This window comes from Ictidomys tridecemlineatus, chromosome 13 (genome assembly GCF_052094955.1).
Source record: "Ictidomys tridecemlineatus isolate mIctTri1 chromosome 13, mIctTri1.hap1, whole genome shotgun sequence".
Classification (NCBI taxonomy): domain Eukaryota; kingdom Metazoa; phylum Chordata; class Mammalia; order Rodentia; family Sciuridae; genus Ictidomys; species Ictidomys tridecemlineatus.
This window is the reverse complement of record NC_135489.1, coordinates 28,238,098-28,310,186: the sequence shown is the minus strand read 5'-3', so window position 1 is coordinate 28,310,186 and position 72,089 is coordinate 28,238,098. Positions and strand designations below refer to the sequence as shown.

At 36.1% G+C, this 72,089-nt stretch overlaps 1 long non-coding RNA gene across 2 annotated transcripts; it reads right to left on the bottom strand.

Moving 5' to 3' along the window:
* Positions 1 to 26,142: 26,142 nt before the first annotated feature.
* Positions 26,143 to 55,058, bottom strand: LOC144369804 (uncharacterized). 2 transcript variants are annotated; one of them, XR_013429585.1, is made up of 3 exons: positions 54,781 to 55,039; positions 43,073 to 43,408; positions 26,143 to 34,061 (listed from the first exon to the last, which is right to left on the bottom strand). It is a non-coding gene; the product is annotated as an uncharacterized LOC144369804 (long non-coding RNA). The 2 variants fall into 2 exon arrangements; XR_013429584.1 differs by lacking the exon at positions 26,143 to 34,061 and having other exon boundaries at positions 39,506 to 43,408; positions 54,781 to 55,058.
* Positions 55,059 to 72,089: the final 17,031 nt, after the last annotated feature.

The window sequence follows — 72,089 nt, the reverse complement described above, 5'->3', positions numbered from 1 at the left end:
TCCTTGGCTACTAATGTCTCCAGTGATGCTCAGACAGGGTGTAGGAGGAAGTGCATCCTGAGTTAGAGATCTGTTGGTCTCCAGATTCTAAGAGTTGCTTGACTCAGTTTGGTGCAGATTCCACCAGTGAGCTTTGACTTCTCAGCAATCTCTCTCTTGAGAGGCTTCCCAGAAATCCATCCGTTCAGCTCACCCCTGAATGCACTTTGAGCAACTGGCGGTACTCCCGTAAGCACATTATTAATGGTCTCTTTTCAAAAGCAGAGATAGTGCCCTGGAAAATGCAGTATTGATTTTTCCCCCTTCTTTCTCACTGTTTCAATCACTGCTCGTTTGAATGGCTTTCATTTTTAGCAACAACAAGAGAATCTTCGAAGAAAAGTGGTTTATAGGATCAGCCTGAAATAAAATCACCGCTCAATTTAAGCTCTGAAAAATACTATTGATATTTTAATAGAAGTTTGGAGAACCTATTGCGAGCTCAATAATAGCTACAAGGAGTTTATACACAGAAATCATACTTAGGGATCGTTTTATTTCTTAGGCAGTATGTGTTAACAGCAAATAAAGGCTAAAACCTTCACACAACTTCCATACTGTACACATCAAGAGTCTCCAGAGTGTGGAAATGTTCAGAGCTCTTCAAAAGGGCTGAAAGTCTTGCAATGACTCAAATGATTTGTCTCTAATTGGCCCTTGTAGATAAAACAGCTGAAAGACCTGGAAATTATGAAGTTATAGGAATTCGTGGCTTAGATGAAATAAGTGATGGCCAATTGGTGGTGTGGCTTGACAGAGATGATACAGCCTCTGATTCCATCCACAATTCCCTCCTTGGGCACCTCAGTCCTTCTTCCTACCTGGCTTATCTCCTTCTCCATTTTTCTCCCATATTCTCTAAAATGCCATAGAGGGTGTAAATTCTGAATCTGATTGTTCTGCACAAACATATTCGTTTCTGAAGCAGAATAGCAATATTATTGTATGAATTGGCATATTACTTAGCAAGAAGAGAGTATTACCTTCAAACATCATGTGGACCACTTCTTTAAGAAAATGTTCTCTGTGATTTGAGCCAGTTCTGATATATCTCCTTTGAGTCAACCCCCTTAAGTCACTGAAAATGTATATTATAGAGTGTCTTGATTTGCCCTTAAGGATTCTATGTGTATGTCAAAATTTCTAGTGAAATATTTGAAATTGGTGTTTATTAAATGAACAGTATTTACTATGTGAGTAGTAAGTGTGACAGGTACCACACCAATAGGTTAAGAATATATATAAGAAAAAAAAACATAACATTTTTTTAGATTATTTAGTACAGATGTATGTTTCAAATCATGAAAAGAATCTTCACAGGATGACCTTGGAGTGAAGGAAGATAAAATAGAACTCGAGAAATAATAATGGAAAGGCAGAAGAATGTAGGGGCTGGTCAATTCAGTCATCTTAGATAGGGTACTTAAGGAAATGTAATGAGATTTTTAAAAATGTGATTCAAGATCCAGTTAGTTAGACCACTCCTTGGTATATACCCAAAAGACTTAAAATTAGCATACTATAGTGATATGACCACATCAATGTTCATAGTATATATCAATGCACAACAGCAAAGCTACACACACACACACACAAATGGAATATTAGCCAGCCTGAAAGAATGAAATTATGATATTTCCCAGTAAATGGATGGAACTAGAGATTATCACGCTAAGTGAAATAAGCCAATCCCCAAAAAACAAAGGCTGAATGTTCTTTCTGATATGCAAATTCAAATTCACAATTAGGGTTGGAGGAGGCAGCAAGAGAAGAATAGAAGTTCATTGGATTACACAAAGGGGAATGAAGGGAAGGGAGGGGGAATTGGAATAGGAAAAACAGTAGAATGAATCGAACATAACTTTCCTTGTTCATAGATGAATACAGGGCCAGTGAAACTCCACATCATGTATAACCACAAATTATTAAAGGAGGGGAGGTAAGATGAGAAATAAGATGTTTCCGAATATGGAAATTCAAAGCTGTTTTTAGTGTATTATTCAGACAGGGTAAAGGAAAATTGATTAGAATGGAGAAGGAGACATCCACTCAACCATGTAACAAATATTAATTGTGAACATTATACATATAAGGCCCCATTCAGGGCACAACACATAACTGTGAATTGATGGAGTTTGGAAAATTGAATGCCAGATTAGCATTATTACTATGAAAATGGAAAGAAAGATTAAGATTGAGAGCCATTGGGGAAGTTTGCCTGAAGTCAAGAGAAGCACTGATTGGGATGCTATTAATAGGAGGAGGGAAAGTGGAAGGGATCAATTTGGAATCTGTGTGGATTAAGGAGCAACACTGATGGATTAGGTTTAGGCCACAGTGCTAAGGATGGGGTGTTTGAGAGAAGATTTCTTTTTTCTGCTTTTCTCACTTAGGACCTCCTTCCTGTTTTGCTTACTTTCCAGAGAGTTGTTTGATTACTTGGGTTGCAGCCACAGGGGTCTCCTGACCTGCTTTGTCCTGGCAATAATCCTATTTAACCTCTTGAAAGACACAGAGAGCCATCACCATCAGAAAACCAGGCCAACTCCCATAGGATCAGAAGCCTCTTAGTCTCATTCTAAGGACTCCTGTGAGTTCCACTTGGCCAAGCACCTCTCACCAGGAGCCCACACTCCCGGTGGTGGGAAGCCTTACAGTAACAAGTTGGTATAGAATTTGCCTGGCCTGCTCTTCTTTGTGTGCATCTTTCTTGGGAACCATGAAGGGAAATTGTTCTGGCAGCTAGCCACTCTCATTCCTTCCCCAGCAGAGAGGAACCCAATATAATCTCCTCATCATGCAAGGCTCCTGCTTCCTGTTCCAACGTGTTCAGCCTGACCTCATGTCAGACTTAATCAGCCTCATCTCAACAGGCTTCCACATAAAACATGGACGGGCAATGAGAGGATAAGGTTCTTCACAGTAATGTGTTCCCTGCTGAGAAGTAAAGGTCCACTTATGAAAACCAATATGGAGAGAAAATGAGGACAAGGAAGAGAAAGTGACTAATAGAAGGAGTGCACCCATTCTGTTACAGGCAGTGCTTGATGCTTTAAATGTGTGATTTCACCTATTTCTCACCCTTATCTCATTTTACTTTGAAGAAAGCTGCTCAGCAATGTTAAGTGAGAATATCACATGAATCGTCACCATTTTGGCTTGATGGCTGTGTTTCTCCTTTCCTCTTCTTGTAGGTTAGAGTTTTACTACAAGCTAAAAAATTATATTCCATCATAATGGAGTCCACCTTTCGTGGCACTTCATACGCTGGTTCATACATAAATTGATGGCAAGAAAGGACTCTGGATTTTATAGAACAATACCATGTTGCCTGCCTTAGGAAAGCAACATAGATTTCAAATGTCTACTTCAACAATGAACTGCAAACAAACCAGATGAAATATTTCGCATTGTCCATTCAAATGATGATGAGCATTGGAAATAAATTCAAATTATATCCCATCACTATGTGAGATTAACTGAGTTAAAATCTTTGTGATAAACACACACACACACACACACACACACACACACACACACATTAGAACTTTCAGTCCTTTAAAACTCGGACGTGAATTTGGTTTTGGAGTTTTAGTCGATGTCATCATGGTTGTTGTTACTGCTTTCTCCAAGATGAATATAAATGACATACTTTTTAAATACTTCTTTAAAACTTTTTAAACTCAATTTTTCTTTCTAGGTATATATATATCCTTAAAAAGAGAGTTTCTTATACAACTTGTTACAAACATATTCCTTTTACCTGGACATTGTAGGCTTTGTAATAATTAAGCACAATCTACATTTAATTTGATCACACCAGACCATTTATTGAGGGTCATATTTATGCCTATGTCATCCCTTGGTATTGTGAATGCTATAAGTCTCTTTCTTCCTGTATTCAGAATCACTTAATCTCCAATCATTTAATGAAAATAGTAGCTATGAAACTGACCGTGAGGTATATGGAAACTCTCTGCAGTAGTCTTGCAACCTTTCTGTGAATCTAAAACTATTCTGAAACATAAAGATTATTAAATGTTAAAGAAAGACTTCATGAACTATTCCTAAGCACCTCCCTTCTGTGGAAGTGCCTATTTCTGGGAGAGGTTCTAAGAGGCATATTTAGAACCGTAGTTTTGGCATGTGCTGTGTGCACACATATCTGCTAGCTGTTAAGTTGGTTCCTTTGTTCCAGGAAGCCTGAACAATGTGAGATGCTTCCTGGTATCCCCAAAGAGCTAAGCCTAAAGGTCAAATAAAATCACCATGGACTTCCTGCCAGAGGGCATTGATCTAGCAGAGAATCTGCTAGAATTACTTAGGTTGGAACTCTCCAGTAGCAGTATTGATTTTTTTCACTCTTCTGTAGTCCTGACTTCACACTGCATGTTTTGGCCAACACATTGGACTCACACTGTTTTAATAGTGCTTGTATAGCACACAATTGCTATTTTGCTTAGTAAATAATATCCAGAGCACATGACCAAGCGAAATTCTCCAAGGGAATACATGAGTCTGTCATTAAAACTCATGATTTTGTGATCTTACAGTCTTCATAGGTAGTTAAAAACATACTCCCCAGTTCCCTTAGCCAAACACACTCACACAAACACACACACTCATAGGAACTCCAAATTCTGACACTTTTACAGAACACAAAGTATGTTTATAGGTATTTAACCTCACTTTAGTCTACCTTAACTAGCTATACAAGAACAAAGGGAAAATTACTTGAGTCATAAGGATGTTTATGATTAAATTGGGATCATCATTATTTTTCAGTTAGACCACTTTTTGATTAACAGTGTTATTGGATGACCTATTAATAACTCAATAAATAAAAAGATCATTTGGTATCCTTCCCATTAAAAATACTTTATTAGTCCTGAGGGGTAAATAATAGAAAAAAAAAACTTACTTACACTTAGAAAATAACTATTTAGTAGGAAATTCAAAACATTTACATAAAAATTTAAGTTGTAAGATAATAAAGCACTTAAAGAAGTCAGGAGTTCATGTTTACTTGTGGATCTGGAGTAGTAAAAACACATATATATGTTTGGTGCCTCAGGTGTGACTGATGCTCAGCTCTTCAGAAAAACCCAGGGAACCAGGAGCTTATGGGAACTATAAAGGAGAGATGTGAGCCTGCATCAGTCATTAATGATAATTGTATTTAAATACTGATTTTAAGCATCCAACACCTGAAACCTGTTGAAAATAACTCAGTATCATAACGACAACAGGAAGACACCAAATAGAGTTTTCCCAATAAAAAGTGGATGCCAGAGTTCATAGATTATTTCTCTGAATGTATTTCCATGTCGGTCAAATTGCTCCAATTAAAGTTAAACATGATGTCTCCTCTAAAAAAGGATGTGTCCAGTTGATTGCCCTGAGAGTCACATTTGAAGGCAAGATTGTAATGCAGAAGAATGATGTGGGTGTGCTATTGACATTGACAGCATCATACCTGGGCAGTGGGTGGGCAGTAGGAGCATGAATCAGGGTTCATGAACAACACAGGCTTCAGTAAAATTTATGGGTTCCCAGATTCTAAGAGAATCTTCAATATTGTGTCAATGGGGCATGGAAGCTGGACCTTGTACCCTCAGATCAACCAGTTTCTGGATATGGACTTTCCAGGAGGAGAAGAAACATCTTAGGAGAGGCAGATCCAACCCAATCCAGGTAATTCCTGATGAAAGTTTCAACTGTGGTCATACTTCAGGCAACAGTCCTATCACTGCATAGCAAACACAACAAAAATTTGCTTCCATGTGGGGAAAAACAAAAAGCGGATATGATAGACTGGCAGAGCTTTACCCTCAAGAAACTCTCAAGAAGCTTTGGGAGATGGGGACAGTTAGACAAACAAAACTCCATCAATAAAAAGCCTGCTAACTACTACCACCCAAGAACTCATAAAACATGATGGGTGTACAAAGTAGAGAATGTAAAATGACAGAAAAATATTAAGAGAGTTACTTCATACACACACACACAAAAAAAAATTCATAATTCTTTCTATGAATAGCAAAGTCCAGGGAAACTGAACCTTTGTCAAAATGTAGGCACCAGCACTGCTTTACCAAAGGAATACTTAATCCTTCAGCAGAGTCCATCCTGTAGAAGCCAGGTGTTATCTAAAATATTGACAATCTGAAGCACATTTTCAGAGGAAAAGTGGCTAACAAGAAATTGAACAGTGTTTCATTTTTCTGTTGGAAGGAGTGGGGCTTTAAATCAGCCAAGAATGGATTGGAATTCCTATTCTAAACATGGCCAGATGTGAAGTCTTGATTGGGTCAATGAACATCTCTGAAAAACAGTTTTTTTTTTTCAAGGAAAAATTGAGCTTAATAAGCATGACTTAAAGTGAAGATGGGTCCCAGCAAATGACAGAGTAAGTTAACATGGACCCTGCTTTCACTACAAACATAGAGAAAGTAGCCAAACAATGACTTTGAAAGACTTAAATTATCTAAAGTGCATTTTTTTTGTCTGTCATACAATTAAGGTAGATATCAATGACAAAAAGAAACTTCTCAACTACATGAAAATTGATCTCATATGTGTCTAAATGATACAAGGATCAAAGGGAAAAAAAAACAAAATAGAAATCAGAAAACCTAAGCTACAGAATTCACAGATGACATATTAAAACTGTTGCTTAATAAGAAATACATAGCCTATGTGTTTAGAGGGGAATATATTGTCTTCAATCAGTGCTTCTCAACCAGCAGTAATTTCACCCCTGCAGGGACATTTGGCAATGTCTGGAAACATTTTTGGTTGTCACAAGTTGTGGGTGCCACTAACATGTCCTGGGTATAGGCCAGGAGTACAGCTAACATGTTGCAATGCAGAGGACAGCTCCACAAACAAAGAACTGTCGGAGCCAAATGGAAATAGCACCAGGGATGAGAAGCCCTTTCTCAAATGCCAATAGTAGAAAGAAAGAGAAGAGAAAAGAAAGAAGGCTAGAAATCAATGTAAAGTAACAGCAAATCAAACTAAAGGAAATTAGAAGAAAAACTAAGGAACTAGGGAAGAAATTAAATTGATAAATCAATGAAGTAGAAACTGGATGCATAATACAGAAAATCAAATGAGTTATATATTGGTTCTCTGAAATTATTGAAAAGCCACTATTAAATCTGATTAATAAAAAAGAAAATTTCAAATACTTATATATGAGGAATTAATTCTACATACATTAAAGGCAAAAGGTTATTATGAGCAATCTTGTGACAATAAATTTGACAGTTTTGATTAAATCAATAATTTTTTTCTGTGAAATAACCACTTAGTGCTGAAAAGAATTTAAAAAATCATTTGTACAGTCCAATATCTTTCAATAAAATTAAAATTATTGATGGAACTATAAAGTAATACAGCTATTTTATCAGTATGACAGTTCCTAAAAAGTTAAAAATAGAACTACCATTTGATCCAGTAATCCTACTTCTAAATACATTTGTCAAAAAATTGACATCAGCATCTCAAAGAAATATTAATATTCTTATGTTCATAATTATGGAATTCTAGTAGCCAATATATACAACAACCTAAATATCCACTGATGGATAAATGGATAAAGAAAATGTGATAGTATCTACAATGGCATATTAGTCTTAAAGAAAAAATCCAGCCACCTGTGACATCATGGATGAAGCTGGAGAACATTGCACTAAGTGAAATTAACCAGACATAGAAAGACAAATACTTCACAATTCTAAATACATAAAGTACCAAATACAGGCAAACTTAAAAGCAGAGAATAGAACAGAGGTTGACAAGGATGGTGAGATCAAGGAGAAGTTTTTGTTTAACTGGTAGAAAGCTTCAGCCACACAAGATGCATAATAAATCCTAACCTCTGATACACAATGTCCTACCTATATTTAATGATACCATGCTGTGCACTTCCAAATTTGTTAAGAGTTCACATCTCAGGTTAAAATTTGTTAACAGGATAGATCTTTTTTTTAAACCCATGAAAAAATTTAAATAATTATCCAGCTTTTTAAGTGCAAGGCTTTTTGCATATTTCCAAGTTGTATATTTAATTTAAATATGATTTCTTTAAAAACACAAAAAAACCTAAAACAATTATTGAATAAATCTAAAGAGGATCTCCAACCTAGGTAATCTTATTGGTGAATTTGTCCAAACATTTTAGAAAAAAAAATTACTTACATTACACTTTCTCCTGCAGAGAAGAAGGAAATATATCTCAACTCTATGACGTAGTAGAGCTTTGATACCAAAAAATGAGTGAGGAACACTAACCAAAATTCTCCCATCATCACAGTTTCAAATATTCCAAGGAGACATTTTAAAAAATTCATAATATTATTAAATAGTACATCATCATTAATTCGGGTTTATTAAAAATATGAGGGTATTTTACTATTCAAAGTTAAATTTATACATTAATATAAAAATGAAAATTAATTATATGATTATCTCTAAAGATTCATAAAAATACTTAGCTAAAAATCTATTCATGATTTTTAAAAAATTCAACAAAATAAAATTACAGGGATTTTAATAAACAAATGAACAATATTTATTAAAATCTACCATAGACATCATATTTAATACCAAAAGTTTTGTAGTTTTTCTCCTGAAATGTGACATAAATACAAATTATCCCTTCCATTTAATATTTGAGGAATCTCTAAGCAGGGCACTAAAATAAGAAAAACAGATGACAATCATAAATACTGGAAAAGAAGAAAACTGTCAGTAACTGTGATTTTGAAAAAAATTCAAAAGAATTTACAGAAAAATGTTAGAATTAATAATTGCATTTATGAAGTTGCTATATGCAATGAGTAATTTTAAAATCAGCAATAAAAACTACCAAATTTAACAAAAATCATATAACTTATAGTAAATACATTTCATTTCTATCTAAAAACTATACAATATTGATAAACAAATTAAATAAGACAAAGGATAGGTGAATATAATCTTCACTTATTAAGTGACTCAATATGATATATATTAATTTCTTAGCAAGTGGATCTATAGCTTTAACACAATGACAATATTTTAAAAAGCACTCTAGAAAGTTATTAGCTTTATTTTGCTTAATTTGGTTTTACAGAAAAATTAGTGAGCTCTTTCTAAAATTCATATGGCAATGTAAAGGCTAAGAAGAGACAAAGCACTGTTAAAGTACAGAACTGGGTATGTTAAATACCAATACATATTAAGGTCTATTATAAAGACATAATAATATAAAATGTAGTAATAGTCTTTCAATAAATTATATTTGTTTAATTGACTATCCATGTGGGAAAACATTTTAATTTCTACTCATACATAAAAATATTTTGTAGATAAATTACAGATCTAATTTTAAGTGCTAGATCAAGAAAGTTTTAGGGAAAAGAAAAGGAGAACCTTATAATGATACTTTGAAGAGTTTTCCTTGAAGAACATAAAATTTGCTAACGATGATGGAAAATAAAGTTTAATTGTACTTTGTTGAATTTAAAACTTTTGTTATTAAATTACAACATTATGATTGGTGGGTCATACTGTGAAAAAATTTACGAATATATCTTAAAAAGGATTTGTATTTTGAACACACGAAGAGAGTCCATAGTTCATTAAAAAAAAAAAAAAAGAAGAAGAAAGAAAACAACCAAGAAAGTACAGAAAGGAAAGGTCTTGAATAGGTTCTTCACAAAAGAGGACATTCAAATGGCCAACAGTCATAGAAAAAGTTGTTTAAGACTAATATCCATTAGTCTTCAGGAAATATGCAAATCAAAACCACAGTCAAATCTACTCATACATTCTCAGAATGAATGGAATGAAAAAGGAAATTCCCAGCATTAGCAAAGAGACACAGCAGCCAGAGATCTCACCAACAAATGCTGGAAAGGTAAATTGGCACAACTACTTTGGAAAACCTCTTAACAGTACCTACAGAATGAATCTTCTATAACTTCACAACTTAGAGTATAATCTCTAATAGAATTATGAAAATTTGTTCAATAATTGACAAGTAAATACATGATAAATGACAGAAGAAGTGTTTACAATAGCAACAACAAAACTACCAAAAGCCCCTCAACAGTACTATAGACAGGTATATGCTGGCATAGTTACACAGTGTAAAAACATGCAGAAATTAAGAATAAATATCTACAACCACAAAGAAGTAAGTATATGGATGGATCTCACAAATGATGTTTAACACACACCACACACACATGCACATGGCACAAATAATATTTGTGCTATTTATACAGTACTATTCATTTTACATGAAATAACAACAACAACAAAAAGGATGGAAAAAAGCAATTCAACACTATCAAAAGTCAGGTTATTGGTTACCCTGAGAGAAATCAAGATTTAAAATAAGCTCATGGGGCCAAGCATAGTGGCACAAGCCTGAAATCCCAGCAGTTTTGGAGACTGAGGCAGGAGGATGGCAAGTTCAAAGCCAGCCTCAGCAAAAGCAAGGTGCTAAGCACTTTTGAGACCCTGTTTCTAAATAAAATACAAAATAGGGCTGGGGATGTAGCTCAGTGGTCAAGTGCCCCTGAGTTCAATCCCCAGTGCCAATAAGTAAACAAATAAATAAGCAAGCTCAAGGGGCCCTCATGGGGGTCCTGGTTATTTTGTTTATCTGGGAACTATTTATGGTTTGTTCAGTTTGTAGAAATATGCTATTTAATTCCTTTGTACTTTGAACTTCAATAAAATGTTTAAATATCATAGTGTTTATTACAAACCAAAATGATATGAACAAAGTACAAACAGAAAAGCAAGAAGATAGAAATTACATATAGCACTGTGCAAATAGAGGCACAAGAAGGTGAAATATAACAATAAAGTAAGAAAAATCATTTGAACAAAAATAAAAAATGATATTGCTTAATGTTGGAAGGATCAATTCATCAAAAACACATAACAGTTACATATGGGTATATGCCCAATAACAGTGACATAGAAAAGCCAAAGTAAGGGAGAAAACAGAAAACTCTAAATCAAAGCTAGAGAATATAACACGACTCTCAGAGTTACTTATATACTATTTAGACCAAAAAAAAAAAAAAAACCAGTAAAGTCATGACAATACGAACCATCTCTGCCACTCCTTTAACAAAATTTACATTTATGAATTAACACACCTTGCAAGTAGTGCAGAATATATGTTTCTTTGGGGAACACATATACATGAAACACATTAGTTTTTCATGTTTTCTTCCTTTAAGGAACACATATATATCCTTTGAGGAAGATACTAATATTAACTTAAAGAGACCTTATGCTTGAGCATATTTCATGGTTGATCTCTATGAACAATGGAGTTAACTTAGAAATTTAGAAACAATGTGAATAAATGCTTCATGTTCTGAAAATTTTAAAAAGGCTTCGAAATAATCTGTGTATGGAGGAACAAATACAGTAGAAATTCAAAAATATTATAAACTGAACTCATAATATATCAAAATTTATAAGATCCAGCTACAGTAGTCTCTCCAGGGAAACATGTAGCAATGCATTAGTAGGGAAAGAACAGTTCTAGAATCAATTATCTGCATGCATATCTTAGCATGACAGAAAAAGATGAGTAAATTAAGACCAAAGTAAGTAACAGGAGAAAATAAAGCTGATTGAAAATTAGTGAAACAGAGGAGAGCAAGATCATTTTAAAGAGCCTAAAGTTGCTAGTTTGAAAATGTTTATATGATTGATAAACACCTATAAACACTGATAGATATTGAAATATGAAATATCTCTACATATTGTAGTGATATTTCATTTAGCTTAGATGAAGTTAATAAGTTTGAGAATGGTATAAGGAAAATCTGAATATACCTAAATTTATTAAATAAATTGTATTCATCCTCAAAAATTGAAACAAAGAGTTTTCTAGTCCCCAAAGATTTCATTGGCAAAATTTGCCAAATCTTTAAAGAAAAAGGATATCATTCTTCCAAGAATGTTTTCAAAGTTTAAGAAATAGAAAATACTTTCCAATTGATCATATGAATAATACTTTGGAAAACAGAAAAAGATAACGAGAAAGAAAAAATGCTTCATTTTAGAGAAAATTACAAATTAACATGCTTCATGAAATAGGTCACACGACTCTTAGCAAAATATGAGCAAATTGAATCCTTCAATAAACCAAAAAGTGTTTATCCCAGGATTACAAGATTGGTTTAAAATTTGAAAATCAATGTATTCCTATATATTTGCAGAATAAAAAAAATGTACATGATAATCACAATAGATGAAAAAATATAACTGGTTATTCAACAAATTCCCAGCAATCTGGAAGGAGCCTCGCTGATCTCATAAAGGACATGTATGAAGAACTGGCAACCTCATGATGCTTAATGGCAAAACACTGAGTGATTTTCCCCTTTGGGGGCGGGAATGAGGCAGGAATTCTCACATTCACCACTTAAACTCAACATTCAACCTAAGTGGTGAAAGCAAACAAAATAGGTTGTAGAATAAATCAAAGCCTTAAAGATTGAAAAGTATAACTATTTCTATGATTGTCAATGTAGAAATTTTTTTTTAATTTTTCAAAGTTTTTAGTTCATAAATAATAAGCTATATTAGTAAGTACATTTAGCAGTCTCACCGGATATAACATCAATCTACAAATGTGAATTGTGGTTTTATATGCTAACAACATTCAAGTGGAAAATGAAATAAAGAAAATTCTATATCCAATAGCACCAGAAAACATATCTCTGGTGCACACCTGTAATCAAAGCAACTCAGTAGGCTGAGGCAGGAGTTCACAGGTTAGAGGCCAGCCACAACAACTTAGCAAGATCCTGTCTTGAAATTTTAAAAAGATTAGGGAATGTAGCTTAGCGATAAAGCAACTCTAGGTTCAATACCCAGTATGAAAGAAAGAAAGAAAGAAAGAAAGAAAGGAAGGAAGAAAGAAAGAAAGAAAGGAAGGAAGGAAGGAAGGAAGGAAGGAAGGAAGGAAGGGAGGGAGGGAGGGAAAGAAGGGGGAAAAGAAAGGAAACAATATATCAAAAAGAAACTTTTTTGTTTTGTTTTTGTTTTAAGGAACATCTCTACACAGAAGACTACAAAAAAGTTAAAGGAGAAACAATTGAAATTTAAAAATTTAAGAAAGAGAAAAGATAACTTAGAGTTTAATACTTAGAAAAAATACTTTGGAAAATAAAATATATATTTTTTTCCAAATGAAAACAGCTTTCACAAAGACAAGGATACAGACCTCATTCTTAAACTGAGAAATACTATTTGATATAAAATACTATGTACTATGAAAACAATAGCAGCAAAAACCCTTTTAATCTAAAACATATCACATATGGAAACGTGAGATAGGGGTTAACATGTTAAAACCAGTTTGTATAAGTGGGCAAGGGCCCCAGTGTGTCACTGTGTTGGAAAAACCAAAGGAAGAGGTGGCACATGGAGAAAAAAGGAGAGACATGGGCAACATGGAAGTCCCCAGCTCTGGTTGAATCTGTGTTCAGCCTTATCCCTAAACATACCTTAGGTGTCTTTTTGAAATGCTCTCTACACTGGAGCTCTTTTCAATTGAAATAATAGAAAAATCTTTATTATTAAACTGTGGCTTAATCAACTGATTAATGGAAGCTCAGAGAAGGTGCCCTTGAGTAAATAAATCAAATTAGGATGATATACCTACTTTGAAAACTGCATGGGGGATATAGAACCCATATGTGAAAAACTATTGTTATTTAGCAATTACTTTTGTAATGTCTTTGTATGAAGACAAAAATCAAATATAACTGACCCGATTTTCTCTCAAATACAGTGGGAGATGTGATACAGAATGAATTCCTGGAAATGACCTGAAGTTGTTTTTGCTGCACTGAGTTCCTCCGTATTTTATGGCCTGTTCTTGGTTTCAGGATAAAATCTAAGTGCAGTTTAGAGAAACCTGTATAATGTTTAAGCTCCAACTTCTTCCCAGGAGAGGCTTTTAAAATTTGATTCTTAGACATGGAATATGATTTGTTCTGAGGTGTAAAATTTTCCTTGGAAAAATGATTTGTTAATGGAAATGCACATATTAATAGGGAAATATTTGTGCTTTGCAAAAGTAAAAAAGAAAAGAAGTGAGACATGGATTGTGGGAAGATAAAGATCTGGATTCCCTTTTGGTATGTATAATTCCATGCTCAAAATCTTAAATTGATTTTACCCAAGATTAAAGTAGCAACCCAATTCCCTCCCCCAACCTCCATTCTCTATAACAATCATTTGGGTGTGTCTAATAAGAACTAATAAGGACTCCTAAGCCTTTAAAAAAAATTGCAAAATCATAGTTTGAAGTAGTGTTTCAGTAAAGAAAATATTCACATCTAATGATCCAGAAAAGGCATTGTGTTCGGGAGCATCTCAACAATAGAATATAAGTCCTAAATATCTTAGAGAGCAGAGATCCACCCTATCGTGTTCAATTCTGAATGTGCAGACTGAATTATAAATCTGCCTTAAAGGAGCTTCTACAAGAAATAGCAGGCTTGATGGTTCCATAGCACATCAGGGTCACCTAGATAGGACCCTTGACAATTCCAAAGTCCAAGGATATGGATCACCTCCCACAAATGTCATCCTGCCCCATCTACATAATCTTTAAGTTGGATAAAGCTTTAGATGTGATGTGTAATACCCATGCAATAATCTTTCCTCTAACATGCCTGAGAAGTGGTCTTCACGCTTCAGTTTAAATGCCTTTAGCAACAGACTGTTCATTTATTTGACAGGACAGATTGCTCCTTGGTTAGACAGCTCTAATTGTTGGAAAGTTCTTCTCAAATTGAGGCAAAATCAGCCTCCTTGTAATTTCTACCCACTGATCCTTGTACTGCTTTCTAGTGCAATTCAGGATGAATTGACTCCCACCCCCCAATTCACTTCAAATGACAGCACTGTGCATGGGCAGGCTGATTCCTTTAGTTGACTGTGCCTTATAGGGGCAGTGTGACACTATAGTTCAATCTGAAAACTTGGTTCAATTCTTCCATTTCTGAATGACAAATCACTTAGCTCTCTGAGTCTCAAGCTCCAAATCACTGTAATAGAGAAAAAGTGTGTAAGAGTTTCACATTTCCCTTTTGCATGGATGATGATAAGAAAATCAGTGTGAAGGTGTTCACTCAACTCAACACATTCCACAGATGTAACACATTGCTTCTGTATCTTGATTCACACTGAATAGGTCCCTTTTGAACTTTTTGTCCTAGCAGACTCAACTTCCATTGTTCTCATATTTATTAGATTTTCTTCAGTTAGACCTTTTGATGCTGAAGTCAAGATCTCTGCCACTCCTATGTGTGATGAGGCTGACATTCTTTTCCCTTAGATAACATGGATGACTAAGTCTCATCAAGCTAAATGAGAAATTGAAACATCTTATTACTTTATTTTGTTTACTCATTGAAATTTGAGTGTTTATGTATCATAGAAGATTTTATATTTATCTTACTCCTAATACATATTAAACTTTATTTTTGAAATTTATGAGTTCATAGCAATAAGGTATGAAATCAGACAAAAAGAGAATCAACTGTCAAGAGTCCGGGAGGCATTTAATTAGTGTTTATTGTCTCTAAATTTCCCTGAATTGATTTTTTTCACCATGAGTCATGCCTAAATCTTATACATAGGAATATATGCTTATAAGACTAAGATACAGTTTAGAAGTCTAAAGACAATAATTTCCTTATAGTAAATGATTCAGGACAGTAACTTAATCAACAAGATTTATGATCCACTTAAAACACATGTGGCTTTGTTCATCATTTCTAGGGAAACATGATTATTAAATCTGATAACATTTGCATATGTAAACTACTATAATTAGGTGAAATTTTTCTCCTTCTAATTCTAAAGGGCATTGCCAGAAGTATTAAGGGAGATTAAACTGTCAGAAGTAAGTTACATTATAAGATATATGTAAATGAAGATGTTCTATGTTTTATTTTGAATATATAACAAGGAGTAAATTGCTAATGTTGAGCATAAGTCAGATTGATAAGAAAAATTTGTTACTAATATAAAGAAAATGAATAAGAAAGAAAAATGTAGTGATATACTAAAATAGTAAAGAATAAAAGTGGGGGAATCAATACCAAATTCAAAAATTTTGAGGAATTAAGGTCTCCAAGTTGCATGTGAGAAATATCAATGGAAGGGTCTCACATCACTGGGACTGATTGTCAGGGGCATGTGGGATACTTCACAGTACACATTCCAGGTAGAATAGGATGTGAATACAAACCAAGCAGATAAGCAGAAGTGAGAACAGAGTATGGATCCTAAAGACAGTGTGAGTTGGGTAAGGAAAAACATCACAATTGGGAAGGACCAGTAATATCTCAATATTGAAAGATTCCCTATTGACAAAACCATAATAAATAATTTAGAAAACAGGGACACATGAAAATTGGACAAAATGAAAAATAATTTCAGAAACTCAGATAAACAGGTCATCAGGGGTAAAGGCAGGAATTAGAAAAACCTGAATGGATCAGTTGGAATTGTATTCAACTACATCCATTTGAAGTATCCAGTTTAAACATAGTAAAAGTTGATTTATTTCACACTTTCATAAAAAAAATCCTAAATAGGCAACTAAAAGTACTATGGATGATCCATGAAGCTATCAGTTTGTTCCATCTCACCCTCACTAGGAAAAGAAACTTGTCTTAAGGACCACAAATAAGTGCTAGAGCTTTAGCCATCATATAAGCATTCAGGGAAACAAGATAACAAAATAATACTGTTCCTTTTATATTTAAGGACTCTTCCCAGAAATTACACAAAAATATACCATTTCCATTTCATTAGACAAAATGCTGTTTTACAACAACCCACTTGCATGGTAAGCTGGGGAGTGTGCTCAGGTAAACCTGGAGGAAATGGGTACTAGGAGATCATTGACTTCCACTTTATTATTAAGAGGAACATCAAAACATAATATTAACTAATCCTTATTTATAGTGCTTATTACATGACCAAACCCTGTATAAACCTGTGTGTATGGTTATTATTTCACAATGATCCTGAGTTAAGAACTAATATTTTTTCCACTTTATGAAACAAAAACTGAGGACAAAGAGCATAAAATTTTGTTCAAAGCCATAAGACTTGTCTAATGGCAAAAGACAACAATCTGGGTCTGTTGACTTTCAGGGACTGTGGGCACAATCCCTGCAGCTCAGCTTCCCAGAGCCTTTGGAAAGGATTGACATACCCAGCAGGTCACCTTTGATAACTGGAAAAAGGGTCCTCCTCACACAAGTAGTTTGTAAGTATACCCTGGTAAGGGTTAATTTTACATGGTGGGCATCCCTGGTAAGAGGACCTATGTGGAGGCCTCTGGCTGACCATAGCCCTCCATCAGAGCTGCCTGCTCTGCAAGGCTCCCTTTCCAATTTGGGGGGAGCTCACCCCACCTACTCCACAGCACCTTTTCTACTTGCACCATGTTGCTACATAATCCTTTGTGCTTCCACTGTACCCCTTCCAGTTTGCAAGCCAGCTCTTTATTCAGAATCCTTCTCTAGGAGTCAGCTGCTTGAGGGAAACATGGCAGCAGGAAGGGAGTGAGCCACCCATGCCCCTCAGATGCCGCGCCTGTTAGAGGCCCCCTATCCAGCTGCTCTCCACAGAAATCACCAGGGCTGTGACCCTGCTCAAGGCCTCAGTGTTTGAGTTAGAGCAGGACCCAAAGCCCAGAGTTCTAGCCCACGCGAGACTCCATAAGCAGCTGAGCAGAATCACCTATCAACACATCTGCAGATCACCAAGACTTCGCTCTGCTCCCACACAAGTCACTCAGCTGCTACCTACCCACAGCATAATGCCATTGCCTGGCTCCCCCCACCTCACCAGGCTCCCTTCAACTCACCACACACCCCAAAGCTGAAAGCAGACCGCCGCCATCTTGACTCAACATTCTTGCCATATTAGCTGTGGGCAGTTCCCAGATAGGATCTCTAGTGACCAGGTACCAGGTTTCCAACCTTCCCCTCCCCACCGGCGGTAACTCAACACAGTAGCTGCCCAACACAGGTGTGCAGTGCGACCAGGGAGCCGCCCATGGGAGCCCTGGTGTGAGAGTTTCCTCAATTGGGAACTGCTGGGGGAGAGGGAGAGACCAGGAACTGGGGAATTTCCAGGCAAAGAGGGAGATAGTACCGGATGCACAAGTCATATGAGTGCTCCCCAAAAGAAACCCATGAGGTGCAGTCTTTCAGCAGAGACTGGTGGGTGCCACTCCCTACATCCAGGCACCCTGCGCCAGGACCAGTCTTCCCACCCTGGTCACCTCCACCATACCCAGGGCAGAGACACCAGCTTACAACAGATGGCGCCACCTACTGGATGAGAAAAGAAGCTGGAAAGGTATGGATCTCTAAAGCTAGCTACTACCCTGCTTTCTTCCTTTGAGTTTTTTTGTTGGTTGGTTGGTTGGTTTTATCTCTTCTACCCCTCCATCCTCTGGCCCTCACATTCCCAACATATGTGAAACCAAGAACTTTGCATGAAGTAGGACTTTGAGGACTGAGTCATCTGAATAATATAATATAGAGGTGTTTTACATGCCTTTTTTTTCTTTTCCTTTTTATTCTTTCATTTTTCTTTCCTCCTCCAAATTTTACTGTTTTAACATCTGTATTTTTCTAAATACATAGTGTGTTTGTTTTATGTACTCTACTGTCATCCCACATACTTTCCTACCCTAAATTACTTCCTGTCTATTCACTTGCTACTAACCCTCTTCACTAGATTTCTCCTTCACACTTCCTAAGATATATAAACTCGATATCCTCACATCCTACCTCCTCAGTATATCTTCCTAAGCACCACCCTCACAGCTTATTTTCCACTGTAGAAACTGTAAACTTTTTAACAAAATTACTGATTATATTTTTTTAAAAATAATTGAATCCAACATTTCTATACATCAAAACTAAATTTGTAAACATCTTAATAACAACAAATTGTTCATAGGTGGTATATTGTTGATATTGGGATCTGTTAACATTATCCTTTCACACAAAGGAGAGGTCTTGGAATTTTCCAAGAGCACTATAAACCTAAGGGGTAAAAACAATAACAATCTAAACCCACAGAGCTGGAAATGAAGACACATGAGCAACATGAAAAGACAAGGAAAGAAAGTGCCCCAGACAAATGAAGACACCACAACATTAGAATCATTGGCAGCCACAGCAGAAGAAATAACAGAGAAGGCGTTCAGGATGTACATGAGAAAATGTTCTGTGAACTCAAGGAAGATATAGGAGAGCAAATACAGGCAGTGAAAGATCACTTCGACCAGGAGCTATATAAACAGATCAGCCAAGGCAAGTAAGCGAGACCCTATCTCAATACAAAATATAAAGGAGTGGGCATATGTAGCTCAGTAGTAAAGTACTCGCTTAGCATATGCTAAACACAAAAAGAAAATTAAGTAAATCCAGTATACATGATTGTGTCAATGGATGACTCCCTGATGCTATTCTTTCCCTCATAAAGGAAGCCAATGTTTCAAGCTTTCTAACCTGCAGTGAGGAAGCTAGGCACCCGATCAAAAAAAAAAAAAAAAATAGTGGGCTGATAGTAAGTGATAGTTAAAGTGGAGGCCAGGACCAAAGATTAGGCATCTCAACCTAGATCATCCAGGCCTGGCACCAGGTTCTGGATTTATAATTTCTTAAACCAATCTACATAATCTAGTTTTGTTTTTTTGCTTCGAAATCAGAAATCAAAGTTTCTGTGTATCAGATACAACCATGGCTTTTACCACCATGTACCCATAGGTTGAAGTCATACATGGAGATCATTTCTTATCCTCAACAAATTTCTGACAGTTCCCAGTGACATACATAGGTATTATCTCTTCAAAGTGGTAACTGAAAATGCATATTTTGCATTCTACAATACTAAAATGTCAGAAAGAACACATACACAACAAGTGACATTATTAAAGTGGCACTAACCCTTTAGTTTGCCACCCTGCAAACTATCAAATCATCCAGAAATACATGATTTGTATACCTTGCTTTAGTTCAGATAGGTCTATCAGTCTTGTTCAGCCTGTAACTCAGTTGCAAGTAGATTCTGAATAAGTGTTGATCTTTCAACTCTTAGGCTACTAGAGAATCAGAACATGTTTCACCCGAGATTTAAGCAGCACATGCAGTTCATTCAACTCACTGGAAAGAACTCACTGTTTAGCATTTCAAGCCATTTGTGGGGATCGCTGTCACAACCTCAAGTTAAAAATTCTAATTGATCAATTATATTACCACGTAGAATCATAGCAATTGGCCAGGATGAACAGTGATTCTTCTTCCATCTCAGCCCCGACAAGGCTGTAATCTCCAGAGAAATAGAGGTTTCCAAGGATTTTACTCATTTGCAGTTTTTTTAAAATTAATTAATTTATTTATTTGTTCTAATTAGGTATATATGATAGCAGAATGCATTTTGATTCATTGTACACAATAGTAGGATGACTTTTCATTTCTTTGTTTGTACATGATGTAGCTTCTCACCATATGTGCAGTCATAATGATGCCCATCTCATTCCACCATCTTTCCTGCCTCCATTCTCCCTCTCCTACCCACCTTTTGTTTTTTGGAATTGGCTTTCTTCACTTAGCATGATATTCTCCAACTTCATCCATTTACCTGCAAATGCAATATATTTTTTCTCTTTTAATTCTGAGTGTCCATTCTGTATATAAACCACAGTTTCTTTATCCATTCATCTATTGAAGGGGCAACTAGGTTGGTTCCATAGTTTAGCTATTATGAATTGAGCTGCTATAGATATTGATACTGTATTTCTATAGTATGCTGATTTCAAGCCCTTTGGGTATAGACCCAGGAATGGGATAGCTGGGTCAAATAGATTCCTTTCCAAGTTATCTAAGGAATCTCTATACTGCTTTCCATATTGGCTACACAATTTGCAGTCCCACCAGCAATGGATTAGTGTGCCTTTTCCCCCACATCCTTGCCAACACTTATTGTTGTTTTTATTCTTGATAACTGCCATTCTGAATAGTGTGAGATGAAATCTGAGAGTAGTTTTGATTTGCATTTTTCTAATTATAAGAGATGTTGAACGTTTTTCTCATATATGTGTTGATCGAGTATATACTTTCTTTTGAGAAGTATCTGTTCAGCTCCTTAGCCCATTTATTGATTGGGTTGTTTGTTTTTTTGGTGTGAATTTTTTTGACTTCTTTACATATCCTGGAGATTAGTGCTGTATCTGACGTGCGTGTGGCAAAAATTTGCTCCCAAAATATAGGCTCTCTCTTCACCTCACTGATTGTTTCTTTTGCTGAGAAGAACATTTTTACTTTGAATGCATCCTATTTATTGATTCTTGACTTTATTTCTTGTGCTTTAAGAGTAATGTTAAGGAGGTCGGTGCCTAATCTGAGTTGATGAAGATTCAGGCCTACTTTTTCCTCTATTAGGCATAGTTTCTTTCTTTCTTTCTTTCTTTCTTTCTTTCTTTCTTTCTTTCTTTCTTTCTTTCTTTCTTTCTTTTTTTTTTTTGTCTTAATAATCTTCTCCTATCTCTGTTGCCCATTTTGTGTTTCCTGGGTTCTCTGAAACTCCTGCTATCACTTCACATCTCTTGACTCCTGAGTTCTTGTTGTGATTGTCACAACAGGTCACAATCCTATAATTTTTTTAAATTATTATTATTCTCAAAAACAGAAATTAGAAGAAACTTTTAAAATCCCCAATAATTCTGGAAACATGATCCATAATGACAGGGGGCAAGTGAAGTAAAGAAAGTAGATGTGACTTACTCAGATGATGCCATAAGAAGCATTAACTCACTAGTCCCAAAGGATTTGGGGGCCAAGAAGAGACAAAAAGCCAGGCTTAGGGCCTCAGAGGGCCAGGTTCCAATATTCCCCTAGTACATATTTAATATTTCTGAGCTCATTTTCCTTAATCCAAATGATAAAATTCTTGTCTTCCTGCCTCCTAGAAATATAGTTAAATGTAGTAAATAAGTAGTAAAAAAAGTTAGGAAAATTTTAATAATATAAGAGAATACTAGATGTGAATATTGGACTCAATTTTTTTTTAAAAAATATATTTTTAAAAGTAATTATATGTTCTATGTAAAATATCAGAGCTTCAACTTGTGCTTCAGACCAAAGGAGAAAAAAAGTTTGTTATCTTTTATGCATGTATCCAGTTAGTTGAATAATTAATCACAATTGTACACATTCCTGAGGCTGGGATTGTGGCTCAGTAGCAGAGGGCCTGTCTGGCATGTTCAAGGCACCGGCTTCCATCCTCAGCACCACATAAAAAGAACAAATAAAATAAAGGCATAAAAATTTGTATACATTCATGAGTGCACCAAACCATTTTATCCTTTCAAAATAACCTTTATTTAGAACCAATTCCTTCTGATAATTTGTCATCACCATGTGTTCCTTTTTGGAAATTCACAAATACACATATACAATGTATTTTTTCTCTGCAGAGGTTTATCCTTAAACCTACTGCAAGATTTGTACCATTTTATGCATTTGCATCTCTCTCATGCCCTGTTACTATATATTATCAAAGAATCAATTCGATAAAAAGAAACAGATTTAAATACGGCTGGCTGTACCCTGATTAGAATAAACAAGAGGATACATCTCACAGCATTCCATGAAATTGTCTGGAGAGGACTTGCAGGGGAGCCAAGGCAAGGTCTTCCTTTCACAGAATCTTAGGAAAACACATAGTTTGGAATTTAGAGATAGTGTGAACATGTAATAGTTTGTCCCATCTTTGTGATTGTGGGGCTGTTGGAAATGTTTTGTTTTTATACTTTATCTAATATTTTCTCCTTTCCTACTCACGCCCACATAATTGAAGCCTAACTTGACAAATGTGCATCTGATACTTTTGAGAAGGGTGACAATTTGCCAGAATGACCTAGATCCTGGCCTCTTCACAAGGTCCGAAGCACTACCTTTAGGAAACACAAAGATAACCAAGTAACTTCATTACATATTGTCATGTTATTGGCTATTTTATAACAATCATCATCTTTTTTTTTCTTGGTATCCTTTTAATAATTTTTGTATGAAAAATGCCCATAAAAAGCCCCCAGTTAGTCCTCACATCCAAATATTATCACAGCTGCCATCCCAAAAATTATGTAACAAAAATGACTCAAAGCAATTACAATTTGACTCTCTAAATGTCCCTAAGGGCAATAAATATTGCTGGAAGATTTTTTTTTTTATCTTGACACCAGTGTATTTGAATAAAGACTTAAAATTACTCAGTGAACTTAAAAAGTGTATTATAATGGCTATTTCCCCAAAGGAAAACAAAATATTAGAATTCCAGGGAATTTATTTTTAATCAGCAAAAATAAAACAGTGTATAAGTTGATTGAAATAACCATGTATATATCTGTCCACAGCCAAATGAAATCAAGATCTAATAAAATGCTTCAGAAAATGGTGCTTGTTACAAGATCAAAGGCAAGAGAACCGAAAGATACATGAAGAATGGTTCAGGCAGCCTTGCTAGGCTACAAAGTGGCTGTTACCACATTAGGGAATCTACCCTGATGTGTTCTGGTTTTGAAACTTGACCTTCAAAGTCAGTGTCCATTGTTTGATACTGATTGGAGAAATGCTGACATAGCCTAACTCCATGGAAGACAGGGGCAAACCTACATTAGTTGTTGAAAGTGAGAACTTGTGAACTCCCAGTGATTCCAGGTTATTTGAAAATCCACTGAGATGACCTATGGAAATTAAGACCTCCAAAGAGCTTCAGAAACCTCAGGTCTATTCACTAGGGTTATAATATACTTAGATTGACAGTTATCTACTTCAGCATTAGATGAAATTATAAAAGATCTTACACAAGAATTTTAACATGTCATGAAGCATATTTGAAGAATTTAAACCAAGGAAAATGTAAACTAGAATAAAAGCACAAGAAATATAACTAAATTCCTTATGGACCCAATTATGATACATGTTGAGTCTTACCAACATTGATAATGTGGGGGAAAGTTCTCTGCCTCTGTTCCTGAAGTTTTAAACATTTCAAGGATGTAAGAGATCTTAAAACGCATCAATTTTAAATTGCTACACATAGTAAACTTGAGGTCTATATAGAGTTCAGGGAATTTCTCAACATCAAAGGATACCAACTGGACCTATAGCCAGGCTTTCTGACTTCCTTTAAAATGGTTTTCTACTAAACCATGTTATTACTATTGCCACATTTAACCATTTTTTGGTTTGTTTTAGTTTTATGGTGATAGGTATGAGTGTGGGCACCTGTTGAAGGCCCTGTTTGCATGTATACAAATTTCCTCAGAGCCCTAGATGGATTTTATAGATACCACTACTATCACCTGATTCTTCCTGCCATACTTAACCATGAACAGTACAAGAACAATGATTCAGGGCTGAACACTAAGAGGAACTTAAAGAACAAACAAAGGAACTGTTCTGATCCAGGATGTTTGTGGTAATTAGGTACAAGGACTGAAGATAGAGGAGGGCAGTGAATTAGCCGGTCAAGTACGTGGTGGTCAAGATCATCGATTTAAATCCATCAAAGACCACGAAGAACAACGTGAGGCAGTATTTCCCCACAGGAACACACCACTGTGTTTCTCTAAAATGTCTGTGTTTTTGTCATAGCGGCATAGCTTTTCTGAAATTTAAGTTGGCAGTCATTAGTATTCTCATTTTATAGGTGAAAGAAAAATGAGAGCCAGAAACTAAGTTCTGTCTGTGGTCAGGAAGATGGCATGTGCTGAGAATTCAAGTGCTGGGCTTCTTGGCTGAAAGTATTTTTTTTTTTTTTTTTTTGGCCTCCAAACTTATTTTTCTCATTTAATGAAAACAAAGTAGAAAGTACTGAAATGAATGTGTCCTAATCATTCATGAAATCCATGATGAAAGCCCTTAACTCATTTTGTCCCCATGTCCAGATGTGGAGTACATATAAAAGCTTAAATATAATTACATAATGCAATTAAATAATCATAAGAATGTGATTCATTATATAATTATAATAATATTGATTAGTATAATATACATGAGCTCCAGATTAGGATTCTCAACCTATTTTAATGTACCTGTGTCAACTTTGTTGAAATAGTCACAGAATTGAAAACTTGGGACTTAAATGGGAAGCTTACAAATGCCTTTATTCCAACAAGGTAGACTGAAAGGAAAGAGAGAAATATATATGAAAATAAAGAAAAGAGAAAAGACAAGACGGGAGAAGGAAGGGAAGGGAGGAAAGTAAAATAGGAGGGAGGCAGGCACGCAAGCTAGAATCAGTTCTCATTGACATCCACACTAGAATCTTGGGTCTCCAACTCTTTCTGGACACTGCCCTCAAGTTACCTCTCAGGCACTACTGGAATCAAATACTCTATTTCTCTCCCACAAAAAGATCAGGTAGAGGGCAGTAATTCCCTTCTAGAGCAAGAAAGCCACAACCCGAGTTCAGGATATCTCGTCTCTGAAAGCAAATAAGCAAGAATAGGTCATGTCAAAAGAGGATAGACAAAGGAGGACAGCAATATAATACTAATAATCATGTCCACTTCTTGAAGTACATAAAAATATTTAAAAATTAAAAATACACGGGTTCATAATTTTTTAAAAATCTCATTAGTCGTTATTGGAATTTGCTCAGGTAGCAACTCATTTTTCTGAAAAATAAAGAAAGATATCCTACAGTTAGACTTTATGGATTGTATTTCAGTGTAACCAGAATTGTGATAAAAGAAAGTTTGGGGGAATAAAAATGCAGTTTACAAACTAAAAAAGGATTGATCAAGCATTTTGGTTTTTTTTTCCTAAGGAAACAATGGATCCAGGAAGTCATGAAATTGCTGCTTAACCTGGTAGATAAAAGTTGGAGAATTTCATTAAAAAAGTGGATTGCACTTATATTATAGGAACCCACTGACCAATGTTAGCTTTATCAAAAGTAGAAGAAAAAAAACATTTTATTCGGTTTTATATAATATAATACGAGATGCACAGCAACTACCTGTGTCTATTTCTTCCTTGGGAGAAAAGAAAAAGAAACAAAGAATCTTTAATCTGACCAAGGCTGCAGATCCAGCTGCCTGTTTTCAGAGAAAATAGAATCTAGAAAAATAAGTGAAATTATAAGGATACGGATAGTCAAATATAGTGTGGGAGATGCTACAGGAGAAATGACCCAGATGTTTAAATAAATAGTCTTAAAAATATGCAGGAGAGTCTGTTTTAGATTACTGTACATTAAAAGAGACTTTAAGGGATTATCAAATAATTTTAATATGTAAAACTTGTTTGGATCATGATTAGAACAGGCATTTCTGTGAGAATTGGGGGAGGAAAAATACACGGTTGGATTTGGTAATTATGAGATATTTGAAATTATTTTATTTGCTTGTGGTAAAATATTTGTCATGTTTTTCCAATGCCTTATTTGTTGGAGATATACAACAAAGTATTTGGACAGAGGGTACCTGGATGATCACAATATCAAAATTTATTACACATTCCTCTTTTGTCAGTGATTAAAGAATTTCCCATATCCTTGATATTACAAATAACATTATAACATCCACATTTATGCCTACAGCATTTGTACATTATTGAATTATTTCCTTAGAAGTTATGCTCTGCCCATACCAAAAGGTATAAAAAAATTATATTTTTTAAAATAAATTGGTTTCTAAAATCATAACCTTCAATATATTATAGTAAGCATGGTATTAATATTTTCCCATTTTATGTGCAGATAAAACTTTTAAAAAGATGTTATCACTGGCTTAGGGTCAGGGAGAAAATAATGAAATCTGAGTCTGAAGCAAGCGTGCATATATCTTAGGCCTGAGCTCTTGCCACCATTCCGGCCTCTTTTGTCAACAGTTATGTGACTGGTAATAAACCAGAAAGAAGTCCAAACTTTATATTTGGATACTGGTTTAGAAAATATATCATATGTCTTCAAAAAGACTATGTTTGAAAGAGTGGTGAAAATCCTCTACCAGAGCACCCAAACACTTATTAAACCAATAGTAACTGAAATGAAGAAAGCCACGGTATCTTCCCAGCCTCCAGTGGCACCCATGGGTGAATCCTCAGAGGCTTGAGTGCCCAGTTAGGACAGAACTCCTGAACAGTGTGCTCAAGTGGGGCTCAGGGAATTCCCTGGTTCTCACAGGACAATGATCTCATCTTTATAAAGAGGGCCAAGCCTTCCACATGAATTAGGTTACCTGGTTAGTCAGTATCTTGTACGTTGCTGAAATTCATTATTAAAGATTTTTGTATTCGTGCTTACTTGTAACATTATCATAAAAATTACTACTTTTAGGTTTTAATGTTTTCTTTTTTAAATTTTTTCCAGCTTTCTCTGGTTAATACCTACCTGATATATGGGTTTCAATTCCTTTTTTAAAAACATATTGTTTCTTTGCAGAGGTGAATTTTTATGAGGAGTACCTAGCTTTTTATTTTTATTATTTTAAAGGGTAATCTATTGTATTGTGTGAGTTAATTTCATATATTTACATGTACTAGATGCCTTTTGATGAATATATTTCTACTCTGATTTTGTATTTTTTATTTATTACCTTGCATTTCTTGGCTCTTTTATTTTTGTTTCTTGCTTTGTTTTGACTGATCAATGTTTTTCTTTGTTTCATATTTTCTTTGCTGTTTTATAAACTACAAATTGCAATCCTACCCTTTGATTAATTATTTATTTGTTTTATTTAACTTTTTAGTAAGTAGTTAATAAAAAAATCTTTTAAAATATACATATATATACCCATTAGAACACTTATGAACTGTATTATAAGTTATATACATGAAATATGTGTAGACTATTTAATTTGATATTGATGTAACATCAGCAGTTTTTGTTTTATATTCACATGCTACGTTATTTCCAAATTTCAACATTTTAATTTTTTGAATTGTGATGTTATAGAGATGACTGAGAAATATAAATTGGCTGAATTTTTATTTTCAAATGGAACACTTAGTACACTTATTATAACTACCAATGTATTTTGAATTAATCTACTTGTCCATTTTGTGTTTTCTGTTTGTGTTTCAAATTTCTTCAATTTTTTTTTGTTTCTTTTTCTCTCATTTTTTGGCCTTCTTTTGGATTATTTTTCTCATAGTTGTACTTTTCTCTCAATTAGTTTCAAAGTCACAGTATACATGCTCAATAAAAACTTGAATTAATCAGTGTTTTACCTTCTGTCAGAATCTATAGTTCTGGTGGGTCATTTTTAAGTCCTTTTACAACCTCTTTGCTTTATGCTGTTGTCTATCTGTATTTTAATCCTATCCTGGTGTTAGCTTAACAAAGACAAAATTATTGTCGTTTTATACAATTAATTTTTGTTTATACAAACCTGCAAATTTGCCCATTTCTCTACTCTTTTATTTAACTTACTGTTTCTTAAATATGACATATAAGAAGTTCTTTCAGTTTTTCTCTTAAAACATATTCTTGCTTAGTATAGAATATCAGATTCAGCAAATTAGAAATATTCCAATATTTTCTAGTTTCCACTAAGCATAAGAGAAAAGCTAGGGATTATAGTGTTATAGTCTTAGGATCTCTCAGTCTGTCTGTCTGTCTGTCTCTCTCTCTCCCCCACGCCTCTTTCTCTCTCAGTCTCTCTTTCATTCTAAAATCTTCTCTTTAGGATTGAGACTGATCTTAATCACTGTCTTGTTTCTCTTACTTTGACTTAGTTTTGTTGAGCTTCTCCATTGTATGGATTGGTATCTTTTATCAGGTCTAGAAAATTCACCACCATATGTCCTTCATATACTGCTTGGACTGCATCCTTCTTTCTTTTTGGAGCTCTTACTCATCCCAAGGTAGCTCTTTGCACCTTGTCTGTTTTAACTCCCTTTTCATATTTTCTATTTTGCACCTCTTTATTTACCACATTAAAAATAATCTCCTCTGACATTTTTTCTGAGTCATTCTTCAGCCATGTAGAATCTATTTTCAATGATTCTTGAGTGTTTACATTCATTTTAGTGAATTGTATTTTACATTCACTAAAGTGCCTCTATTTTAAATATAGCTCAATAAACTTTGACGTAAGTTATATGCACCCATGCAACGTTCACAAAATTAATAGAGATCATTTTCCGTCATCTTAGGATGTTTTCTTTATTTGTTTGCAGTCAGTCCCTCAAGTCAGGCTACCAGTGATCAGATTTTTTTTTAATGGATTTGTTTTTTCTTTTGTAGAACTTCTACAAGTTCTATAAAAGTTCCATTTAAAGTTTTGGGGTTGGCTTCTCCTATTCAGTATAATGTTTTTGAGATTCACCCATAATTCTTTCATGTATTTATAGTTTATTTATTTTGTGAATTAGCTTTCAATGATATAAATATAACATTCTTTTAATTTTATTCCTCTCCTAATAGGCAATAAGACTGTCTACATTTTGGGATATGAGGGATGCTACAAAAATTCTTGTCCATGTTTAACATCCAAAAGTGGAACTTCTCAGTCATTGCACAATTAACTCCAAAAGGTATTGCCCAGGTTGCTTCCAGAGATAGTTAAACTGTATATTCCCACTAACAGTGCACATTCCACAATGTCATTTTATAACCTCACTTATATGTTATATTTTCAGTATTTTTAGCTTTAGCTCTTCTCACGTTATATGGTAGAATTTCATTATGGTTTTAATTATCATTTTCCCAGTAGCTAATGCTGCTACGCATATCTTCATTTACTTTTTGAACAGTCATTTTTATTTTCTTATATGAAATGGTGGCTCAAGTCATTTGCCCATGGTAATGGATGAGAATATTCAGTGTTTCCTGGGGAAGTAACTCAGTAGTAGATTGCTTGCCTAGCATGTGCAAGGCCCTGGGTTCAATCCACAGCACCAAAAGTAAAAATAAATAAGTAAGTAAGTAAATAAATAGCTAGATAAACCACTGAGACTATTCATTGTTGTTAAGAATACCTTTTCCCCCTCATTGTCCTATAGATTCTATGTAAATCCAATTGCAATAAGTATTCTAGCAGTTTTTTATTCTTTCTTTGCATTTAACAATATGGTTCTAAACTTCATATGGAAATGCAAAGGATCTAGAATTGCAGAGATACAGTTTAACTATATATCCCCACTAAGAGTGCACTGTATCTCTATCCACTAGAATTTTAGTGGGAGGGACTTTACATGCTTAATGTCATTAGTAATGAAGGAAAATACAAAATTAAATATAATAGTGAGCTATCATTACATACCTGCTAGAATTGCTAAAGCATTGTTTGTTTTGGGTAGTTCTAGAAATTGAGACTAGGGCCTCAAGAATACTAGGCAAGTGTTCTATCAGTAATGTACATCTCTAGCCCTTAGAATTGCTAAAATAAAAGCAAAAAAACAAATCATACTAAATGCTGATGAGTAAAGAAACTGTAGAGATGAGATGCTGAGAATAAGGAGCCTCATAGGGAAGAACTCCAGGAATCTGCATTATCCAGCTTTCAGCAACCTAACAATCAAATTTGAAATTTAAATTAAGATTAGTAAACATATGGAATAGCAGGAAATATCTCCATAACCGGCAGAAAAATTAGTTAACAGAAAGAGAAATGACACAGTTGATGAAATTGTGGATGTTAAAAGGACTACAATGAGGAAGATCAGTGTCCTGTTCTGTTTTTGTTGGAGATGATGCAGATGGAATACAGAGCTGGCAAGAGGCTGATGATGGGCCTGTCTTGGGGCCAAGTTCACGTTCTACTCTGAAGGCTGTCAGAGGAACAATTCTTCCTATGGTCTTCTCAGCAGTAGTTCATGGATAGTTGATTGAACCCTTTGGCCCCTCTCAGCCACATCAAGACTCCTGAGTATTATGTGGAACACTTAGATCTTGCTACCTCAGGAGCCATTCTCCCACAAGGGGACAGCTCTTAATAGCCTCTGCTATGTTCATGAACAAGCTTCTCCCAGGTTTACAACACTAGTCTTGATTAGCACTTAGTATTTTGGCTTCACTTCTGACACAAGAACATATTTATCTTGTTTTTAGTTTTATTTATTTATTTTATGATTTCCCCCATTTTTTTTTCTTTTGAAAAAGTATGTTATACATTGTACCATCACATCTGAAACATGGAAACTCTTTTTAAAGCTCTTCAGCAACATAATGCCTCTTTTTGTACTGCAAATCAAATTGTTTTCATTAAATGAAGTCATCCATTCCTGCAACTTAATTCCTTATTATCATTCAAAATAAGATTAAGCTTATTAAAAAAAAATCTGAGGATTATTCATTCCGGAAATGATCTTCACCTTGTAGGAAATCTACTTCTTTCCACCACTTAGGTGGAACTTCTTACATTTTCATTTATATTACCATTGTTTAAGCAAGTCACATGATATTTTTTATAACAGAGTTATTTGCTATGAGTTATGTCAAGGATCCTAAATAAGTATCTGGAAATCTCAGATGAGTTTTTTTTGGGTAGTATGAAGAAGGTACTCCTCCATCAACACACCTAATTCAGAAGACTTCTTCTACCACTAGAGTAGGAAAAGTCAAATACAGAGGAAAGAAAATCTCTTCTTCCAATTTGCTATTTTGTGGAGAGAAGAAAAAAAAGAATTGATCAGATATAAGCCCTCAACTCCTTGCCAAAGGGACTCAGAGCCTAAGAGAAGGAAAGAGAACACTATATAGATGATAGGGATTCCAAGAGAGTTCTGATGAGACTCCTCATCTGAAACTCAAGGAGGTAGCTTCCTGTGTTCAGTCAGTTTTCCATCACTATAAGAAATATCGCAGATAATTTATAAAGATAAAAGGTTGAATTTGGTTTAGAAGTTTCAGCTGCTGACCAGTTGGCTCCATTGTTTTGGGCCTGTGGCAGCCATATCATAATAGGAGTATATGAAAGAACAAAACCCCTCAGCTCCTGCTGAGAAATCAAAAGCTTGAAAGAGAAGGGTTGGAGGTCCCACTATATCTTTTGACCCAATGCCAGCAATGACCTAAGCAGCTCCCAACTGGCCTCATCTCTTAAAGGCCCCACCACCTCCCAGTCCTCTCCAGAGACTGTCTTTAACACCTGAACCTTTTGGGGGGAACATTTGCAATCCAAATTATAGCACTTCCATAGCAGGCAGCCTTATGCCCAAATGGAACAGGTCTAAAATAGTTGGAGGATGGAGAAGTAGGGCCAGGAATAGAAGGGGAGGTGAGTTTGTGTTTACAGGTTCTACCATCTTCCCATGTGACACTGAGGCTGAAAGCTCACACTAAGCATGTGACTGGGTCGGCCAGAAGGGTCCCAAGTTACCCTGACACAGAGGTAAAAATTGACCCAGTGAGTCAGGTGACACAAGACCAAGAAGATCTGAGGGGAGCATTGTGGGATACAGCACTGAATTTAGCAACTACCTTTGTCAGCAGCAGACCCCCAGATATAGGAGAACAGGAATCACTCCTCAGAAAAGACCAAGCTATTCCCACTAAAGGACCAGAAGGCTCCCTTCCTTCCAAAACAGCAGAGCCATCAACTTTGGTTTCCTCAAATATCTCAACACTATTTGATTTTACACTTCATCACATTTGGTTTTACACTTCATCTTCAAACTCTGCGTGTGTGCACACTTATGCATATGCATGCACGTACACACACACACACACACACACACACACACACACACAGAGAGAGAGAGAGAGAGAGAACTCAGAGAAAAAGAGAACATGCTGGGGAAATTTTTGATAGAAAAATCAAATCTGTTTTTTTTTTAAAAAAAAAAAACAAGTTTTCAGTCCTAATTCTTTACATGTGTGTTTTTTTTTAAATTTCAGGAAATATCTAATGCTTCTCCATGTCTTAGTTGATCATAAGCTCCTTGTAGATAGATAACTTATTGGTTTCAATAGAACCCATAAAAATTAGTTTAATTGAAGGTGCTCAGTAAATATTTGCCAAATGAACATCCAAAATTATCAACAAACTTCAGTCTCCAATGGCAAATCACATACTATTATCACACTGTATAATTAGTCAGCGATGGACTGGGAAGAAAATTCACTACTAATGAGCACATCCTGGAGCCTACAACTGCCCTGTTCTCTTTCTGCACGTTATCTCATTTTATCTTCCTAACATCCCTGAACCTCAAACATCTGATTTCTTATGTGAGATGAAAACAGTTTGACAAAATGATCTGTCAATTCATTCATTTGATGTCTTGAAGAGCAAATAGTCAGTAGATATGATAAAATGTGTAGAAAAATTTACCACAGTGATGGTAAAGCACATTGGAAGCAACATAATTGGAAGCCATACATCTCTTAGTGACTCTACGTTTTCGACCTGTTTATTTACAATTAATATTAAGCCAGATGCATCCTGGGCTCCCATCCCCTTTCACCACTAGAATGCCTGGATTGTGGGTAGCATCAAAACCTGGAATGCAGTCACAAACCTCCTAATTGGCACTTCCTGGCTCGGTGAATGCACAGTATATCAGGCAAATTGGTGAGGAGGGAAGCCAAGGCTGAGTGAAATGATGAAAGACCTAGGGAAGAAAAGCTAATTTGCAGCTAATTTCTAAAATATTGGCTAGAGATTTGTTCAGCTTCATGGGAACACTAGAGGGATTCAGGCATCACCAAGCCATTCTTCAGGGGAGATTAGAGACTCCTGGAAGCTTCTTTTCTTCCCCGACCCCTTATATTTCTAGAAGAATAGAAACTAACTGAAATACCCAATAGGAACTTATCTTGCTGATGATTGTTTTATAAATAAAAATGACAGAGAATCACACACACACAAAAAAAATTAAATCAAGGTGTCCACGGAGCCATCTCTAGCAGATGGCAATTCTGGGATGGGTGAGATGCCAGGAGGTCCTCAGATGAGTGACCCACAGCTCAGCACTGGGATCCAGGGATACCTGGAGACAGGAAAACAGTCATCAAGAAGAGCCATGAATGGGAAAAAAAAAGGTATCAAGGAAAATGGGTCAGCCTAGGGAAGGAAGGCGAGGCCACACCCTCCAGGCCACCTTGCTGAATGGGGATTTTGAGGTCATTTAGAGCTTCTTCAATCCATCCTTCCCACTTCTGTCACTTGTTCCCTTTTCTGTGCATTCATCTACTTTCCTTGGGGACCTAACACACACCAGAGAGGGCTTAAGATCAGAATTGAATGTAGAGTGGGAATTATATTTAGCTTTGCCTTTCTTGGGTCGAGCTTCTCATACACCAGAGCAAACCAGTCTACTCTCTTTGTGCCCAAATATTTCCTTCCTGAAGTTTTCAGCCCATTTTAGGCATTTCCCTATGAAAACACCACTATCAAAGCTAAGGCAGTCTGCACATCTTTGCTGAGCAGCTCTCCTCTGAGTCCTGGAAAGAGTTGGAACGTGATTGTAGACTGTGGGTAAAGAGCCAGCAGAGCATTGGAGAAACAGCTTTGATGACATTGTTTTCCATTTCACAGAGGACGACTCATGTTTCTCTCCTTAAATATACACGGCAAGCCACGGGAGATGGCAGCTGTCTAATTAAACCTGATAAAGCCTCCTTAAAACTGAGACTTGGGGACACACATCATTTCGATCCTGGAGCTGCCCAATTTTCTCCGGAACCCAGAGGGAGCTGTGTACCATTCGGGAGGGACAAAGGATGGGGCCTAAGGGAGGGAAGGCAAAACTTCTGGCACCATCAAGTTTGTTGGTGTGAAATAACAGAACACACACAATACATATTTAATGCAAACTAGATAACATTACTTTATAAAACATGTAAAAGGATAACCTCCTCTAACCATTAAAAAAGCCACTGATGAAGGCTTGGATAATATACCAAATCCCTTCTTAAATTATGAAGGTTTAATGGGAACAGTTTATTTTCTCCAGCAATCTTCTGCTGGCAAGACCACCTGGGAAACTGAAACTGGGGAGATAGCTTTGCCCAAGGCTTTAGGACAGCTCAAGTCATCCCTTCCCTTGCCTCCCTTCAAGCCCACGGGGAGGTGATGTTCACTTATGTTTTAGACAAAGAGCTAAAGTTGATGCACATGGTGTTCGAGTGCCAAAAACAATAAGGAGAACCTGTGCTCTCTTCACTGTTTCTTAATTGTATCAACTCTTTGTCGTCATCATTTCTAATACTGTGCATCTTCTCTGTGACAGGTGATGGCCCAACCTGCTCTTCACCTGGTGGTGCTATCAGAAATAGAACCTGAAACCTGTTGTGACTATGGCCTACTAGAGTCCATTCATGGTATATGAAACTATCATACACTGATGAGGTCTCTCCAGAGTCGAGCAAAATGAAAGACAGACAGCCTGGAGCTCTCAGCTTCTCCAGCCTAAGGGAGCTTTCATCTTTTGGCATAAATGCTGAGATAGCTGAAGGACAGTCTCTGAGAAGCACTAATGTGAAATCTTATCTCATGTATCTCCTTCATACTACCTTAATTTCTGACAAAATACTAACTTACATAAAAGTAAACCTAAACTCAATGAAGTCATTAATTAAGACTTAAGCCTAAATTCACTCATGAACTAAATTTGGAATAATTTTTTGGTAACATCTAGCTAGTCCTTCTAACAAGTGTCTCCAATTCCAGCTCCAACTCCATATCCTAGAGGATTGAACTGACCCCTGCAATCATTATAATTCTTCTTCCTTCTAAATTCTAATAATAATGCCAATGAGGTCAATTAATATTACCTCTAACTTTAATTTTTTTTCCTCCTTGCCTGCACAACTAGGTAATTTTTAAAAGGCAAAGGGCATTTCTTTTACTTTCATTTAAGCACTCACAGAATCTGACCTAGACACTGTTATTCTACAATTGTGATTCATGAAAAGAAGCCCAATAAATTTCCCTAGACGCCAAAATCCAAAGTTGAGTCTGGATACCATACCAGCACCTACATTGATCTGCATAAAAGTCTTCAGGGAGAAGTTGGTTAGAGTTAGGAGAAATATTGACCTCCAGACCCGGGTGTAGTTTTGTGCTGAAGAGCACCAGAACAAAGAGCCCAGGCTTGCCTTTTTAAAACTGTTTCCATAGAATTCTAGCTCTGTGGAATTATAATTGGTAATAGACACAAAAAAGTTTCTGAGATCAAATTAGTTCAGAAAAAGCAAGGTTAAGCAAAGTTTAACAGGTTATTTTACTACAGAGCTTGGCAGAACATTTAATAGAAAAACACATGATGAAATTCCAAGAGGGGGAATGGCAGACTCAGTGCCCCAAAAATATTTCATCTTGGAATACTTCTTAAGGGAGCTTCATGTGAGTCAAGGAGCACAGATTGCAGTATGAACTCTAGATTTGGAGTTATCCTTGGAAAGATATTCTGGTATCCATAGCTTTTTTAACTCTCCAAGGAATAGTTGATGCTGAGAATATACTACAGCTGAACCCTAATGCCAGTGTTATTGCCACCTCTTCTCTGGTGAACACACCACTAACTTTGGCAGTCCCTGTAGAATTTCTACCTCTTCAAGAGAAGGTAACAGAATGATACACCTATCTAAAGGCTGGCCAGCAGGCTGCTATCTTATCAAGATTCTAGAAAAACAACAACTTAATAATTATCTGTGTTCAGACAAAGAACCATCCTAGAACCAACCTCACAGGTTAATAAGACAGATAAAAATATTTGTAGGTAAGTATCCTGTAAAGTGAGATATGTGATTACACTGCTCTGCAGGACATAGCCAGGGCACTTAGGGAGCAGCAGAGAAGGGATGGAAAGGGAATTCTTGAGGTCAGGAAAGGCTCCCAGGGAAGATGACATGCAAACTGAAAAGGTTTAGAAGTCAATGAAACAAAGAAGGGAAGAAAAGGGGAGAGATTCCTAGGCAGAGTGATAGTAGACAGCATTCTGGTGGCTTTTTCCAAGATACCACGCTAGTGCTATGAAAGTATTATTAGAAAGTACAGTACTTCCTGGGCACAGTGGCACATGCCTATAATCCCAGCAGCTTGGGAGGCTAAGGTAGGAGAATCACTGGATTCAAAGCCAGTCTCAGCAAACTCGAGATACTAAGCAACTCAGTGAGACCCTGTCTCTAAAGAAAATAAAAAATAAGCCTGGGGAAGTGGCTCAGTGGTCAAGTGCCCCTGAATTCAATCCCCGGTACAAATAAAAAAAGAAGAAGAGAGAGAGAGAGAGAGAGAGAGAGAGAGAGAGAGAGAGAGAGAGAGAGAGAGAAGAGAGAGAGAAGAGAGAGAAGCAAAAAAAGAGAAAGATATGGTACTTTTATTGTATTTTTATTTGTAGTCCATGTTGTGAATCTATCTCCTAAAATTTACGATTTGGATGACATATTTGTTTTCAGTAGATTAGGTAGATGGAAAATAAAAGTGTTTATTGGGTGGAGATCATGCCTTTTTTTTTTTGACACTTCAGAACACAAGGCATAAAACTGAATATTTGAAGATGTGTAATAAAAACTAGTTTCTCAAAACTGAGCTAACACCGCATATGAAAATTTAAGTAAATAGCTTGAGTTTTGGAGAAAGAAATATGAGATTCATTAAACAGCCATGTAACTTGTGTTAGTATCTCTTTGGGGTGAAATTATTTGTTAAATTCAGGGCTCCAGGAACCAAATAAAGGCGAGGTCCTGAGTACCTTCTATGCAGGCTGCTTGCCTCCTGTGGCACTGGACATGATTTACCTTATTTGGCAATGAAAACCAAACTTGCTCTGGCCTTTTCTAAACCATCAGGGTCTTGGAAGTGGACTTGCCCATTGTGTATGATTTCCATCATTCTGTGAGACAAAGTCTGACCAGCAGCATTTTTCCTATCACTTATGACCATTTCATGGGACACCCAAATGCAGAATGGTTGAGTAAATGAAACCTCTGATTGACAAATCCCTTCCAATCCCAAAAGCACTGTGCCATTTCCTCTAGTAGACCTTAATCCACTGGATTCCAATTGCCTATTGATTTGTCTCTTCCATTAGACACTAACGTCAGCAAAGGCAGGGATTGAGTAAATGCTCAATCTACTACAGCATTCAGCATGACTCCTGACTCTTAATAGGCAAGACATCTTATAAAGATATCAATAACATGGCAGGCCTTTGATTAAGAAAACCCATCTTATCTTCTTTCATGCATAAGGAGGGCATAATTTAAAACATTAATGTTCACCCAAGAACTACATGATCAGGGCTCTTCTACTAAATTCAAATACAGAGAATGAGGCCAAATGACAAAGATCTTTTTATCATCAAGTAGGCAGAAGTTCTAGGTAAAGCAGAATGGGTTGATTAAATGGAAAATGGGTCAATAGTTTGATCATCCAGGTATCATTTTTCCCATGCTCCTGGACATAACTAAATAAGGGGCAGTGGGATTTAAATTCATGTTTTTTTCCTGGCTTATTTGGTAATTCTAAACAGCATCCATTGACTTGAACTTAAAAAAGTTAATTGGATCCCCCCCCACATCAATGTTTATAGTAGCACAATTCACAATAGCCAAACTATGGAACCAGCCTTGCTGCCTGTCAACTTTATGAATGGATAAAGAAAAATGTATAATATATACACAATGAAGTTTTACTGAGTCATAAAGAAGAATGGAATTAGGGCATTTGCTGGTAAATGAATGAAATAAGCCATACCCAGAAAGTCCAGGGTTGAATGTTTTCTCACATATGTGGAAATATTTTTGGTCCAAAATAAGAAAAAAAGAAAGAAAGAAAGAAAAGACCAAGAAAAATAGATGAGGAAAGAAATTCCGTAGAAATAGAATAGAGATCAGTGGAGTAGATTGAAAGGGAGTTAGGAGGGACAGGAAAAGGAAGGAATAATGGAAATGAATCTGATCAAACTTGTGTGTGTGTGTGTGTGTGTGTGTGTGTGTGTGTGTTTATGAATATACCACAGTGAATCTCACCTTTATGTATATCCATGATGCATTAATTAAAAATAAAATTGTAAATAAAAAGAAGAAAGGTCAATAAAGTAAACAGAACAGGGGGCGGGAGGGAGGAGAGGAAAAGGGGAAATACAGGGAATTAGAGTAAACTTTATTCCATGTTTGTATAATTATGTTTAAAAGAATTCCAATATTCTATATCATTAAAATGTACTAATACAAATTTTTAAAAATAAAATGAAAAGTTAATTGCATCCCAATACTTGCATGAACAATAATACCACAAACAAAACATAACTTTTGAGCCCGGTCTGGAGCCATATATTTACTTCCTATCATGGAATAAAATAAATCTCATCATCCAGAGTCAAGATGTACCCCAGTCTTAGCTTCCTCCTCAGTAGAGATCAGTGAGGAAAGAGGCTGAAACATGGATACGTTAAGTTGGATATTCTAGGAAGCAGATACTGAGACAGAGTTTAGCATATAGGATATTTATTAGGGAATTGTCTTGGTACCAACACTTGTGGAAGAAGGGTAGGAATGGGGGTTGGATGGAAGGGAAAAGCATTTGACAGTGCAAGACCACTGACAGCCCTGAACAACGGCTGGCAAGCCGTTAGGCTACCATGACACATCAGAGTTGTCCCCTAGTTGGCTGAGATGATAAAGTCTTTTTTAGACCTGCATTGATCTGTCTTTGGATGTTGGCTATCCTCAGAAGAAATGTGACCTCAGACAAGTTGGCCATCAACAGACAAGGCAATACCTGAATGGTATAAACCTTGATGTGGGTTTTCCAAGGACACACCCCTCTGCTTGCAAAGCTAAAAATAGAACCAAGAAGCCCAATAGCTAAGACCCACTGGCATCCCTGAGGTGTCTATGATTAATCAGGAATAGATGAAAGAAGACAGATCACTTGAGTTTACTGTATAGGTACTGCAGGGGAAAAAAAAGAGGTGGTTTGGATCAGATTAGAATAAGACCTGCTATTTTAAATAATAATCATTCTTATTTGTCTGTCTTAAAACACATTTAATACACTGTCACTTCAACTGATGCATTTGATTTTGCTATCAATCCTGTTAGAGAAACACAGAGAAGGGAACATCATCTCTAATTCACTAATGAGGAATCTCAGGGTCTGAAGGGAAAAATGGTTTCCCTGTGTTCAGGGCTGGAGCAATCTCTGAAACCTCCTGAGTTACAAGTCTTCTAGCCTATGGGGCTCTTCATTTCCTTCTACTTTTAATCTAATGGAATGTCTCACCCAGGGAGCCTATCTCAACTCAGGGCTTGAGCTCTGTTGTATGCACACAGCTCCAATTCTTGGAAATGGGATTCTTAGTACTTCTATCACCAGTTCCCCAAATCTACATGCTTAGGTGTTCCGACAGTACTCCCATTTCTCCTCTTTAGACCATGGTAATCCTATTTAGTGCCAACCTCATAATTTTATCATATACCAAAAACAATTCCATAAACAGCTACTGAATTCACAGCTTCATTTCAGAACTGAAAATTGAAATATCTGGATTCTGTGGCATGACTTAAGCAAAACATTTCCCATATCTGGGGTTTAATTTCTGTATTTATAAACTAACTTTGTTGAACAAGATGAACCTGCAGTTCCTTCCAGATTTGAAATAAAGACCATGTATATAGAAACTGAATGTTAATGGCTTCTAAACCACTCTGTAAGCCTGTTGAATAATGTTCCTCAGGCACTATCAATAACAACTGCTATTTCTTTTTCTTCATGCTGTGATCTTCAAAATCTCAGTCACAAGTTGCTACTGAACTGACAGCATTGCTTTTATAAACTCCAACAATTAGATTGGGTATGAATATTATAATTTCTTTTTATTGGCACTTTTTATTTTTTTCCAAAAATGAAAAAAGGAAGTTAAAAGAGTACTTTAAAGGGAGTTTCATGAAATCTCACCTCCCTTGAGTCCATATTAGGCAGTTTCTCAAGATTGCCTGAGACTAGAGTAATCAGACTTGGGAACCCATACATTTAAAATATAACTATAAATTATTGATATTGCTATAGAGGAAACTGCAGAAATCATCCAGTCAACAAATGATTTTACAAGTAAAGAAACTAAACTCCAAATGTAGGATGTGTATGCTGTGTATAAGTCTTGATCTCTAAAAATAAATAACAGAAGGGCAATTTTGAAATTATGCACTGCCATTGTGTTTCATTTTAAATTATTATCCATACAATAATTGTGGAGGAGAGAAGTAAGTGATGACCCTCATGATAAGGACTTTATAGTCCTGTTGAACAGCTCTACACCTCCAAACAATTGGTTAGGTCTTTAACTGACCAGAACATCTGGGAAGGAGAGGAGGCACTCCTTTAAGTCCCAAAGACTCTGGGCCTTTCCACAGTATTGTGGCTGCACTTTCTTACCCCAAAGAGGGCAGAGCTTGGAAGACTTAAACCAGTGCAACCATTTTGGGGATTAGATTTGTGAGCCCAGTCTTTACCCATGGAGATAGATGATGATAACTGTATAAAATACTCCTCTTCCAGAACTGGGGACCAAACAATGTATGCTTTTCTCTTAGGTAGCACTTTTCTATCTCCAGTCTTACCACATCCCCAGAAGTTTTTGTCCTTTAAATAAAACCCAGGAAAAATGCCCCAGCCAAATTGACCTTGCCCTTACCCCCCAAGTACCAGGGCCTTCTTTCTTTCTAACTCTAGCATTCAATTAGTTTCCCATAGGAATTCTGAGAAGCTAATTTCCACTAAATAATAATAAATGCAAAAAGTTTTACGTGTTAGACCCCTCCAGGGATTTGTTCTATATTAGTAAGAAAGAGGGGCGAGGGAGAGAGTAATTCTTTAAATGAAAGGCTTTGGTCTCCAAAACTGGACTTTCATGCTGAGAGGAAGCAGGGAGGTATGGAAGACATTTGCTGGAAATAGTCTCCCTTGTCACTCTAATTGTACTGCATGGGTGCAATTGTACCTATACCATCTGGGCACCAGGCCACGTTTCATGGTGAGTTTTTAGAAAATGCCAATGTGCTGTTCTAATTTGAGGGGGATTTTAGTATTGAAGGTATAACATTCCTGTAGTCAGCATTGATATTAATCTACAAAAAAAGGGTATAATTCAGTCATGATTACACCTGGCCAGGCATTTTACCTTGAGATAATTTCTCTGCCTTGAAACTATGGGGCTCACTGTTTTTCTTTTCATTTCCAGTTTCCCTGAAGATATTTATATGTGAGAAAAAAAACAAGAGCAAAAATATACTTGGGTTCTTATTTGCACAAAATACCCACAAAATTAGGGCGAAACACAACACCAAGCCTTCTCTGCCTCCCCCGCCTAACTGTCCATCAAGACACAAAAACTTGAGCTGAGCAATTGAATCTTACATTTATATCTACATGACATTTAGGAAAATTGAAGACTGGAAGCTACACATACAAGTAAAACCAGTGATTAGAGACAATGAGATTCAGTCTGGAGGGGAAAAAAAAAAGCAGCAATATTATTAAAGAGACACTGACAAGTTCTTCAGACCCCAAATATAGACTACACCGAAAAGCTAACAGTTCTAGAACTCATCACAAGTGTAAGCGTGGGTTTCTTTTCACATCAATAAAAACATGTTTTCCTGCATTGTGCATTATGTCAGAAACATTTGGAATTCACATATTTGAAAAACATTTTTTAGAATTCTCCCAAGTTACATTTACTGAGCAGCAGGAGCTCAGAGCCATAGAGAGCATAGGTTTGGGGCTCTGTCAGTGAGAATTCAACCCTATCACCAGCTACACAATCCTGACCTTGGAATTTCTCTGAATTTCTGAATCCATTTTACATGAGTGGGCTCCTATTCTTACAACACATGGTTGTTGTGAGGTTTAATTGAGATGTATCACACCGTGCTTGACAGATAGTTGCCTCCAATACATACTAGCTACTAAATGACCTGGGAATGATTTTTCCTTCAACTCAATAACTGTTTCAGGTCTACAATACATTTTGTGTTGAGTCAACAAGGAATGTACCTCTAGGAAATAGGTCACAGGAGGTGAGATGAAGCTGAAGAGCTTTGAGAAAAGTATGATGTCAGACTTGGTGGTAAATTGAGATAAGCTCTACAAGTGGGCACAAAAGGCCAGTGTGAATAAGTGAAAAAATCTGGTTAGCAAGGAAGTATGTCCTGGGTGATCAATAACTCAAGAAGAAATGAGTCCACTGAGCTGGAGAGGAGTCTTCAGGCTACTTGTAGAGCATCATGTCAGTCTTAGAGACAGTTATGAAAACCTGGGTGGATGTGTTGCCAGTAGAGGTGGCCAAAACCACAGAGAACAGCTTTGTCACTTCCCAGACTTGTGTGGATTCTGAAAAAAAAAAAGAAAATATGTGAATAGGACAACAATCTTCTTCTGAAGAAACCAACCCATATATAATTCAAGGTAGGATAATAGGGAAATAAAATCAAAGTTCATTACAGTTCAAAATAAGTAAAGAAGATATCCACTGTATGGGGTAAAGGAGGGGTAGCAAAATACATTGCTGACAAAATCCAAAGGAGAAAAATGCTATTTAATTATGAGAAATATTCTAATGATGATAATGACCCCACTAAGGAAATGCTCAGAGCCTTGTTTGCTAACAGCTCTGCTAGGTATGATTATTACCCTTATTTCAAGATTAGTAAAGGATGAGGAGGATCATAAAAAAATAGGACAACTTCTTGATATTATAAAAATGTTGAGAGGAAGAATTAAAGATGGAGAGGAGAACATGAACAAAATTAAATAAGAAGAATTTAGCCATTTATTCAACAAAATTAGAGAGGCTTTTCCTGACTGGCACTCAGATTAAACAGAGGAGAGTAGTGGGAGATGAGTCTGGACAGAAAGGTTATAGAGAGCTTTGAACTCCAGATATAATGTAGTTGGCAACAGAGAGTCATTGAAGATATCAACGAAATGAAGTGATAACGTAAAGCTTCACTTTAAGAAGTTTGATATGACAGAAGAATATAGAATGCATTAGAGTGTAGGAAGAGAGCTATAAAGAGCTTAGAGGTTATTGGAAAAATGTGTCAAAGTAATAGTAATATTTCCCAGTTACCCTTGAAACCTTTCAAAGCAGAAAATTGACCTCAAAATAACTTTATTTTGTAGACAGGCCTCCTGTATTTTTGTACAGTGTAGAATTGAAGAAGACAGAACTCTGCATTTCTAGAATTATGGATACACTGGAGATGCCTACAAAATAGAAGAGGACAGACCAGAATGGGGAACTTGAGATCAGGTGGTTCTCTCACGGGCTGATAAAACTTCTCAGGTGTGAAGGGGGAAGCGCCCACCTCTATCTTCTATTCTTTCTTATTATACTGGCAACCAATGAATGATGGGAAAAGAGAAGTAAATAAATGAATTTTGGACCCTTACTCTGACCTTTGATTTTTCACCTTGCTCATTGTAATGAAGGTCAACATTACGTCATCTCTGGAGTTTTGTCATAAAGAGCCTGTTATGGTTTAGATATTTGGTGTCCCCTCAAAGTTCATGTGTGAGACAATGCAAGAATATTCAGAGGTGAAATGATTGGGTTATGATAGCCTTAACCCAATCAGTTAATTAATCCCTGATGGGGATTAACTGAGTTTGTAACTGCAGGCTGGTAGGGTATGGCTGTAGGAGGTGGGCACTGGTTATGTGCCTTTGGAGTATATATTTTGTGTCTGGCGAGTAAAATGGAGCTTCTACACCTTTCTACCAAGTGTCCTGAGGAAAGAGAGAGAAGATTCTCAGAACAGAGTGAGATAGAATTATGAGAGCAATGAGTGTTTAGAAAGAAAGATGCCAGAGACATGATTTGAAAAATACAGGTGAAAACCTTCCAACAGAAGCCTACAACTTAATATTACTAAAGCTTACCTCTATGATGGTTCACGGACTTATGAATTTTTAGATGAATAGTTAATTAGGAAGCTCACATGAGATCGTTATGGAAGTACTTACCTATTTGCCTATTTCTTACAATCCAAGCTACAAAAAAAAAAACCTCTGAAATCTGAGGAAATATTAGACAATAATAACCAAGAACCAGTGAGACTAAATGTGTTATAGAAGTACAGGATCAGTCACCCACAAAGTGAGATGAATATCTCAGACTCCACTGCCATCCAGATTTCTTTTCATTCCTCCAACGCAGTCTCAGAGAAGGGCAGCATTCAAAGTAATGATAGCCTGGACTAAAATTTTCCTGACTTCTCCCAATTCTTTTTGCCATTGCCTCCCACTGGTGATAGATACAGAACAACATTGCATAGTTATAAGGAAGCGAAGAATTGAGAAGCAATTTCCTGAAGCTACAACCTGAAACTTTTCCATAAGAGCCTGGTTCTCCACATTGGTCTTGCATTTTAGACCTAAATGATCCCCATTACAACCAAATGTTTAAATGGACTCTCGTTTTATGTGTTAAACTCCCGCAGTTGTCAGATTGAGAGTAAATGAAAGAATCATGGATATGTTAAAGATTGGAAGAGTGGAAAGATAGCTAATCTTGGAGTCAGCAACTTGAGATCAAAACCAGTCATGGTGTACCCATGTGTAAGACATTTAATCTCCCTGGCCTTAATTTCCTCATCTGTGGAATAAGAGAGATGGAACAAAAGAACTGGTGTACTCTTGAAAGATGGAACATTCCATGAGTCAAAACCTGTTAACGAAATAGCCAGTAAATTGAGGCTCTAAAGGCAGATGGCCAAGCAAGCAGTGTCCAGAAAGTGACAGCTCCTTGGCTACCCAATTACACCTTTCAAAGAAAAATAGGAAGTACCCAACTGCTTCCAATTATAATATGCGCTGTGCTGGGGAAAGACAAAGTCAAATGTGTTAAAGGCCTAATGAGGTGTGTGGGAGCAACCTCCCTGTGCAGTTTGCAGCTTTTTCGCACTGTTAGTTCTCACTGCCCAGTCAGCAGACATGGAGGGAGAGTCAAGGGAAAAGAGAAGTTGTTTTCCAGCCCAAGAGGACGACACAAAAAAAACCATACCAATCCCTTGATTTTATGTTTTCCGAGAAAGTTAACAAGTTAACAAAGGATTCTTAAATATCATTTTGCTTTCAGCATCAGCATCCTAATATGAGAAATGCCAGATGTGTTGGAAATTGAGCCTGATCCCTTCTGTAGAAGAGTTAGCAGCTTCGCCAAGCTCCAGGAAATCCGGATGAAGCCCACATGGAATTGTCACTGTTACTGTCATCAAGGCCAGAATGCTGGGCAAGGTAGAGAACTGGAAAGCACTCTAGGATTCCTTCCAAGGAGACTTACCTGTTGTGAGCGTTTTATCTTCCTTTTGAGGCTCATGTGGTTAAAATCACCTAACTCTGAAGGTTTCGTAAAAATATGCAAGTTAATTTTTGCTTATTAAATCCAATAGGATTATTAGAATCAATTGTGAAGAAAAGAAATATTATATATATATATATTGAAAATCCATTTCCTGTGTATGATCATAATATTATTCTAAAATACATTTTTTTCAGAATACTCTTTTTTTAAAAAAAAAATATGAGATTATAGCATCCTTAGACTAGAAGAAGCATCAAGAAATCTTTATCTGTCTCTAGATCAGTGTTAGCTAATATTTTTTGTCAAGGCCCTCTCTCCACTTGGATACTGTATAAGTCAGTGTTCGCTAGAGGAACAGAATCAACCCGGAGTATAATTCTAAAAAGGGGATTTATCAGGTTGGCCTACGTGACCAAAAGCTGAAGAATCCACAATGGCCATATGCAGGATGAAGAGCTGGAAGAACCAGTAGCTGCACTGTCTAAGAGGCTGAAGCCCCAGAACAAGGAAGATCAATGGTGCTACACCTGTCTGAGATGGAAGGCTTCTGGGGAATCACTGGCAGAGTCTGCTTTAGAAGACTCAAGAAGCGAGAGTTCTATATCCCCAGATGATCGCAGCAGCAATCAAGAACCCCTTCAAGAAGAATTGAATTAGAAGGTTGGAAAGAGTGTATTCACACAATGCTGTTTTCCCATGTTAGTCTAACAATGTTAACACACCTCATTTAACTAGATTCTGAAGTTTGGAGGTAAGATAAGTGAAAGATCCCTAATTTAAAAATCATTGTTTGTAGAAGTAAACCTTTGTTCTCAACCTATAAACTGTTAAAATAAGTAATCTCTTAGTTTGTCAGGATGAACTCAATGACTACACATAACCATAAAGATCTAATAAAATAAAAAATAATAATAACAAATAAGTAAAACAAAAAAGAATTGAGCTTGCATCTGCTGATCCTCATTCTTCCAATTTTTATTCCAACCAAACCATTGGACAGTGTTATCTATGCTTAGGGAGGATCTCCATTTCAATTGGCTATCCTACCTGCCAATCATTTCTAAACACACCCTCATCGACACACCCCTTAAGCCTCTTAATCCAATCAAGTTGACAATTCAAATTAACCATTACAGATACAGATTCCATAATCATTCTTAGGAGCCAGTGCTTTTTCCCACCACTGTTAGAACTCATCCTTCTACAACTCCACTATCTTCCATCCTTCCTGTCAAGAGGGCTTTAACTTAATTAGAACAGCTGGATAATCAAGTTGAAGATTCAAAAGATTAAATTAATTGTGTATTTTAATTAATAAAGTTTTTAAATGGATTTTACTAAGTTCTATGATAAATTCTGTTTGGACATTATAATGATTGTCTTGTATGTTTATGTTTTCAAGTCTAACAGAACCTCTCAATGAGGCTTGGCCAAAGAGTTTAAAAAGTCAATCTGGAAAACAGAGTTGATCTCACTTCTTCATTTATACTTTAATAATACTCTACTAAAACACCTAAATATGGTAGGGCATGATTTTTATACAAGGAAACACCCAGAGCTTCAGATTTAAAGATACAATTAAGGCCATTAAGACCCTTTATAAATTAATTTTGAAAAATTTATGATCACTGCTTAATCTAACTTTGTTTTTTATCCCCAGACTCTAAACAATCTAAGAGTTTTCAACATGAAGTATAAAGATTTTATTCATTTATCTATGTTTAACATGCCCATATATTAATACACCCCCTCAGAGATACATTTTTATCATTTTCCAATTATTTGTGACTGTAAGCTTTAAATACAATATTGTCACCACACAGGAAGGAGATAAAAAAGAATTCCAAACACTTTCAACATCCTTACAATCCTAAATAAAAAATCTTGAACCACAGCTTTAGAACATATCACTCTATGCTGTTTAGTTAAGGAACATTATTGGTTTTATGATATCATTCTACTTGGACCAGATGTAGAAGATGATGTGAATCCACTATAATGCTGAATCCTTGTTTTCCAAGCTTTTTTTTATTTTCAAAAGTTCCACTCTAGTGTTCAAATCTCTTTATTTTATAAAGGGATAATAGATTTCTGTAGTCACTGAAGAATCCATCAAGATTCTTCTGGTATAAGAAAATAAGTTTATGGTTATTGCTCACATTTTTGCTCTTTCAGACCAAAATCACACCATGCAGAAGATGTCAAGCAACCGTGATTTTCCTTCTTTATCTCTGCGCACCCATTTTCCTGCTCTCTATGCCACAACATTATTCATGCAGATTACTCTAGGTAGCCTATGCCAATAGACTGAAATTGACATCTCAGAAAACATTGTTCCCACTCCTAGCAACCCTCACTGTTTTAGGTGCATCATTAAGTTACTGAGATAACAAAGGATATGGAAATTTATCCTAAAAGTCAGAGGAATAAGTCAGAGAAAGAATTCCTAGAGAAATCATTTCAATTAGTGAAAACCAAAGCCAAAAACAGAGGATCTGATAGAATTTTTGTTTTGTTCTATTTTTTTAACTTGGGGTACAAACCTTTATCAGTCAGTAGGTGATCTCCTAGTGGCATAATTTAGAAGGCTTCAGGACACCCTATGTAACCCTTCCCAAATTTTCATGAACATAAAATTCCATTGTGACAGTTTCATTACTTAGGTATATAAATTAAAATAGTTCTAGGGAAAAAAATAACTCTGTTGTTAATTGAGACCATCAGAAAAAGGTGAGCCTGAGATGCCTTAAGATTTTTATATTCTATAATTAAATCATTACACCATATAGGAAAAAAAGGTATCTGAGAGTGAGTGTTAATTGTTGAAATGGAATACAAGGACTTTGGTTCCCAAGATAAATTGATTTTAAAAAGTATGGAAAGAAAATTTAAAAATAGGACTCAGTGTCTAAAACACTGATGTCAACTTCACATTTCATCTAGGTCCAGCCTTTCACCATGCATGAAAAAATTAAATATCACAAATCAAATTAATTCCATTCCATAGTATTTTAGAAAAACTGAGAAGAAATTTAACACCCAAATTCTAATGTCCATTTCAAAGATTTGCTTAATGATGATTACTATAAATTCAAACCCAAGACCACTAAAAAATCAGGGGAAAAAATCATTAAATAGTTACTATAGTCAATTTTGGAACTGGCAGATTTGATGTCAAATGAATAAAGTAAAGAGAAAGCCAATGCAGAAATTTCAAAATGCCTGAAGCTTATTCCCTCGAAATATGATGTTTTTCCTCAACCCTCATCACTGGGCTTGTTACTGACCTCAATTTAATTTAGCAGTGAGGATGAGTCTCTAATCCCTGAAGAATTACCCTGAACTCCACCAGACCTCATTGTATTCCCTTAAATCAGCTTTATTTCCACTGGCACATTAGATATCTATCAACTGTGAACTTGAACTAGCCACTGCTGCTTCAGAGAAGGGGTTCCAACCCTTTCCCAACCCCCATCTTATCCCAGACTTACCAAATTGAGAAAGGGTAGTTAAGTATCATTTACACTCATTTCCAAAAATAAAATCCCAAGTATTCCCAGTTTCAGTCTCTGCTATTGTACTTTGTATTTATTGGCCGGAACTCAGCAACGGGGTCATTCATTAAGCAGAGCACAGTGCCTGGTGGTGTCATCTGCCTCCGTGACTACTGCAGAATTCTTCTGCAGTAATTTTTAAAAGTATGGACAAATAAGATGAAGAGAAATGCCCAGAGCAGGTGGGTGCTTAATAGTGACTTATTACTCTACCGATGCAGATTCTACGGGCATCTCAATGAATGGGGTGATTTCATCTGTGGGTGAGATTACTATGAAAGTGCTATCATTCTGTCATGAATAATTGATCATCTCACTGTTCAGGAAAAAAAACAACAGATGTGATAAACAATGCAACACATGTGACAAAGAGGCAGCTTATAGTTTAGTATTTTACTGCCTATTATTTCACCATTTGTGAAGATGCCGTGGGCAAAGTCACCCAGCCTCAGCGTGAGTGTGCAAACTGCATGGAATGTAAAAGATAATAACGAAGTGATTTAACCCAGACTATGCAGAGGTCCCTTTGGGTGTTGTGAAAAAAAAAAAAAAAAAACCTATTTCTAAGAGAATGCACAGACCACGGGTGAGTTTCTGGAACTGAGTAGTGAGCTATTTCCTTTTCATCCTTCTTCCCATACATTCCAGCTTTCTTCTTACTGGCGAATTCCTATGTGCCCCAAGATCCCATTCACCTGTGTGATTATCACTCCACTCCAAGCCTCTAGACTTCCTCCCTAAGTAAGGCGTGTGTTCAAAATTTACAGCTTTTTTCTTTTCATCAATTAAAACTTTACTCTCTTTCCCCTATTGTGCTGACTTTTAGTAGGAAAGTAATATGATCAAAATAAACCAAAGTGAACCTAGCATCATGATGGGCAGTCAGTTTCCAATGACCTAGCTAATTAGTGGAATATCTTTTTCCTAGAAAATGAAAATACAGGGCCAAAAGTCTGTAAGTTTCATTAAATACTCTTAACCTTCTCATTTCTGATGTCTCCACACACCAGAAGAAATCAGATTCCTGACAAGTTGAAGCTCTAGGTAAGAATCTTTATATTTTAGCCTAGATAGTTTTCATTTATTCCTATAAATAAAGATGGAAAAAGAGATAAGGCATAAAAGAAGATGAAAACATATTATTAAGAGATGTATTTCTTAAAGCCTCTGGCAAAGGATAGAAACCATCTTAAAAGATCCAGGGAGAAATAATAAAAAGATTTTTTTTCCCCTGAATTTTTGAATCTGTGATTCCACAGGATTAGGACCATTTTATCTGCCATCCCCAGCTCAGTGAGGTGAAAACTGAATTCCAGACAGGTGCAGTCAGAAACATAGGGCTGCTTCTCATACCAGCTTCCAGCCAGGGCTACCTTCCAGGAAGAAACGAGATATCAGCTTTCCTGAGCCTTCCACCATCTCCCTATTGCTGAGGCAAAGTCCTGGGCAAATGGATATTGGACCCCTCTTCTTTTCCCCAGCCTCATTCATGGAAGGAGACTCATTCATTGAGAATACTGAGACACTCACTGATCACCCTTTCCCTGGCTCTTGGGGTGTCGGTTCTATGCCAGGAGAGGCAAGCCAGGAGGACCTGAGGCCACTGCCTTCCCTCTACCTAGCATTCATCTTTTAAAATAGGGGTGTCACTCAGAAATAAACTTGTCCTTGTCCCCAACTATCCACTCTGGCACTATGGCTGGAGGAGAAGCCGGCTAAAACTCAGGCAGCTCCTAATCATTTTGGAAAGAAACTGGCTTATTTGCAACAAAGTGTAGAGCAGTTCAAGCCTAAAAGAACCACTGAAAACAGTGGAGGTTGCAGTGAATGACAGATGGAAGGAAACTGTAAGATTCACTGAAGAGATAAGCTATATTGTAGGTTGGTTAGTTTACTAGAGAACCAGGGAAGAAGACAGCTGAAAGAACTCCCACTACGGTTAGAAGAAAAAAAAAATCAAATGTTGACTAAAATATCAAAGTTATTTTTCAGGGCTGGGGTTGTGGCTTAGCAGTAGAGTGCTCACCTAGCACGTGCCAGGCCCTGGGTTCAATCCTCAGCACCACATAAAAATAAATAAATAAAATAAAGGTATTGTGTCTCACTACAACTAAAAAGTAAATAATTTTTTAAAAAGCTATTTTTCAAAGAATTCTGAACTGTATCTGAGTATTTTAGAGAGTAAGTTAAGCTCCAGAACATTGTTGAAAATCGTAAGACAAATAATAGACAAGTAATGGGGCTTAACAGCTAAATATGGCCTAGAAAAATAACAGTGAAAGAGAGCTCTGACAAAGCCATTGTAATCCCAGAGCAACCATGGGCACATCCAAGATGCCCCCAGGGGATCAGTTCCAAAGGCCTTCACTGTTGGATGGCATAGGCTTCACTAAAAACATCCAGCCAATCACTAAACAAATAAACAACAATGGAAAGTTCTAGAAGTGAGGGGTCTAGTATCTAGAGTTGCTATGTTATTGAAAATGTCCAATTCCCAGCAAAACTTACAACATATACAAAGAAGCATAGCTTTCACACTTGTGAGGGTTGGCAGAGGGAAGAAGCAGGCAACAGAAATTACTAGTGAGAGTGACCAAATGTCAGATTTAACCAAAACACATTTCAAGGTAACCATTTCAACATATACAAAAAGTAAAGGAAAAAAATGGATAAGGAAGTAAAAGGAGATATGATAATAACATGCTGTCAAAAGAGAATATTAATAAAGAGATACAATTTATAAGGAAGGAGAAAATGGAAATTCTGGTATTGAAATGTGTAAGAACTGAAATAAAAAAAAAATTACTAGAAAATGGAATTAGCAGTATATTTGAGCTTACATACAAAAGAAGTTTTCCAGGCTATAAACTAATGGTTCCAAGTAGTAATTCAAAACACATACACACATAAGCACACACACGCACACACACACACCACACACACACACACGCATGCACGTACACACACCTGCATAAATATTAGTAAAAGTTACTATATAATTATGAAAGTCAACATTTATGCATATTTATTTCCCTTTCCACTCTTAAATGATTGAATAAGCAAGTGTGCAAAACTATATATATATATATATATATATATATATATATATACACACACATATATATTGTGTTAATGACTAAAATATCTGTCAAAAACAACTTAGAAAAGGAAAAGTTTATTTTGGCCTCACAATTTAGGAGGTTTCAGTCCATGGTTGGCTGATTTCATTGGTCTGGGCCTGAGGTGAGGCCGAATATCTTGGCAGAAAGGCCTGACAGAGGAAGTTTTCTCAGCCCATGGCAGCCAGGAAGCAGGCAGAGAGAGTGCATGAGGAGACAGGCACAAAATATAATTCCCAAGGACAGGCCCCCAGTGATCTACTTCCATCAGCCATGCCCTAACTGCCTACAATTACAACCCGGTAACTATTAATAATCTGGGTTATTAATAATTATTAATAATCCACTGATGAAGTTGCAGCTCTCATAATCTAATCAATTCCCCTCTGAACATTCTTTTATACCACATGAGTTTTCCAGGAGACATCTCATATCCAATCCATAACATGTGTCTAATGTAGGAGGCTGATAATAATAAAAAAGTAACAATCCATCTGAATTGCTCAATTCAAAAATGGTTAATAAAAAGCACTAAAGTAGAAATAAAAGAACAACAAAGATATGAAACATAAAAATAAAATGTAAATGCAAGCAGAAATACAGGTACATGAAAAATAGCAATGTAAGAACCCAAAGAAAAGATAGGAAATTTCTAAACTCCATGAAAAGTAAACAAATCAGAAGATCCAATTATATGTTATATACATGAGACGTAACTTAGATTACAAGACACATATACATTGATAGTAAATAAAAAAGATACATTAGGCAAACAGCAATCATAACAAAACCTGAGTAGCTCTAATAATAACAGATAACATGTTCTTGAAAGCAACAAAAGCAAATTACTAGAGGTGAAGAAGGACACTTGACTGTGGAGAGAAAAATTTATTCATTAAAAATCATAGCAATTATGTACTTAACAACAGAGTTACCCAAATACATGAAAAGAATTAAAAGAATTGGAGGAAAATTTAAAAATTCAAAGATAATATTTGGAGATTTCAATACCCACTTCCAGCACTGGAGAAACAAACCAGGCAGATCAAGAGGGAAATAAGACACTTGAACAATACGAAGCAAGTAGATCTAACAGGAATTCATAGAACACTGAATCTAACACCAGTGAAACACACATTCTTCTCAAGTACCCATAGAACATCCTCTGGAAGAGGGCATTTGCTGGGTCATAAAACAATTCTCAATACAGTGTTTAAAAATTGAAATCATAATGCAATAAAATTAGAAACATATATCAGAAAGAAATTTAGAACATCATCAATATGAGGAATTAAAAAACATGTTCCTAAATAAATTACCAGGAAGTAGGGAAATCAAAGAAAGTATCTGGAGAGAAATTAGAAAATGTTTGAAATAAAAATAATGACAAAACATACCAAAATTTATGGGATGCAGTTAAAACAGTGCTTAGAGGAAGAGTTATAGCTGCAAATTCCTATATTTATTAAAGAAGATCTCAATTCTTATATGTATTAAAGAAGATTTTAACATCTCAAAATTCCTGTATTTGTTAAAGAAGTTCTAAATTTTTACTTTAAGGCAACAACAACAACAAAAGGAGAGCAAATGAAATTTAGTGAATGCAAGAGTAAGGAAATAAAAAAAAACATTAGTGAATAAATTAATAAGAGAGTATAGAAAAATAATTTGAAAAATCAAAGAAACCAAAAGACAGTTCTTATGTCAATCTAATCCAATACTTACCTAGGGAAACATACCTTCCCTTTCATTCTGTCTTCTCAAATGAAAAGTGAAAATTGTAGTAGAGTCAATTTCATAACTTTCTCTGAAAATTAAACATTACATACTTCAAAGAGTTCATGGACCATTGAATATATACAAAGAAAATATTTCTACTACTACTCCAATAACAATAGTTAAGAAGTGCTGAATAATCAGTTGATGCTCATGTGTGGAATATCTCTGATTGTGAACCTCAAAGAGGTTATGTTGTCATCTGATCCTATGTCTTAAGGCTTAGAGTTCATCCCTGCACTGCTCAATAATTTCAAATGATTAAATAAAGCTTTAAAAATAATCCTGATTTAAATTTTAAATCTACATTGCTTGAGCATTCACTAAATATATTACATGATCAATTTCCACTGGTTCCTAACAGAGTGGATAGCATAAAGCAAATTTAAATCTAAAAGAATAAGATGTTATTTTTGAAGTACAATCACATACTAGAAATTTGGCAACAACCTGCCAAAGGAGAAAAGTTTAAAATTTGTTGGCTGTTGCATGGGTGTAGCATCTGTCTTTATTGATTATGAGCAGTGAAATCTGGGCAACTTGATTTACTGTTTCTTCACCTGTAAAATAGGTGTAACCAGAAGAGAAAATAAACTCCCTCAGTTTTTGGTGGTAGTTATACACATGTTGCTTTCCTTCTCACAGAAAACTATTTGTAGTAGTAAGAACCTTACCTGTCATGATGTTTACAGCTGCAAATAACAACAACAATAAAAACTCCACTAATAAGTCTAAAACCCAAAAGTTGTATGCATCTATGTCTCACTGAATAAGACTTCTAGGAACAGTTATTGGTCTCAATTACATCATTAAGGACATGGGCTCCTTCTATCTGTCTGACTCCTGCTAGCTTGTGGTTATCCTGAATGAAGGCAGAAGATGTTTGCTGCACTTCCAGATATCATATTGTTGTGGTTTGAATGTGACGTGTCCTGCAAAAATTCATGTATGGTGCAAGAAGGTTCCGAGGAGAAATGATTGGGTTGTAAGAGTCTTAACCCAATCAGTGATTTAATCCCCTGATAGGGATTAACTGAGTGATAACTGAAGTGGTAGGGTGTGGCTAGAGAAGGTAGGAATCAGGGTGTGACTTTGGGTATTTATTTGTATCTGGCCAGTGGACTCTCTCTCTCTGCTTCCTTATCATCACATATGCTGCTTCCCCAAGCCACACTCTTCTGCCATGTTGTTCCTGCCTCACCTGGAGCCTTGAGGAATGGAGCTGGCTGTCTATGGAATGAGACACCTGAAACTGTGAGCCCTCAAATAAACTCTTCTTCCTCTACAGTTGTGCCAGTCCAGTCATTTAGTCCCACTGCAGCAAAACAGCTGACTAAAACACACATCTATACCTTAGACAGGAAGAGAAGCATGCAAGTCAAGTTTGTTCATTTCCAAGAACATGTACATGGGATTCAGTGAATTTTCCCTGCAGTGAACTGGACATAATTGTATCACTAGGCCACCAGCTACAGGGTGAGAGAGCAGCTCTGTCAGTCAGCCAGCAATGAGTGCTTCACTGTTCAGTAGTGCCGAAGCATTTTATACAGTTAATTAATTTAATTCTCCCAACAAACCTTTTTTTTTACAAATCAAGAAACCGAGGCCCATACAAGTCAAGCTATTTGTCACAGGCCACCTTCAGAAAAATTGCTAATAGTTATATTGCTTTTGTTCAAATTCAAAAACTGTCTCCTCTCTTACTTACTAAAAGAAAGTTTTCCCTCTTTGCTAAGTCAGTGTTATATCAAGGTTCATGTCTTGGTGATTAGGATTGAGACTACATTTCTGTACTCATTGGTATCCATGGTTGGGGAGCCTTCCTGAAAAATACAACCTGAGCAACTAAACTTGAGGGCCTGAGTCCAGCTAGTAGACATTGGAGCTGAAATTTGTATGGAACACTAAAATCACCTTTTCATTCAACACATTTCACTTGCCATCTAAGGTTGTATAGGAGAAAAGGATGGTGGTACCCTTCCTGAGACACTGGCCTGATGAATAAGAAAAATTGTTCTAAAACTTCTGTTGCATCCTATTACAGTTATCAGGATATAGAAATAGCTTAATGAATGTAATTTTTATAGGTTCACCTGGGACAAATTCTGGAAGTCAGTGGTCAAGTAAAAGCTGGAACTGAAACCTCTCTAACAAGGCAAAATAAACAAGAGCACCTTTGCAAGCTTACTGTGTTCCAGTCAGAGTTGCCTTCTTTTATAATACAGTGACAGCCTCTACTGCCTCTGGACTAACAATACTGTATTTGGAAGCTGTAGTGAGAGCCTTCAAGACGAATGGAAGCCAAGCCTGAAAAGGTATGGCATGAATCCATACCAGAGATGTATTCCAGGGTGATGGTTTCCTACCAGGGTGGCAATCACAGAAACAGGTCTGAGTTCTGTATCTAAGCCACTATAGAAGAGAAGCATAGGGGGAAAAAATCACAGGCATAGAGAAAGAGGGAAATGATTTTTCAGCAGAGCCAATATCCAGAGCCAAAAATGACAAGACTATAAACTGCTCAGGTACTCAGAACAAATTTAAGGAAGGCATTGAATCTCCTGAAGATCTTGAAATGAGGAAATCAATCCATTACAAAAGTGCAAGAATGCATTTCCAAGGATAGGTGACACAAATGACATCTGGGTGACCTACATGTAACAGTGATGCTTATGCCTAAGATTACTTTGCCTATCAAGCAATGTTATGGTACTTAAAGTGCTCTGTAAACAGTAAACTTTAAGTAGGTGTTAATTACTATTGCTACTTTCATTGTTCTCTTGATTGTTATTAATCTGTGAGCATTTTGTTCAGAGCTTTGCATACTATAAATTCTGTGCACTTATTGACTGGGTAACTGCATGTTTGAAAAAGGAAAAACTGACCTGTTTACTCTGGCCAGACTCCCTCCCTGACTTCCAGGCCCTGGAGAAGAAATAAAAATTGACAGTATAGACAATTCCTAGGAGATGAAACACAGTGAGGGACAGTCAGTAGACAACACAAAAGGAGATCTGCTTAGCTGCTCCAAGAGGCTCACTGGGTCTGTTTACAAGAAGAGCATGCATCCTGATTGTAATAAGTGAGCTTGGAGGGCTAGACAGGCTCTTTAATCTCAGAAATGACACTGTGAACTCCAGTTCACCTGCTCAATTTATTTACATTGCTTTTGCCCGCTAACAAATCCAACTCTCCATCAGATTAATCAACATTTATCAGCCAGCGGCGGAAGCATCATTTCATAACGTAAGTAAAATAGAGAGGGAGTGAAATGGAATAGAGAGAGAATAAAACTCCCATTACTCTGTGGCTATTTTATTCTCTATGTATTTTATTCATATAATGAATGATGTACTTCTGACTTTAGCAGCATAGCAACCCTGGGTTCTGTTGGTTTAATGCTTTCCCACCAGGGACTGTGTAATTCAGTATAATATGCATAGCAGGATAAAGGAGAAGGATGGTCAGGTCCAAGTTTGGGGGCTTAAGAGTGCCCAAGTAAATTAAAAAAATGGATTAAATACTAAGTTTTCCAGAGCCTAGTGGTGTTAATTCAAATAATTTCAGTGATCAACAAAATAATTTACCCATATGGTGTCATTGGGTAACAGTACAAATCATTCATTCACACTTTAACAATTATTGAGCACCAACTAGATACTAGGGATTACTTTGGGTGCTAAAGAAAAAGCCATGAATAGAGCAAAATTCCTGATCTTCCTCTCTCTCCCTGCTAGGAGTTTATATAGAAGGAGTTACAGACTATAGAACATAAATTCATAAATCTTTTGTTTTTCAAATGAAATATTGATACTACCAAGATTCCTGATAGTTTAATGATTTTGGTAAAATAATGTTGATAAAATAAAATATTTGGTAGTCCATTAGTTGTGGCCAATACTGACTGAGCAAGTAACAAACTTTTAAAAACTTGGTTTGCTTTACATGTTTGACATTTTGGTTGAAGTATAATACCCAGAGACAAAGGCACAATTTACAAATGGCTCAGTGTGTCATCACAACGTGGATCAAGAAATTGAATATGATCAACATGCACAGCTAATTTCCTGGTCTCTCCCAATCACAGCTTCTCCCACCTCACTGGAATTAATCTCTGTCCTGATTTAGAACAGCATACATCCATTTTTCCTATTTTTAAAAGCAGATAGATATGAGAGTCACCCTTTTTTGCGCACAGCCATATCTGTTCATTTTCAATTCTGTTTAGAAATCAGTTATAAATATGTCATATTTATTTATCCACTATGTTCTTGCTAAACATTAGAAATGCTTCACATTTGGGGTTATTAAGCATTGTGCTAGTACAAATAATCTTGTACCTGTCTGTTTTATGCCTGGCCACACTTTTCTGTTCCTTTTCCAACAGAAAAGTTGCTGGGTCATAACAGACATGGATATGTTCAGATTTAGTAGAAATTTCAACTTTTTTTTTTTTTTCAGAATGAATATAACAATTGACCTTCCACAAGTTATCTAGGTAGGTATGGTAGTGATGCCTCATCATACTTCTAATTGTATTTTTCTGATGACTAATGCATACAGCACTGTGTCATATGTTCATTACTCATTTATTTACCTTTTTCTTGTGTAGTGCTTGATTTTCTTGCCTAGTTGTTTTCTGGATTTTCTGTCTTTGCCTTTTTGATTGAAGGAACTTCTTTAAATAGTTTGTAGGCAGGTGTTCTAAAATAACTCTGATCCTTTGACTTTTTTATATTCTCTTAAACTTTCTTTCAATGATTAAAAATTCTCAGGCTGGGATGTAGCTCAGTGGCAAAGTGTATGCTTTGCATTTGCAAATCCCTGGGTTCAAACCCCCAGTTCCAAAAAAGATTAAAAAAAAGATTAAACATTCTCAACTAAAATTCAGTTTATATTGGTGATCTCTTACCTATAATTTGCGTTTTATGTGAGCTGTTCAAGAAATCTTTATTTATCACAAGTTAATAAGTTTATTTTCATATATTATCTTACAAAGGCTTTGTTTGCCTTTCTCATTTCATTTTCCAATACTCTATTGGAAATTATGTTTCATTAATATATAATAACCTTTCAGTCTGTGTTTTTTTATTTGTTACCACTGTCTAGTGGAATGAACACTATTTATGGAAAGAATGTCTTTCCTTTGGTTTTATAGTTTTGTTGTAAGAGTTCCATGTTGTAAGTGCATTTATATGTGGGCTGTTTTTTACCACTCTGTTTCATCCACTACATTTTTCATCTATCTTTCCATCATCACCAGTCTTAATTACTGAAAAATTTACTAAGTTTTATTACATCATGGATGATTTCTATTTTTTAATGTTTTCTTAACACTTCTTCTACCTTTGACCATGTTTTTAAATAAACTTTATTTTCTAGAGAAGTTTTAGATTCACAAATCTTTGAGCAAAAAATCTCACACACTTCCTTCCCTGGAAAAGGGTGTGTGTTACAATTTGAGTCTGATATACACCCCCAAAGACTTGTGTGTTGAAGGCTTGATCCCCAATGCAGCACTCCTCAGAGTTAGAGTATTTGGAAAGTGATTGGACCACAATAGTATTAAACTCATAAATGTACTTATCAATTGATAGACTATTAGGAGGTGGTGGAAACTACAGGAAGTGAAGCCTAGTGGAAGGGAGTTGGTCCTTGGGAGTGTGCTCTTGGGGACTATGTCTTGTCCCTGATCCCTTCCTCTCCATTTCTGCTTTCTAGTCACTGTGAGATGAGCAACTCTACTCCACCACACCCTCTCCTTCATGATGCTTTACCTCAACCCCCGCCCAGAGTAATGGAGCCAGTCAACTATGGACTGAAACCATGAGCCAAAATAAATATTTCCTCCTATAAGTTGATTTTAACAGGTATTTTGTCAGTGACAGAAAGCTGACTAACATCATGCACAGCCTTGTCCACTATAAAAAGTAACTGTCAGAGAAGTACATTTCTTACAACTGATGAACCCACACTGACTTATTACCATTACCCAAAGACCATAGTTTACATCATAGTTCACTGTTGGCAAGTATATTCTATGGGCTTTGATAAACAGGCAATGATATGTATCTAGCATTATAGTGTCACGCAGAGTAGTTTCACTACAGTAAAATAAACTCTCTGTTCCTCCTACTCATCTCTTCATCTTCTCTTAACCCCTAACAACCCTTGATTCTATACTGCCTCTATAGCTGGGCCTTTTCCAGAATGTCATACAATTAGAATCATGCAGTATGTAGCCTTTTCAAATTGGCTCCTTTCACTTAGTAATATTCATTTAAGTTTCTTCCACATCTTTTCATTGTTGGATAGTGCCTTTACTTTTAGCACTGCATAATATCCCATTGTCTGGTTAATCCACAGCTAATCTCTCTGTTTACCTTCTTAAGGACATCTTGGTTGTTTTCAGGTTGTGGCAATTATGAACTAAACTGCCATAAACATCCATGTGCAGGTTTTTATGTGAACATAAGTTTTCAACTCCTTTGGGTTGAGGAGCACAATTGCTGTTTCATATTGTAAGATTATGCTTAGTTTGGAGACAAATTTCTAAAGTTATGGTACCATTTTTATTCCCACATACAAAAATGAAATTATTGTTCCACATTCTTAACAGTTTGTGAATGTGTGTTTGTGTTGTCAGTGTTTTAAAATTTGTGTATTCTAATAAGTACATAATATTATCTCATTAATGTTTTGATTTACTATTTATTCATAATATAGATGTTAAGTGTATTTCTTTTTCTTATTTGCCATCTTTATGCTTCCTTGGTGAAGCATAGGTTTTGTGTTGAGAAGAATTGGCATCTCAATAATGTTGGAACTTTCTATCAATGAATGTAAAATATTTTTTTCCATTTATTTAGCTCTTTGATTTAGTTCATCAGAGTTTCATAGCTTGTGTTGATTCTAGAGTACTGCTCTTTGCACAATAACGAAATATCCCTTTTGTATCTTGTGGAAGAGATTATAGAGAATTGGTACAATCATTTTCTTAAATGTTTGGCAGAATTCAACAGCAAATTCATCTGGGGCTGATGATTTCTGTTTTAGAAAATTATTGTTGATTCATTTTCTTTCATGGATATTGTTCTATGGAGATTATCTCTTTTTTCTTGCATAAGGTTTGTCAAGCGGTGTCTTTCAAAGAACTGAACCATTTCATTTACACTGTCAAATACATAGGCATAGGGTTTGTTCATAATACTCATTTATTATCCTTTTAATGTCCATGAAATCTGCAGTGATGGTCCTTCTTTCATTTCTGCAATGAATAATTCATATTTTCTCTCTTTTCTTATTTAGCCTGCCTAGAGGCTTATTGGTTTTATTGATTCAAAGAATGAGATTTGGTTTTGTTGATTTTCTGTTTCCACTTTCATTTCTTTCTACCATAATTTTTATTATCTCTTATAAGCTGTGTGCCTTGAATTAGGTTTCCTTTTTTTTCTAGTTTTCTAAGGTACAAATATAAATTACTGATTTTATATCTTTGCTTTTTTCTAGTATATGCATTCAGTGCTATAAATTTTCCTCTAAGGACTCCTTTCACTGCATACCACAAATTTTGATAAATTCGCTTCATTTTCATTTATTTTTTAAAATATTACTTCAATATTTCTTATTTGGACCATTTATTATTTAGAAGTAGCCTGCTTAATTTGCAACTATTTTGGAATTTTTAATTTCAAGCTTAACTCCGTTGTGGTCTCATATGATAAGCTGTGTGATTTCTATCCTCCTAAATTTGTTAAGGTGTGTTTGATGGGCCAGGATGTGATCTACCTTGCTAAATGTTCCATCTGAGCTTTGGACTGCTAGCATAACATATTTCTCTATTTATTATTAATCTATGTGTATTGGGTTAGTCACCTTTCCATTGTTGGGAATCAAATACCTGACCACAACAACTTAGAAAAACTTATTTTTAGTCCATGAATTCAAAGATTCAGTCCATGAACAACTAACTCCATTGCTTTGGGTCTGAGGTTTGGCAGAACAACATGGAAACAGAGCATGAAGGAGGAAAATTACTCACCTCATGTCATCCAGGAAACAGAGAAAGAGAATTAAAATTAAATTAACTTTAATTAAAATTAAAATTAAAAGGAGATGTTAAAGAACACCTCATATTCAAACTATAACATAAATCTTTATATGTAAAGATTATAGACAAAATATAGTTAGATGATCTAAGTTTTTTTTTTATCCACTCTAAAACTCTGTGTCTTTTTTTTTTTTTAAAGAGAGAGTGAGAGAGGAGAGAGAGAGAGAGAATTTTTAATATTTATTTTTTAGTTCTCGGCGGACACAACATGCCTGTTGGTATGTGGTGCTGAGGATCGAACCCGGGCCGCACGCATGCCAGGCGAGCGGGCTACCGCTTGAGCCACATCCCCAGCCCAAACTCTGTGTCTTTTAACTGAAAAATTAGAATTGTTATGGGCCAGGCTATATGGACAATGACCAAAGAGACTCAATTTTACCCTGAAACTCATGTCATATAAGAAATGCTTTTCCCATGGGAATACCACACCTCTTTACCTGTCAGTAGTTGCTTAGCATAGCATGTTTGGCAACACAAAATGGCAATTCTTATACAGTGTAAAATTGTTCTCTCTTTGATTCCTATTTTCCTTGGACAATGTACCCTGTCAGAGATTGATTATCTAGACTTTAGTAACCATCCTTTAACTTGTACTCAACTAGGGTCATTTTGACCCAATTCTCTTCTGCTTATGGTTGTGGAAAATCCCATGGAAAAAAACCAATGCACCCATTGCATTTTTTTTTTTTTGCTAATGTCTCAATTCAGCTTCTATAACCCTGCTCGCTTGCTTGCTTCTATGCCAACCTGGATGTAGTTTTTTCCTTTAAAGATCCTGAAATGCTCAGGTTCAGGGATGTTCCTTGCAGAGACATTTACGGGTCCTTCAGGGAGTAGTGGCCTGTCAGCTAAATAAAGACTCTCCAATTCAGATAAAATGCACCTGGTATATTTTCTGAGCAGCCTGCCCCATAACAAGGACATCAGAATTTAAAGTAATTATTGCAATAGTTAAATTGATAATGTATTCATTATCATTTTCTATTTATTGCTCTCATCCTTTGTTCTTGTTTTGTCTTCCACTCTTTCAATGTATTTTATGACTGCTGTGGTTTGGATATGAGGTGTTCCCCCAATAAACTCAAATGATAAAAAATGCAAGAATGTTTATAGGTGAAATAATTAGATTATGAGAGCTGTAACCTAATTATCTGATAGATCCACTTGATAGGTAGTTTGAAAGAACTTTTTCACTGGATAATAACTGTAGGAAGATAGTATGTGGCTGGAAGAAGTAGTTTAGAGGGAGTGTGCATTTGGAGTTTATATTTTATCTTTGGCATAAGTGTGCTTCCTCTCTCTCTCTCTCCCTCTCTCATTTCTGGCTGCCATGAACTAAGCAGCTTTTCTCCACCGTGATTTTCCACCATGATGTTCTGCCTCACCACAGGACCAGAGCAATGGGGCTATCTAAGACAGTAGACTCAACTTCTGAAACCATGAGATTCACATAAACTTTTCATCATTTAAGTTTTTCTCATCCATATTTTGGTCACAGCCATAAAAAGTAGATGAACACAGTGATATGGGGTATGTTAGATGATTGTATTTTCTCTCACTTCTTGGCATCTAAGTTATATTTCTTTATTTATTACAATTTGTAAAATATATTTACAACTTATCTAAGTCTACTTTCAAAGAGTACTATATCACTTCACAGAGTTCAAATACTTTATAATATCAAAATATTCCTTATTTCCCTACTATCCATCATATCATTGCTATCATTCATTTTACTTATATACTTATACAGATATATAGCAATATATCTATGTGTATATAAATATGTCACATAGATATGAGTGCATGTATATCAGAGACATTGTTGCTATTACTATTTTGAACAAACTTATCTGCTAGTTCAATTTAGAAGAAAAAAGCATGCATTTTTGCTTTGGAAATTTCTTTTGATATGTCCTCAAGCTCAGAATTTTTTTTTTAATTTATCTATGTCCAGTCTAGTAATAAGCACTTCAAAGATATACTTTATTTCTTTTTTGGTGCTTTTTATTCCTTTTGATTCCTTCTTAGAATTTCTTTGCATTTACATTGTTCATCAGTGCTTGCATGCTATCTATTTTATCCAATAGAACCCTTGGTACACTAGCCATAATTCTTTTAAATTCATGTTCTGATTGATAATGGCAACATACTTTTCATTACCTGAATCGACTTCCATTGTCTGCTTTACTCTTCAAACTTTTTTTTTAATTTTTGTTGTTTCGAGTTTTTGTTTTTGTTTTTATTTTTTTAAGAGCATTATAGTTGTACATAGTAGCTGGGTTCATCCTCCAAAAATTATGTGTGCATGGAATCTGACCTATTTCATTTCAGACTCCGTTCTTTCCCATCATCACCCCACCACCCCACTAATTCTTCCCTAACTCATTCATTATCCTGCCTTGATTGGTGCTTTACCCACACACATAAAGGTAAAATTCTCTAGATGTATTTTATATGAATATAACATTATTTTGTTAAACCTATTTGCATTTCCCCTTCTTTCTCATCCTTATTCCCTTCCTTTCAATCCCCTTCTTCTACTCCAGTGATCTTCCTACATATTTATGATATCCAATCCACCCTGCCTTTCTTTTTCTTATTTTATTCTACCTTCCACAGTTGAGAGAAAACATTCAAACCTTGATTTTCTGAGTCTGGCTTATTTCACTTAGCATCATGTTCTCTATTTCCATATATTTACTAGCAAATGCCACAATTTTATTCTTATTTATGGCTGAGTAAAATCCATTGTGTATATATACCACATTCCTTGATCTACTCATCTATTAACAGACGACTGGGCTGATTCCATAAATTTGTCTATTGTGAACTGGGCTGTTATAAATATTAAAGTGACTGTATCTTTATAGTATTCTGATTTTAGTTCTTTTGTATAAATACCAAGGAGTGGGATAGCTGAGTTGTATGGTGGTTCCAATCCTAGTTTTTCAAGGAATCTCTAAACTGCTTTTCATAGTGGTTGCAATAATATGCAATCCCACTAACAAGATGTAAGTGTATCTTTTCCCCCACATCCTCTCCAACATTTATTATTATTTCATTTCTTGATAACTGATATTCTGACTGGAGTGAAATGAAATTTTAGTGTAGTTTTGATATGCATTTCTCTGATTTCTAGAAATTACAAAGATTTTTTTCACATATTTGTTGGCCATCTGTTTTGCTTCTTTTGAGAAATGTCTGTTTAGTTCTTTCCCCCATTCATTCATTGAGTTATTTTCTTTTTTGGGTGTTAAGTATTTTGAGTTTGTTATATATTCTGGATATTAATCCCCTGTCAAAGGAGCAGCTGGCAAAGATTTTCTCCCATTCTTTAGACTCTCTCTTAACATTCTTAATTGTTTCTTTTGCTGTGCAGAGGCTTTCTAATTTGATGGCATCTCAAATTATTGAATCTTGGATTTATTTTGTGAGCATTAGGAGTCTTGTTAAGGAAGTCAATGCCGTTACCAATGTGATGGAGCATTCACTCTATGTTTTCTCATAGTAGTTGCAAAATTTCTGGTCTAATTTCCAACTCTTCGATCCATTTTTTTAAAAATATTTTTTTAGTTGTAGATGGACACAATACCTTTATTTACTTTTTTACTTTTATATGGTACCAGGGATCGAACCCAGTGCCTCACACATGCTAGGCAAGCGTTCTACCACTGAACCACAACTTGAGCCCCATATTTCCATTTTGATTTGACTTTTGTTCAGGGTGAGAGATGGAGATCTAGTTTCATTCCTCTACATATGGATATCCAGTTTTCCTAGCACCATTTGCTAAAAAGGCTATCTTTTCTTCAACATATATTTTTGGCATTGTTGTCAAGTATTAGAACACTGTAATATGTAGGTTTGCCTCTCTGTCTTATATTGATTGGTCTTCATGTTTATTTTGATCCCAATACTACACAGTTATTGTTATTATACCTCTGTAGTATAACTTGAGATCAGATATTGTGATGATTCCTGCATCACTTTTCTTAGTCAGGATTGCTTTGTCTATTTGAGGTGTCTTATTCTTCCAAATAAATTTTAGCACTTTTTTTTTTTACCAGTTCTGTAAAGAATACCCTTTGGTATATTGTTGGGGATTGCATTGAATATGTATATTGCTTTTGGTGGTACAGTCATTGTGACAATATTAGTTCTGCCTATCTAAGAGCATGTGAGTTCTTTCCACCTTCCATGATCTATACTTTCTACTTGTACAGGTCTTTCACCTCTGTGGTTAGATTAATTTCAAAGTATTCATTTTATTTTATTTTTCTGAGACTATTGTGAATGGAATGGTTTTCCTGATTTCTTGCTCTGAAAGATCACTTTGGGAAATACAGGAAAGCTACTGATCTTGTATCTTGCTATTTTGCTGAATTCATTCATCAGCTGTAAAAGTCTTCTGGTGGAGTTTTTTTTTTTTTTTTTTTTTTTTGCCGGGGGTTGGGGGGGAGAATCATCTAGATCCAGAATCAAGTCATCAGCAAACAGAGATAATTTGACTTCTTTTTTTCCTATTTGTATCCCTTTAATTTTCTTCTCTTGCCTGATTGTTCTGGCTAAAGTTTCAAGAACTGCTCTGAATAAGAGAAATGAGAATGGACACTCTCGTCTTCTTCCTGATTTTAAAGGAAATGCTTTCAGTTTTTCTCCTTTCATTTGTTGTTGGCTTGGGATTTGTCTCTATAGCCTTTATGTAGCCTTTGTCATGTTGGGGTAAGTTTCTTCCATCCCTACTTTCTCTAAAGTATTTTTAGTACGAATGAGTTTTGGGGATATTCACCTTTCGTGCTTTGTAATTTTTTCTTTATACTTGGTGTGTATGATATAATGGGCAAGACAAACTAAATAAAGTTGAGATGAGGTATAGAGGAAGGAGGTGTTTCTCAGGGTGAACTTCACAGAATGCTCTGGTATATTTAAAAATGGTTACTTTCCCTTGCCCTTGCCAGAATCACAAGGGGAGTTTTCTCCAGTCTTCACTGTGATGACCTAGGAAAGCTCCTAGAAGCAAAAAAGATCAGAAAAGTGTGGGGACACCCACCCCCACCTGTGTCCTTCTGGAGTTTCTGTCTTTCAGACTCAACCACACTGAGCCTCCAGCAACTCGTCAATTATAACTCAGACTTCATGCCCTGACTGTGCTTCCTAGGGAAGTAATGGCTTAGGAGTTTCTGCTCTAGTAAGTTGTCATTGTCTTCACCCCGTCTGTCTCTTCCAACAATTTTAGGGGACAGAAATTTGCCCCGTGTTTCAAACGCACTCATCTCTCCCAAGATAGTGGAGCTACTTAATAAAAATAGTCACACACAGTCTTTCCCAGGTATAGTTCACATTCGAAATCATTACGAAACTCTGAACATTTGCTAATAAATATATTATTGATTCTTTTCTTTCTTTACAACCAATAACTATATTTCTGCCTCTTTTTTAGTTGTGGTGATAATGCTTTTGCATTGATTTTAATAGCTTTTTGTGTTCCTTGGATGATAACCTATCATCTATAATTTTTGTAGGAAATAATTTCCTCTTGCTTAATGCTATCACACAGATGAGTTCATAAATACAACTATATTTCCGTTAAGACAGTCCCATAGCTTCTATTACCAGGTCCAGTTTAGAAGTTCATTTGCATTGTATTTATTTATTTACTTTTGGCATGGCCCTGAGTTTAATCCACAAAACTGAAAAAAAAAAAAAGAGGGGATTGGAGTTTTGCAGTTTCAAAAGTTTCAAAACTGAATGACTCTGGTTGATTTTATTTTTATCTATTGGACACAAAGACACAGTTGCTAATTTAGAAAAGCCTTTAGAAATTAGGGAAACCTTTCTTAGAAATAGCAAATTAAAGTCATGGGTGGAGAAGAGGTGACTGCTTCCACATGCAACAGGTATTGAGCCACACAGCTGAAAATAGACACAAGACCTCTTGATTCCACATTAAACCAGTGGACCTTGTCAAACCACTGGACCATTTGCAAAGATGCCTTCAATAAGCAAGCACAGGGGTTTGCTTGAGAATAAAAAATAAATGCATATGTGACTATAAAAATCCAACTCAAATAACCCTATGCATAATATTCTTGTTATCTGAATGACTAGATGGCCTATCATTGTTAGGAAATAGGAGAATTGGGCAGAAGGGCTAATTATGCATCAATGATAAACAACATTGGATAAATATACTAGGACTGAGCTTATGGCTGAAAGTTAATACTTGGCCACCAAGGAGAGGAAAATAGCAGGGACTAATATGTTGTAATGAAACAAACCACATGGCCCTGCTACATGCATGCTGCACTATGCTACATTAATTGTCCCTGAAGCTTTCACTTTGAGTAGCTACCTTGGCCCATCAGTGTAATGGGTAGTGGAAGAAATTACATATTACATTTAATTGTCACATTGAGCAGCACTGCAAAGCAGGCTTTCTTGGAATTTTAATAGAGTGACCTGGCTGGCTTGCCAGCTAATATAAAATCAGTCTCCTAACTACTTTCTTTACTGCTGTCTCAATGACCTCAACTGATAAACTCTTACAACCTTTCTCAATTTAATTCAATTTTCTAGACATTTAAAATTGAATTTTTTTACACAAATTAATGTTAAATGAGGGATTTCCCCCACCAACTGCCCCTCCTTCTTTCCTTCAGGAAAGATTACAATAGATGAATGGAAATATAATGACTTAAAATTGCATAAATGTTCAAGGCACTCAAGTTAGCATGCAATTTTGTAATATAAAATATTCCCCAAATTTGTTGGTCTGGGAATTCTCATCCTTTTTCTGTTATGTCCCGTCAGAATCTGTTTTCCAGAATATGCATCTCCCTGGATCCTCAGGTTCTTCATTTCAGCCAGATGTTCTAAGGTATCACTGGATTTAATTAGCAGGCTGGGGTAGGTTCCTGCACAAATGGAAATCATATAGCAGTCTTGAATTTCGTAGAAATTCATGGGGGCAAGGATTAGTAAGGATCTTACTATAGATGCTGTAGACACCTTGATGCCTCATTAAGACAACATTACTCAATCTCAAGGTTTCCAGGGATTCTATTTGCAGAGCTAAATTGGGGGATCAGATCTGTCCATAACTGGGGTTACCATGGTGACCATGAGCCTGTCTTAAAGCAGCTGTAAATATTTAAAAGATGTCTCACCACTGTCCTTACTTAACCTGTAGATCATGGCTTGGCTTCCCAGTTCTGGATTTGGAACAATTCAAAATCTACCAAGATTATTTGGTACAGCTAAGGAAAGCTATTCTCTGTCTCATGCCAGGTAGAAGAAAACTGGTGGGTTTTGCATCTGAGGAAGAATGATTGGTAATGGATGTGTGCGTAGGTGCTTCTTGCTCGTCTAATTATTCAACTCAGATCACAAAGTCTAAATTATGAGCATTTCTCCTTTGATATATATGAAATGCATGGCTCCTCTGAAATATGTCTTTTGAAATCCCACGAGTTTATTATTCATGATCATAAAAAAGTTCTGGAGGAGAAAGCTGAGTAGAAACACGATTCTTAAACTGGTTAAGACTTCCTTTCACTCTCCATAGTCACTGATTTGTCTCTAACCATAGTCAAATGAGGAAATGCTTCAGATGTGAGGTATTACTCCCAGCAACATCATCTTTATAAACTCATCACTTTTCTCCCCTGAGCCCAAACACCCTTCCACTGCACACCAAGTACTTTATCCTCCTTTTACAACATCATTCCTCACTTAAACAATTCTCTCTACTCAGCCAATGAATACCTCCAACATGCAGCATGTCAGTGCTATTAGTGCCTCTCAGTTTCCTCCACTAAAAACAGAAGACACATAAACTCCCTAATTCCCCATTGCAACTAATGGAATTCCTTCCTCATTTAACAGTTATCTCCTCTGCAACCCAAGTTACTAAAATGTCCCCTGCTCTGCCAGCTCAGGTGTCATTCTTTGGGAAATATTACCCCTCCACATTCCCATTTTTCTAGTTGTTTGCTTTTTTTTCATTATTTGCAGTTCAAGCAGCTATTAAGATCCAGCACTGTGGAAAACAACAATAACAACAAAAAGCCACCTAATAACTAAACTTAAAAACCAAACTAGTCAAGAGCGAACAATGCCTTGTCAACATTTCTAAATGAAGCAGAAAGAAGGCAAGCCAAGAGGACAGAGAGAGGGCAGGAGAGAGAAAAGGATGCTTCCTGATGGATGAGTTTGCACAAGGGCTTCAGATAATGGCTCCAAGGCAGAGTCTGCTGCACATCGGAGAGGAGGAGGAGGAGGAGGAGGAGATAAGACAATAGTCGCAGAAGGAGATCCCAGTTCAATGATATGGACAGAAGCAGACCTTGGAGAAATGCTGAAATCAATAGGATTTCTCTGGAGTGCTCCCTGCACACACCACCCCCAACCTCAAGACTCTTTCCCCCTTTCAGCATGGTCATCTCTCTTTTGGATTCTGTTCCCACAGGGCCCTGCCCTTGGATAGGAGACATAAATCCCTAGCTGATAAGTTTAATATTCTTTCCCTCTCCAAGGTATTTACAGAGGCAGCAGAGACTCAGAATCCCCAAGGTCTTCACACTCCAAAATAAAACAACAGATTTCCAGGAGGAGGAGATATTTTGGCCTGGAGAGTTTTCCAGTCCTCATCAAATCCCTCTGCGTTGGCATCTGTGTATTAGGTAATATATTCTTAGATGGGTTTTCTATGGTGTCAGTTCCAAGATTAGGACCCACTCTCCCATTTCTTCTGAAAAGAGAAAGAGAGAGAGAAAAAAAAAAAACTTTCCTCTGGCTTATTTTCAGGGCTTTAGTCAGGCTGAGCCTGCCAAGCAGACAGACCACCCACAAACTGCAATAAATAATAGCCATCTCTTCTTCTGAGTCACTTATCCACTCTATCACGCAAGGCACGTGTTTAAAAATTGCAATTTCTCCCTCATGACAAGTGCAATGCCTAACTTCAGCCCCCTCACAAGGTTTTTACGAGCTCACCTTGAAAGTTCCATGAGCTGAGTTTGGTTCACCACCACTTCTCTGAAATTATCAAATCAACACTACAACAGAAAGGCGCAGGCAGAATCCCCCACACTGTCTTCTGTTGATCTACTGAAGTTGACTGATATGAATCAGTCTCCTTGATTTT